Source organism: Erinaceus europaeus, chromosome 7, assembly GCF_950295315.1.
Source record: "Erinaceus europaeus chromosome 7, mEriEur2.1, whole genome shotgun sequence".
NCBI classification, from domain to species: domain Eukaryota; kingdom Metazoa; phylum Chordata; class Mammalia; order Eulipotyphla; family Erinaceidae; genus Erinaceus; species Erinaceus europaeus.
This window is the reverse complement of record NC_080168.1, coordinates 96,754,314-96,826,402: the sequence shown is the minus strand read 5'-3', so window position 1 is coordinate 96,826,402 and position 72,089 is coordinate 96,754,314. Positions and strand designations below refer to the sequence as shown.

The window sequence follows — 72,089 nt, the reverse complement described above, 5'->3', positions numbered from 1 at the left end:
AGTGGACACCCTCCCCTTCACCAAAGTGTTTTTACATTGGTGCCCTGCTCTCGATTTAATCAGATCCTGCTTTTAGTTTCCCTTTCTGTTCTTCTTTCTCAACTTCTGTTGATGAGTGGGATCATCCCATACTCATCTTTATTTCTGACTTAGCTGACTTAACATAATTCCTTCTAGCTCTGTCCAAGATGGGTCAGAGAAGGTGGGCTCATTGTTCTTAATAGCTGCATAATATTCCATTGTGTATATGTACCACAACTTTATCAGCCACTCATCTGCTGTTGGGCAACTGGGTTCTTTCCAGGTTTTAGCTATTATGAATTGTGCTGCTATGAACATAAATTTACACATATCTTTTTTGTTGGGCATTATAGAATCCTTGGGGTATATCCCCAGGAGAGGAATTACTGGGTCATATGGAAGGTCTATGTCTAGCCTTGTGAGAATTCTCCAGACTGCTCTCCACAGAGGCTGGACCAATTTACATTCCCACCAGCAGTGTAGAATGGTTCCTCTGTCCCCACAGCCTCTCCAACATTTGTTACTGCTGATTAAAAAATTTAATATAACAGGGGTATAATCCACACCTTTCCCACCACTACAGTTCTCTGTCCCCATTCCTTCCATTGGAAATTTCTTCCATTAGTTCTCCCAACATCACTGATAATAGGTTAATTATTATTTCTATAACTCTCAGTCTCTCTCTCTCTCTTTGTTTTTTACCAGAGCACTGTTCAGCTCTGGCTTATGGTAGTGCAGGGGATTGAACCTGGGACTTTGGAGCCTCAGACATGAGAGTCTGTTTGTATACCCATTATGCTATCTACCCTCTACCCTCAGTCTCTCTCTCTCTCTATATATATATATATATATATATTTTTTTTTTTTGCCCATTTTTTCCTATGGTCTTACCTTCTTTTCTAAGTCACACCTACTACTTTTGAGTGCCCTTCTTTTTCTCTTTTTTGTGCTTGTTTCCTCTCCTCTCCAACCCCTGATGGAACTGGAGTTCAGAGCCTTCTGGTCATCTTCCCCTAACATTTACTCCTCTGAGAGTATGGACCAAAATTCTTTATGGGATGCAGAAGGTGGAAGGTCTGGCTTCTGTAATTGCTTCTCCACTTGACATGGGCATTGTTAGGTTGATCCATACCCCAAACCTGTTCTATCTTTCTCTAGTGGTGTAGGGCACTGGAGACACAAGGTTCTGGGACACACTGATGAGGTCATTGCTCAGGAAGTTCATGGTACAACCATAGTAACATCTGCAACTCTTGTGACTGAAATGCATTAAGATATAAGGCAGGCCAAAATGTTTAATGAACAGGAACCATAAAGTAGGACTAGAGCAGATGGGAATAGGAATTTTAGGGTGGATAGAACCTAGGAAGTCTATTTTAAGTATGTTCTTAGGGGGCCTATGACTATGGTAGTTTTTTAATTTTTATTTATAAAATGGAAATATTGACAAGACCATAGGATAAAAGGGCACAACTCCACACAATTCCCATCACCAGAACTCTGTACTCCATCCTCTCCCCAGATAGCTTTCCCATTCTTTATCCCTCTGGGAGTATGGACCCAGGGTCATTATGGGGTGCAGAAGGTGGAAGGTCTGGCTTCTGTAATTGCTTCCCCACTGAACATGGGCATTGGTAGGTTGATCCATACTCCCAGCCTGTCTCTTTCTCTCCCTAGAGGGGTAGGGACCTGGGGAGGCAGGGCTCTAGGATGCGTTGGTGGGGTCGTCTGCCCAGGGAAGTCTGATTGGCATCATGTTAGCATCTGGAACCTGGTGACTGAAAAAGAGTTAAGATATAAAGCAGAGTAAATTGTTGACTAATCATGAACCTAAAGGCTGGAATATTGCAGATGAGGATTTGGGGGTCCCCATTTTAGAAAAAGCTAGTAGGTCTATTTTAGGTATATTCCAAGGGGCCCATGATCCTAGTAGTTTTTGCCTGCACCTGACATCTAATATGCAGGTGACCTAAGTTATTGTCTGGAGGGATGGTGTCATAACTGGAAAAAGGACCAGAATGCTATATCAGGGAAGAGAGTAGCTCCCATATATGGAAATAATGTAAATATTGTTAACTGTAAACCCTATTGATTTGATCTGGGGCCCATAGTCAGCACAGGAGCCTTATATAACCTCTGCATCCCTGTAGGTCTGAGCTCACATTCTGTGGTCACAGCTAGAAACATTCCAGGCTGCGCCAATTTCAGGATGCATCATCCTCAGATGATAGGCACAATATGCTATCCAACCTCCCTTCAGAGAATGGAACACTCCCCCACCCTTGCTGATCCACATTAAGGGCCAGATCCTATAGGGGCCCACAGAGGGGTCCATTATGTTGTTCCTGATGGATATGACCAGTGACAGTAGAGACAGGGATCTGTTAGAGATCTAGGCTCATCATGTCTGTATGGGAATCCCAGGAATCCCTGATTAGGGTCCCAAGTGATGGGGTGCCCTGGCAGTGACTAAAGAGTCATCATTAAAGTATGCCAGTCTCTTGCCCTTATTCAGCTTTTGTAGTCCTTAGTTTGTCTGACAGGGTTAGTTTTGGGGTGATTAAAGAACATGCAATAGCAGGTAGGCAAGGAGCGTATCTAGGGCTAAGCAGAGACTATTTGATTAGGTACTTTATGGTGTCTTTTTTTAAAATTTATTTATAAAAAGGAAACATTGACAAAACCATAGGATAAGAAGGGTACAACTCCACACAATTCCCACCACCAGATCTCCATATCCCATCCCCTCCTCTGATAGCTTTCCTATTCTTTAACCCTCTGGGAGTATGGACCCAAGGTCATTGTGTCTTTTTAGGTCTTTCTGCTTACTTACTACATTTATTGACTCACTGCATACTACTGTGACTTTTGCTTTGAGGTATATGTTTTCCCCAAATGACTAGAGTAAATTTTGTTGAAACTAACCTGCAGGTAAGTGTCTGGGAAGATGGTTCAGAGTTGAGAATAGGGCTAGAAAGCTGGATCAGGGCATAGAGAAGCTCCTAAACTTGAAGAAAATAAATAAATAGAATTAGCTATTTATCACACTGATCTGACCCAGGGCCCATCTCTATTCATATTTGGCACAGGAGCCTGTGTAACCTCTGTATCCCTGTCATTCTGAGCTTGCAGTACATGGTCACAGCTGGGAACATTCTAGGTTGCGCTGGTTTCAGGACCAGTTTTCCCTAAGTGGCAGAGTAGCATGATCCAGCCTCCCTTCAGAAAGTGGGGCAGTCCTTACCAAAGGTAGTTCATAGTGAGGGTATAGTCCTGAAGTAGCCCACAAGAGGGCTTACAATGACCTTCCTGGTGAAGTGACCAGTGATGGTGGAGAAAGGTGTCTGTTTAGAGGTGTTGGGCCATTGAATCTATAGAGAAATCCAAGGAGTCCCTGGTAGGGCCCCAGGTGATGGAGTGGCCTGGCAGTGACAAAGAATGCCATCATTAAGTGATCCAATCTCTTAGGGCCAGAATATTTATATAGTGCTTATATTGCAGTGTGAAGTCATTGCTAGTTTCTGTCTCCTCACTCCAAGAAGTTTGATAGTAAATTCCTATATTCACACCCTAATATTCCTTCTCTCTCTGAAGTCCATTTAAGTACTTCATGATTAACTAGAATTTCTTTGGTTGCTTATGCAGCAGCTAAATATTTTAAATCAGATTTATTAAACACAAACTGCCACACACACACACACACACACACACACACACACACACACGTTTAAATTATTTAGTTCACTTTTTGAAATGACCTTTACATGGATTTACTTTTGATTGGTGTCAAAACATTTCTAGGGCCAGTTCTAAATAAGTGTATACATTCTCTTTTGATGTGGTTAAAACTGACAAGAATCTAGAAGTGACAATTCCTTTCATGTTGGTGCTATTCCAAAGTTCCACACTGATTCAATGGTTTTATAGGACAGTTATGTAGTTGCAAGTACAAATTCTTATGCCTCATTCAGAATCTTGTGAGTCTTATTATAGGAAATCATATTAATGTTGCAATAATATTTTTAAATCAATATTAAGGTCACTTTATTCTTCTTATTATATTCTATGTTAAGAGTTTCCTGAAAATCGACTTGACTGTCAATTTTGGGAAAATCCTAGCCAGAGGTCATAATGGCTCTGTGTGTGCCAAAGTAAGTTGGCTGAGAAATGCTAACTGAAATCCAGACATAGAGAATGAGACTTTTCTTTGACACAGAATCAGTTAAACACACTGTTCAAAGGGTGTGGAGGAGGAAATTATCAATTAGGAAAATTATTTCTAACTTACTAAAATAGAGCTTATTTCCAAAATAAGGCTCATAAAGTCAAGATATAAGCCAAATTATGTCTCTCTTCTGCCTGGGACCCTGAACTAGCTCTCCATTTCACTTAGAGAAGAATTTTGAACCTATATGACCCTTCCAGCAACATACCTGCCTCTCCTTTCCTCTTCCCCTTCACTCTTGCTGCTCCAAACAGTCTGGCCTCTAGAATTTTCTGTAATGAACTAGCAGAGTCCTACCGCAGATCTGACCTTTACATTTCTTCCCCTGCATATATGTGGGACAAATACTTGCTTTTTCTAATACTATCACATGCCACCCTCCCAGTAAGCGCACGTAACTCCTTATTTTGAGTTGCAGTCTGGACTCTGCCTAGTCACATTTCTGATCTCCTCTACCCTCCACAATCCCCAGCCTGCAGGACAGTTATCACCTCACACCCTGTACCTGATCGTGTTTATTATGTTTGCTTCTTAAAATGCTATTTCCAAAGGGCTAGAGAGCTTTTGTTTTTTCACCAGTATGTATCTTAAGAACCTATGACAGCCCTCAACAAATAGTAGATATTCAGACATTTGGGAAAGGAATTTAAGAACATTTTTAAAGAATAATACAGTTAGAGAGTAAGCCATACATAGCTTTCGACAGAATAGCCAGAAGTACATAATGCAATGTAGTCTCTTGCCACCTTTTTGATAATACAGAATGTAACTTGCTCACTGACTGAACAAACATTTATTATCTGTGAAATGTGTATTAGCCCTGTGCTAATCACCAAGGATAGAAAAGAGAAAATGCAGCTTCTGTTTTCAGTAAATGTATAGACTAGTAGCTGGTTTAAGAAACTCTGACCTGGTATTCCTAGGAGCTGACGAGGAAAGACTGAAAGCACAAAACTAAGCCCTGGATCAAATGGAGAGCAGAGGAAGGATATGGGGAGAGTGTGCAGAAAAGTCCTGAACGATATGACTGCTGCTTACCCTAAATTCTATGCAAAAGAGTTTGAACCTTATTCTGAGAGCAGTAGGGAACCATGGAAACATTGAAAGTTCAGTGTAATCCAGCCAGATTTGCATCTTAGAAAGAACACCCAGTCCTCTGAGTCTCAAGGTGTGTGAAATAAGCATATAATAGATGTGTTTCATCATGAAAGGGATGTTCTTTTTGCCTTGGGGAAAATGAGAATGGTATGATTAGGGGAAAAAAGGTAAAACTATTTCGATAAGTTGTGTCCTAAGCATAAGGATAAGAAGTATTGTAAGAATTTTGTGTTCCTAAAGTTAATTACAGTATGTTGGCAAAGACTTAAAAATTGCTTTAAATTTAATGAATTCCATTTTTTTAAAAATATTTTTCTAAATTGTTTAATAATTTAAAGAATGCAATTTTCACCAGTCCTTAAAATTAAGATACTAAAAACATGTTCAAAAGGCTAATTGAGAAAGAAAAGGAGCACACTGACAGTTTTCCATATCAGGAAGCATTTTTGTTGCTCCAAAAATGTGCAGCAGGAGTTTAGCTTGTATTCTAAAAGCATGTTTGATGTACGCATCTTTCTAGAACTTAGAAAGCTAGGTTCCATAAGCTCGTGGCCTTTGCTGCCCGGGAAAGATAGCCATGCTGTCATTTTTTCATGGGTGTAGCTGAATTGAGGTGCTACCCCATGCTGCTGCACTCTACAGTCTGTCACGAGAGTCCCCATACCAGCCTTAATAAATAAAATTTCTTGAGTAGAATATCATACTTTGTCTCCAGCAACATTTCTGGTATTGCCTGAAAGATCATCAACTCTGGGATTTCAGATTAAGAAGTTGGGGATTTGAGGAAATAGAAGGCGTGCTCATAGCTGTTCACAGTGCTTTCAATTTTATATTTATATTACAATTTTATATTTATATTATATAATTTTTATATTTATATTTTATATTTATATTTATATTTTATATTTATATTTATATTTTATATTTATATTATATAATATTTTATATTTATATTATATAATTTCAATTTTATATTTATATTACATTCTTTTTTATATTTATATTACATTCTTAATTGAGTCTATCTTTCCAAATTCATAGCAGTACTACAGATACAGATTTTATTGTGTACTACTACTACTTCTAGGAAGGAGTAAAATCCCCTTCTATATTTAGTTCTATTGAGTAATAGGATATTACTCAAAAATAATTTAAGATCAGACAGGTTAACAAGAGAAGAACATATTCAGTGCATTTAGTTATATACATAAGGAAGTCCCACAAATATCTTTTGGAGAGGCCCAAAGATAATCAGGCAGATAAACAGGGATAGGTATACTAGATAAATAGATGATAGATCAGTGGATAAATAGAAGACAGATGGATGGATAGATAGATAGATAGATAGATAGATAGATAGATAGATAGATAGATGCCATACTAAGACAAGGAAAAGGTAGAGATTTGGGGGTGGTTTACAGGAAGATGAGAAACACAAATATTTGGAAAATAAATGTCAGGTCACATAGTAACAATGGGACAGAGCAAATTTCAACAAACTTGTTCACATTTCACTGGAGTTATAGTTAGTAACAAATTGTTAGAAGAGGTTTTCTATATAAATGCCTTTAGGCAATTAGTGAAAGGTCAAAATTTCTTCCTAAGTCTTTTGAATCTTGATTGTTTACAGCTGGTGCAAAAAAAATGGTACCTCTAAGCAGAAGAGTCCACCCTGAACCCCATTACTATTTTTTAATAAAACCAGATTATTTGAGTTCTGAACTGTAATTACTTGAGTTCTAGTTTTGTATGCCTAGTATTTTTACCAACACCACCTTGTAAGTCTCCAGTTTTCAGCAAATGTTTACAGGGTGTTCTGACACACTTAAATCAACTCTGACACTATCTACTGGGACAGAGTGTCAGATCTCATCTGGAGAGATCAGCAAAGTGGAGCCCAGAATCCGACCCTCAGTCACTCTTAATCATTCTGGTAACCAGTCCTATTTACCTACCCACAGCACCCTCAGTCACTTCAGTCCTATAAACTCTTGGATGCTTCCAAAGGGCTTCTTATGGACAAAAGATACTTCTCAGGAAATTCCAAGGATTTTAAGAGCTCTGTTCCAGAAACTGAGGGGTGGGGGTGGGAACCAAATGTATTACTTATTATACCACAGAATTATTCAAGGACTTTTATTTGTTTGTTTTATCATAGCAATGGCATGCTATGCTAGCATACCAGGGACTCTAAATCCTGATCATCTGAGTATAAGCCAAGCCTTGCAACCAACTCAATGTGTGACCATAGGCACATTTTGCATCACACAAATTATCAGGAGACAATGGTTATTTAACTTTTTTTTTCTGTTTCTCTCTCTTTTTGCTTCAGTTCCCTAAAATCTACAAGGTGTAGATAATGATAGTTGTAGAGCTAGCATTACAAGAGAGAAAGAGATGACCCAGAAACTAAGCTTGTACCAGCAAAGCCATACAAATCTTTATTCATTTGAGTGCTCTAGAGTTGGGCAGTAGCACACCTGCTTAAGCCACGTGGCACAAACCACAATGGCTGGCATCAGCATCCCAGTCTGCATGCCTGCCCTCCTTCAGCTCAGGACACGGAAGAGACAAGATAGAAACAGAAGTGGTTTGACAATACCACACATGGTTAGGAAAGGGGTGGAGAAAGGCAAAGGGGCCGGGAATGGTATGGACCTCCCCAGCAACTGTTGCTAGGGGTTCAACTGGTAGGATTAGCAATACCCTGCGGGGAATTAGGAAAGAGACCTTTGATAATTTGTAAGGCAAAGCAGAAGATTGATGTGTAGATAATAAAAGGACGGGCCATAGTATCAGGGAATGTAGGGTGGAGCAGGCTTAATGTTTTAAGGAATGCCGGGCTCCCAGAAGTGGGAAGATGCAGGATTTTTTTTGAGGCAGGGAAGACTTAAAATGGCCACCAACCTTTTGAGGTCCATGTGTCCCCCATTTTGCTCAACCCCTCTGTAGAGAGAGAGACTTACCAGGAAGGACTCACCTCTCAGGTCAAGCCCTTCTAGGCTCCACCACATCCCCACAACCTCCCTACAGATAGTGATAGATTTCAGGACATAATACCCCCAAATATAGCACCTTACATATCTTAAGATAAATAATTTGTAGCTAAAGAAAAAAATTAAAATATTTATTTATATATGCATGTGTGATGAGAAAGTGACAGAGACAAAGAGTAGGAAGACCATAGTACTACTCAGCTTGCTATAAGATAGAGCCATGGATGGATTATGGGGGTCACAGACATGCAAGTCCTATCTCTTGAAGAAATTTTATTTTGATTATTGCTTGGGCTTCAACACTATAGCCAGCTTTTTCAGATAAAAGAAGACAGAGAGACAGATATGAAGGAAGACATCACAGCACTGAACCTTCCCCCACTGTAGTGGGGGCTAGTCTCAAATCTGGGTAGTCTGCATGACAAAGCAGGCACCCTCCTAAGTGAGTTATCTTAATAAAAACATTAGAAGCACCAGAAGAGGTAGTCTGGCGCAGAGGATTAAGCACATGTGGCACAAAGTGAAAGGACTGGCATAAGGATCCCATTTCTAGCCCCCGGCTCCCTACCTGCAGGGGAGTCACTTCACAGGTGGTGAAGCAGGTCTGCAGGTGTCTATCTTTCTCTCCCCCTCTCTGTCTTCCCCTCTTGTCTCCATTTCTCTCTGTCCTATCCAACAATGATGACATCAATAACAACAACAAGGACAAAACAAGGGCAACAAATGGGAATAAGTAAATAAACAAACAAACAAACAAACAATTTTTTAAAAAGAAGGAGAAGCAGCACCAGAAGCTCAATGTTCCTACTTGCCTTTCTTTCTTGAAGCAGGTCTTACAAGTACCAAGAGGAAAACATTCTCATCTCCAGCGATAACAGAATTTAGGACTGAGAAATCAATACAAACAAACATTGTTGAACTAGCCTGTGTTTCCTTAGGTCTAAATATTACCCTGGTCCAATTGTCTGGTTAATTCCTTACATAATTACTGTTCATTTATCTAAAAGGTATGGAACCCCCCTGTTAAGGTCACTTGATCTGGTCTTCATTCTCTTATGAAGAAACATGTGTGTTTGTCCTGCTATTCTGTCTTTGTGAGTTATGTTTTCTGACCCAGTGGGACTCTCAGGTGGTCGAGGAAACTATTTTATTCATGTACAAGTCTCTTCCTCGTGACACTGTAGTTAGTAAATAAATTAAAGCACCTGGACCAGTACCTGCATAAGGTATAAATATTAACGATTATCTACACGACTTTTTTTAAATTTATTTTTTCCCTTTTGTTGCCCTTGTTGTTTATCATTGTTGTTGTTATTGCTGTTGTTGTTGTTAGATAAGACAAAGAGAAATAGAGAGAGGAGGGGAAGACACAGAGGGAAAGAGAAAGAGACACCTGCAGACCTGCTTCACCGCCTGTGAAGGGACTCCCCTGCAGGTGAGGAGCAGGAGCTCGAACTGGTATCCTTAAGCCAGTCCTGTGCTTTGTGCCACGTGCGCTTAAACTGCCCAGCTCCCTACACGACTTTCTTTCTTTCTTTCTTTGTTTTTGTTTTTATTTTACCAGAGCACTGTTCAACTCTGGTTTATGGTGGTTTGGGTGATTGAACCTATGACTTCCAGTGTCTCGGGCATGAGAGTCTCTTTGCATAACCATTATGCTATCTACCTACTCCCACCCAATCTACACAACTTTATGTTCTTTTCTAGGCTTGGAAAAAATCAAACATTTCCTTAAAATTAAGTGAGTGTCAACTCCAAAATTCATAGCAATTGCACACATTCCATTCGAACTTACTGTCCAAATTTATTTGTTGAAACAGACAACTAATGAATGATCACATCAAGCCTATCTTAACAATATCAACAGAGCACAGAACCCTTAAGAGGGTCAATGTAGTGTATGTCTTTTTTTGTTGTTTGTTTTGTTCTATTTGTAATTTGCATTTACAAAAGTAATAGGCTTTTCTGTCTTGTTCTTGGCTTTTTTCCTGAAGTCACATTTTTTTTTTTTTAAGTTCAGAAGCATGCCTAAGGACTGGAGCATCTTAATTCACATTAAGGCGCTAGAACTGTTTTTTTTTTTTTTAATTTTTTTATTTAAGAAAGGATTAATTAACAAAACCATAGGGTAGGAGGGGTACAACTCCACACAATTCCCACCGCCCAATCTTTAGAACTGTTAAAAGATAATCTGAGGCGTATTAAAAACTTTAGAAGTTCATTTGAGCAAAAAATAAATTCAAATCTGGCAATGACACAACAGAAGTGATTAAGAGTGTTCCCCACAAGGGGCTGGGTGGTAGCACTCCTTATTGAGCACACATGTTACTATACACAAGGACTCAGGTTCAAACCTCCAGCTCCCACCTACAAATGGTGAAGCAGTATTGCAGATGTCTCTCTGTCTCTCACTCTCTATATCCCTCCCTTCCCTCTCAATTTATGACAGTCTCTATCCAATAAGTGAGTAAAGATAATAATTTTTTTTTAAAAGGTAGTGCTTAAAAAATAAATAGTGTTACACCCACAGGAGTCATAGCAGCTATGGAGGCAAAGCAATAAAATGATTTGATTGGTGAAAGCTTAAACTGTTGCACTATTTGGAAATTTTGAGTTGACTGCTTCTGTTATATTTTCCTGATATTTTGGTTATTTTATTTTATTTTATTTTATATTTTGCCTTAAGGGGTTTACAGGCTTAGATTTGTGTTTGCTTGTGGAAAACCATCTCAGTCTAATGGTCCTGATGCTTAATTAGTGTAACAAAACAACTGTAGTTGTCAGTGATGACAGTAAATTAGTGGAGTGGAACTTGGACCTAAAATATGTCCCATAGCCACAAAGACTGTTTAATACCTCCCCTTGCTTATTGCTGATGTATTAAAATCCACAATGTAGTTGACAAGAACAAGCAAGGCCACCATAACATCAAAATGAAATCTTTCACCCTGTCCCAGGACTTATCTTCAAATAGTGAATTATCCTTTATTCAGCTATTTATGTCCCACATGTTTGGAATTCAGCTGTAGGGATTAGCTTTGATAAGCCAGGTACTTATACCAATGACTAGAAAATGTAAGAAATTAGTCCTTTTATTTTGGCTTCTGTTTGTTTGAAAGCTATACAAATATGTTCATAACTGGAAGCATGTATATGCATTCTCCCTTATAGATTCTAATTCTGAACAGAGAAAAGTTTCAACTGATGGCATTTCTACATAATTCAACTATCAAATATAAGTTGTGGAATAATCATGTCTCAGGCACTGCTTTAGGTACTGAGAATTAGCAGTGGTAAAAAGAACATCAAATCCTTGCCCTCATAGAGCACACTTAGCCAGAGACTAAGAAAAAGCTAACATAATATGATACATAATGGGAGAAAGAGATAATTCCTCAAATAGGTTAGACAGTAACTGTCTCTGCAAGAAGCAACATTTAGCAAAAACCTGAAGGAGGTGAGTGCTTTTTAAGGGAAGAAGATCCAGGCAAAGGACCTGACAAAAGCAGAGATTCTAAGGTGAGGTTTGCATGGTGTGTTGAAGGAATAGCCATAGAAACTGACTGGAGCAAAGTGAGCAAGAGTGGAGAGCAGAGATTTAAGGAGACAGGGGAGAGAATGCAAATCATACAGGATATTTGGACTACTCTAAGAACTGCAGTTTTTATTCTGGCTAAAGAGAAACATGGAAAGTTTTGAGAACTTTCCAAGGGATGATGGGCCTTACTTTTTAAAGCAATCACTATAGCTGTTGTACTGAAAATTGTTTAACTTGGGAAAGGAGGAGCAATCAATTCTGGTGTCTTTGATTAAGATGTTGTCAGTGGCAATAGTGAAACCTGGATGAATGGATGGGTGCTGGCTATTTTTATAATACATATTCAATGGAGACTTGTAGATGGATCACAGCTGAGGTGGAGGAGCCAGAGAGGAGTCCAGGTTTTTGTTGTATTTATTATTATTATTATTAAATGGGACATAAAGAAGTTGAGAAGGGAGGGGGAAATAGGGAGAGAGAAAGAGAGACACCTGCAGACCTATTGCAACGTTCTGGAAGCATCTCCACTGCAGGTTGGAAGTGGGGGCTCCAACCTGGGTCTTCAAGCATGGTAACATGCACTTAACCTGGTGTGCCACCACCTGGCTCCCAAGAGACCAGGTTGTTGGGCTAGCTTCGTGGGCGGGAGAGAGAGACGACCAGGGACTGACTCATGGCTGAGTGGTACACAGTTCAGTCTTTATTCATGTAGAACACAGCGCAATCTAAACTATCTCTAATCACAGTCTTGTCCTTATCTATCCTGAGGCAGAAGAGTCAGGTCCAAAGAGGATGTATGTAGGATAGGGGGTGGGGAGAAGGAAAAAGCACCAACCAGTGAGGATTAAACCAATGCCCTGGAGGCAGGGAGGTGCTTAGTTAACAGTGGTTATGTAAATAGAATACAGTGTTAAGCAGGGGGGATTAAACCAATGAAACAGAAGGGGTCTTAGAAGCAGAATTTAGAAGCAGACCAACACCAGGTTTTTAGCCCGAGCAGCTGCCAGTCACATTTGTTGAGCAGGAAACACATGGGGATAAACAGCTTTGGAAGGCATGTAGCACCAGAATTGTTGCATTTGAGATACTCATTTATTAGTTATCTAAGAGCAATGTCGTATAAGCAGAGCAGTGTGCTTTGTGATTCCTCTGTATCTTGGATATATTCCTATAGCCAAGTGCTTCTACAGCAGAGACATTTGAATTTGAATCATTGCTTGATTTAAAATACGCTTTCAAATGTCTATGAGAAGTTCAGAGCCTCTACACTGTTTTCAAAAGTAAGCAAATATAAACACAACTTGTATGCATGCTTATAATGAGTAGAAAGAACTCACAAATAGAGCTCACTCAGTCTGCATTTGATGCCATAGGTCACCATAGGGCAAAAACAGTGCATGTTTCTGAATTTTGTGGACTCCACACCTTGGTACTAAGTATAAATTGGCTTGATTGTCAAACTGAGGAGAAAACCAAGTTACCACTTAGATATGGATGTTTGCACAAAACTGCATTGAAAAACCTCTGCATCATGACCCAGACTGCAATGATCTTCATCAGACAAGGCAACAATACCAGGAAATGGCAGTTAAGAAGGTAGCTCAGTGGTTGGAGCCCAGGACTAGAGATATGTGAGTGAGGCCTTTGGTTCCAATCCATATATACCACATATGCCAAGATGCTTCTCTCTCTCTCTCTCTCTCTCTCTCTCTCTCTCTCTCTCTCTCTCTCCCCCCTCCCCATCTCTCTCTTAAGTAGATCCTAATCTTTGTTAAAGGAAGAAGTGTAGATAGATTTGGAACAGCAGTGAATGGCAGTGAGGAAATTTCCAGAACTGCAAAACTCAAAGTGGAGGTTGAAAAGTCAAAATCCTGCTGGGACAAGGCAGGTGATGGTGATGGGTAGCAATAACAGGAAGTGGTGGGGGTGTGGTGAAGGGCAGGCTCCTACATTGCTGGGAAAAACTGTGAGCACAGTATGGTCAGATCTTGCCTTACTTTGAGAAAAGGTAGAAAGCTAAATATTTCACATGAAATCTCCTGATTTTTAGGTGTTGACATACTGTTCAAAAGCATCTCAAAAGCCAAACAACACACATCTGCAAACTGCTTTCTGTCTGTAGCTCCTCCCTTTGCAACTTCTGACTTTGCTCATTTACATACAAAAGTGTCTTAGCTAAACCCTAAGCTGAATTGTTACATGCATGGATAGTTGTGTCAATTATTTCTCCTACACAAGAGAAAGTATTCTTCTTATATTGCCTGAAATTTTGTTTCAGTACAAAGTCCTAACACTCAAATATAAAAGAATTAAAATGAGAAAGAATGCAAAGAAAAAAAAAGAATTAAAAGAAATAATAGAGCAGTATAATAACTTCCCATCTCAGGGTTTAAAAAGATGAAGGTTATTGACTGTTGTTACTATTTATACATGAATCATCTCAAATGAAAGGAAAATCCACATTAAGTTGGATAAATATAGAGCAAGATAAATTATGTTGCTTCTACTGGAATATTTTTATGCTGTTGTTGATGTTGCAACTTCACTGATCTGAATTGACTTTGACTTGTTCAGTTAGAAAAAGTAGAATATTTTAAAAGAATTTCTTAAGCTTTCAGAAGGTATTTAAGTTGACTGGTAGAGAGGGGGAATAAATAAGTGGAAGGAGATATAGTAATTAGGGTTATTTGTCTTTATTGTCTTCCCTAGTAACTCATTTGGTCTGTCATTCTATATTTAAAAACTCTTCCCTGAAAAGCAGTGGTGCTGAATAAACTGAATAGGTTTGGGGAATTCTTAAACACAATTCATCTGGATCCTGGGTCCTTCAATAGCTTGGAAACTGGAGTTTTCTAAACACACTGGAGGACTCTTTGTTCAATTTCTGATATATGAGAGGGGTCTTGGAGTTCTGTCTTCCAGAGAAATTTCCTAAGAGTCTCTAGCCCAGTAGTGACTTAATTTTAATGGGGGGAGGGAGAAGGCAGGGGTGTGTGTGTAGGAGGTGAAGGGAGGGGGAGGTCCAGGCTAGACCAGGAATTAGGGATGAGAGGGAAGGTATAGGTATATATATTTTTTCTAAAGTAATTAGGAGAGCAGATATCTTAATATGTATTGCCTCCAGTTGCCAACACTACGAATCCAGCACTCCTGGTGATTTTTTTTTTTTTTTTTTTTGCCTTTTTTATTAGTTAGGACAGAGAAAAATTGAAAGAGGATGGGAAATAAGGAGTGAGAAAGATAGACAGTAAATAGAGAGGGAGTGAGAAAGAAGGACGCCTGCAGACCTGTTTCACAGCTCGTGAAGTGGACCTCTTGCAGGTGGGGAGTGGGGGCTTGACCCCTGGGTCCTTGCGCCTGGTAATATGTGTGCTTAACGGGGTGTGCCACCAGCTGGCCCCAAGGAGGTTAATATCTTCAAATTCTTATTCAGCTTTTTTATATGATCCTACCAGTGACAAAGCAAACTGTTCTCAAGCTTTTAAGAGAAATTTAGAAAAATCATGTCTTTCTCAAGATAAAATTGATGAGTTAGAATTCCAAGAAAGGAATAAACAATTTAACTTCACTCATATTTCTATTTAGTAGACAATCTCAGATCCTTTCAGGATAACTTTTTAATGACTAGGGAAAAGATGCCTGGAAAGCTATGGAGGAAGACTCAGGACTGCCAGGGGAAGCCGGTAAATGTATCGTCATCATTTGCCTGTGAATTCATCAGGCTTTACTTTGCGAACTCCAAGGAAACTTGCTGATAGGGTAGAAAAGGTAAGTCTGAGGTCAAAAGTTATCTTGGAAATGTTGGCCCTTCTCACTAAGGACATTCTCACTCTACTGTGGGTTCTGGTGCAGATGTGAGTGAGCCATGTGTCTGTCTGTCTGCTCAGTGATTACTTTGGCATTTTGTGAGGCTTTGCAGGATTTCGGGGTATGATTGTCCCTCCCTGACTTATCTTCATCAGTGGCCCTTTAAGATATCCTTTGAGGGTGTCCTGCAGTAGAGAAGCTCACATGGTGGGAAGAGCAAGGACCAGAGGCTAGGCTTAAGGATCCCAGCTGGAGTCCCAGGCTCCCCACCTGCAGGGGAGTCACTTCACAGGCAGTGAAGCAGGTCTGCAGGTGTCTGTCTCTTCCCCTCTCTGTCTTCCCCTCCTTTCTCCATTTCTCTCTGTCCTATCCAACAACGACATCAATAACTACAACAATAATAACTACAACAATAAAAAAACAAGGGTAACAATAGGGAAAATAAACAAATAAATATAAAAAAATTTTTAAATGATATCCTTTATAGGAATTCATATAATATCAGCATATAAATTAGCGCAGTCAAGGGCAGGGGTAGATAGCATAATGGTTATGCAGAGAGACTCTGGTGCCTGAGGTTCCAAAGTCCCAGATTCATCCCCCACACCACCATAAGCCAGAGCTGAGCAGTGCTCTGGTTAAATAAATAAATAAATAAATAAATAAATAAATACAGTCACTATGGACCTTTAAAAATTAATAAGTGGGAAGGGGCTGAGCAGTGGTGCACCTGGTAGATTATATATGTTACAATGCACAAGCCCCCCCCCCCCAATCCACACCTGCAGGGGAAATGTTTCACAAGCAGTGGAACACTGCTGAAGCCTGCCTCTCTCTCTTTCTTTCTCCCCCCTCCCCCTTCCCCTCCCTGGATTCCTGTTTCTCACTGTCTGTATCCAAAGGGGGTCAGGACATAGCACACCTCTTTAAGCACACACACTACCATGCTCAAGGACCCAGGACTGAGCCCTGGATGCTCACTGCAAGGGGGGACTCTTCGCTATCGGGAAGCAAGTTTGCAGGTGTCTCTCTTTCTCCCTTTCTATCTCCCCATCCCCTCTCAATTTCTATCTGTCCTATGTAATAAAAATAGAAAGAAAAAGAAAAGGGGGGCTGGGTGGTGGTGCACCTGGTAAAATGCTCACCTTAGAATGCGCTAAGACCCCAGGTTCAAAACCCCGGTTCCCACCTGCAGGGGAAAAGCCTCACAAGTGGTGAAGCAGGGCTTCAGGTGTCTCTCTGTCCCTCTCCCTCTCTATCTCCCCCATCCCTCTTGATTTCTGGCTGTCTCTATTCAATAAATAAAGATAGTACAAAAAAAATTTTTTTTTTAAGGAAAGGAAAAAATGGCTGCCAGGAGTTGCAGATTCCTAGTGCAGGCACCAAGCCCAGCCCAGGTGACAACCCTAGTGGGGAGGGGGGGGGAATATATATATATATATATTAGGGCCAGGCAGAGAAGCAGAGAGAGAGAGAGAGAGCCAGCCCATAGCACCAACATTTCCTTCAATAAAGTAGGGAGTAGGCTCAAATCTAGGTCACACACGTAGCAAAGCAGCATAATATCCAAGTCAACTATTTCACCAATTCTTCAATTATTTCTTTCTTTTTCTTTCTTTCTTTCTTTCTTTCTTTCTTTCTTTCTTTCTTTCTTTCTTTCCTTCCTTCCTTCCTTCCTTCCTTCCTTTCTCTCTTTCTTTCTTTCTTTCTTTCTTTCTTTCTCTCTTTTCTTTTTTTAACCAGAGCACTGCTCAGCTCTGGTTTATGGTGGTGTGAGGGAGGGACTGAACCTGGGACTTTGGAGCCACAGGCATGAGAGTCTCTTTGAGTAACCATTATGCTATCTGTCTCCACTCCCTTCAATTGTTTTCTAAAACATGGCATTTTGTCATTTATGATTACACGGATAACACTTGAGGATATTATGCTGAGTGAAATGTCAGACAGAAAAGGAAAAATACTGTATGATTTCACGTGTATGTAGGCTATAAAGGAACCAAATAAATAAAGCAAAAGTAAAACTCAGATGCACAGATTGGTGGCTACCAGGAGGAAGGAGATGTGAGGTGGGTCAAGTAGTTCAGTAATATAGCAGAGGATGAAAACTCAACTTTTGGTGATGGTCATTTTGTAGTGTATACAAATGTCAAGACATAATACTGCAACCCTGAAGCCTATATGATGGCATAAACCAAAACTTCCTCAATGCAAATCTATTTGTTTAAGAGAGAATAATTGAAAAAAGAGAACAGTTCTGCTTTAGATTATTTTAAGACTAATTTACTTTGTTTCATGTAAGACAGAGAATTTCACATGAGAGACAGAGAGGTAGAAAGAGAGAAGATGAGAGAGAGATAGAGAGAGAGAGAGAGGGAGAAACTGGAGCACCACTCCCTTATATGTGGTGCCACATTCAAAGGGGCACTACAAACATGCAAATCCTGTGCTCTATCAGTTGTACTAATTCCCCAGCTACATTTTTTGTCAAAGGCTTTCTCTGTATCTATTGATATGACCATGTGGTTTTTGGTCCTTCTCTCAGTACTTTTCAAATTACTGATCACTCTTACCTGGTTTGACTAGTGTCTAAGTAAGGTAATTAATTAAAGGGTTCACAGTTGTGGAAATTGACAGCTGTTTCAATATTATTTTAATCCCTGAGTTGGAGCACAGTGGCTTAAAAGCCTCTTTTATTCTTTTTCTTCCCTGTAGGCTATGGAGCCTGAGGGCTTTTAAGCTATAAGTAGGCTTCTTAGTTTAATCACTGAGTCCTGACCAAGAGCTAAAGCAGGGTGTGGCAGTTATAATCCAGTGGTTATGCAAAGAGACTTTCACAGCCCCACTGCTAGGCCACCAAGGTATAGATCTGCTGAGTTTCCTTGTTAGTTCTCTGTCCCCTTGTGTCAGCACAGGGCCTCCCTGCCGGTGCTCCAGATTCTGAGGGCAGTAGCAATGGAGACTCACAGTTGCATTTGGTGAGTCTCAGGGGAGTCCTTTCCTCCCTTCAGCCATCTTTTTGTTGGTGAAACAGACTGGAGGTGGTATCTCAATTGGTAAACTGCTGGACTGTTACCAGCCACTTAATCTCTCCCTAGGCACCTCTCTGTCAATGAGCCACAGGTGTTTGCACTCACTGGTGATTTGGTGGGCTCCGGAAGTCTTTCCAGTCCAGTCCTGTTGCAGTCCCAGGTGTTCTCCTTTGGTATTCCTAGTTGACCAGGAAGAGAAGAGAAGAGAGAAACACAGCTGTTGCTTCTCGATAGCCCTGCCTCCCTGTAGATACTTTTTGTTTGTTCCAAAGATCTGGAATAGAAAGTAACTTCTTGGTGTTGGATAATATTTCTCTACACAGATTATTAGTCAACATACCAATGTGAAAATATAATGATTTATGACTAAATGCATCAGGAATGTGTAATTGTTTTTAGCAGTTCACCTACTAATAGAGCATTCACTGGGTCTTGCTTCATTTCTCCCAGATGCTGTCTTAATACCTCAGTAGTTAGAGGTAGCAGTTCTGTTAAACAGAGAGAGACACATAAGGAAAGGGAAAATAAGGGCACAGCTGGGAAACAGCACCATGTAAACAGAATTATAGCAAAAGAGGAAGAAAGAGACCTGAATTCTGTTTGGGATGAATCTGTTGATGGCTATCTTTCTATGGAAGAGGTTTCTCTTCCTTTCCACTCTCCAACCTTTACAGAGTGCAGAAATGCCAGCATAGAAGCTGAAGGTGCTTGTTAGTTCAGATGGAACTCTGTGGGCGCTCCCTATACCTCAAAGCAATATGCAATCTGTTCTAGGTATGTAAGAGTGAGCATTGGCATCAGGTTTTTCTGAATCCAAATTCATTCACTGACAAAAACTAGCAAGTCACTTAACTATTCCAGCCTCTTACTTTCTCACCTCTAAGCTCAGGATAATAACACATCTGCCTTGCTGGGTTGTGAGAGGCTTCAGGCAAAATTCTGCATAAAGCTTGACTCACAGCTCAAGGATAAAGCAATCGAGGAATTATTTTCTCTAAAATAAGTATTTTACAAAATGTTAGGCAGTTTCCTCATTGACAGTGGGAAGATAATTGAGCAGTGCTAGGAGAGGAGAGAGAAGGGAAAACAGAACTGGAATGGAACACAGTGAAAGGGAGAACACAAATAGTTCCAAATGGAAAGAAGCAGACAAAGAAGCAGATAAAAATTCCTAGATAAAGAATACCCCAGGCATAATAATGTGTTTTGTAAGGAAGCGGCTACTTTGAGCAGTCTAGTTCTATCAGTTGTGTCTTCTCACCTTTAGTTACACTAGTCCCACCTTATATACTTGGTCTTGTCTCTCCCTTATGTTTTATATTGTCTCTCCCCCTTCTTCTCTATTACTCCTAATCTCTTTTCACACGTGTTCTCTGTACTCTTCCTCCTCATGTTTCTCTTACAGCTCCATTGATTTACTTCTCTTTTGCTTTTCTTTTAATGCACTACTTGTTTTTTTTTTTTTTTTTGCCTCCGGGATTATTGATGGGGCTCAGGTACTGGCACTATAAATCCACTGATCCTGGTGACCATTTTTCCATTTTATTGGATATGACAGAAATTTAGAGGGGAGGAGAGGTGGGTAGAGAGGGAGAGTGAAAGATAGACACCTGCAAACCTGCTTTTCTGCTTGTGAAGTGTACCCCCTGCAGATGGGGAGTGGGACCTTGAACCCAGATCCTTGCCCTTTATACTATGTGTGCTTAACTCAGTGTGCCACTACCCAGCCCGCTTAAAGCCCTATTTGATTCTACCTATCTCCCTTAGCATATCCTTTTAGTCTCTTCTTTGTGTTTATTATATCCACTGATACGTTCTTCATTATTTCTTGGCTAATTTTTATTGTTTGTATCAATAGGAGAGGCTATTCAAAGGCTATACATGGATTAAATGCAAGTATTTGTTTTAGGTCAACATTATTCTGCAAACAATAGGCCTACCCAGTATCAGCTCTTGAGAGATAACTCACAGGTACAATGTAGTGTCTATAATGGTATTTAGAATGGTCTCTCTTCAATCAAGACATTTTAAAAATATTTTTAATTTAAAATTGGACAGCACAACAGTATTCATTTATTATACTATCTTAATAAATCAGAGCATTGCCAATTTAGACTTTAATCTGAATATAGTTTAAATATGTATAAGTGTATGCTTTAATGAAATCCCCCCCAGAGATCTAGAATGATCTAGATTCTATCAAAGAATGACCTTGGCAATAGAGAGAATCCACTTACATCACTCTTAACTCTTGCAGTTGCTTGAAGCAGAGGCTGATCTGCTCCAATAGGATAAGAAAAAAAAATCAACTTGTATTTGGATGTGTGTGTGTGTGTGTGTGTGTGTGTGTGTGTGTGTATGTGTGTGTATCTGGAAAAGTTAGTTCTCTAACCCTGATAATTAAAAAAAAAAACTGAGAAATGTGATGCATGCACAAATTACTGTATTTACTGTCGAATATAAAACATTAAGCCCCCAATAAAGAAATTTAAAAAATTAAAAAATTAAATTTTATATATATATATTTACTTTATTAATTTTTTTACCAGAGCACTACTCAGCTCTGGCTTATGGTGATGCAAGGGGTTGAACCTGGGACTTAGGTGCCTCAGGTATGAGTCTCTTTGCATAACTATTTTGCTCTCTACCCCTGCCTAGATCTATTTACTTTATAAAGAGAGAAAGAGACCAGAGCACTGCACTGGCATATACAATGCCAGAGATTGAGTCCAGGGCCTCATGCAGGCAAAATCTCTGTACCACCTGTACTGCTATACATGTACTACATACAAAATCTCTGTACCACCTCCCCAGGTGCTTTAATTCTGATCTTTAGAAAAGACCAGACTCAAAACATTTTTGAGGTAAGCACAATAAGATTGTGTCTCCCAAACCCCAAGTCATCAATATGCCTATTGTATGGTATGTGCTTTTAAGAGTATCTTCTGCTTCATGTCTGAAGTGGAGAATCATTTAGAATAACTTTTTTTGGGGGGTGGGGTGGGGTGATAAGTGGTGGCTTGGGAGATGGCTCAGTGAATAAAATGTTGGGCTCCCAAGCAGGATGATCTGAGTCAGATCCCCAGCATCACATGTTCCAGAGTGATGCGCTGGTCCTTTTACACATCCCTCTGTTGTTAATGGACAATGAAAAGAATTTTTTCTTTCATCTTCTTTCCTTTATTTATTCCTTCACCTGAGATACACTCAGAATTGACCAGTTTCGAGTCTTGAGGTTTCTCTGATGAGGAGGACTCTACTGAACACGTTCTACTATCTTTTTCCCTATGTCAAACCTATACCTAAGGCAGACCAAAAGCCACATCCCCAGTTTCAGTTTCTGGAGACCTGGGACTAGAAGCTTTGAAGAGGAATGATTCATACCTCTAAAGAATGAATATGAGACAACATTTTATTATTATTATTTTTTATCAGAGCGCCTCTCAGCTCAAGGGACTGAACCTGGGGCCTCAGAACTTTAGGCATGAGAGTCTGTTTGCATATCCACTATGCTATCTCCCCCATTCAGGCATATGAGACTTCAATACCCAAGGCTACCTAGTGGACTGAGCTGCAGATCAAACCAGATTTTATTGATGTGACTCAGTGTCTCTAAGCTTTAGCTCTATAAGTAAGATAGTGAAAGAGGAAGAGGAATCTTTCAGTTTAGCATTTTTCTTTTTCTTTTGCCCCTAGGGTTATCGCTGGGGCTTGATGCCAGCACTAAGAATCCACTGCTCCTGGATGTCATTTTTCCCTCTTTTGTTGCCTTGTTGCCCGAGTTGTTGTTAATTGTTGTTGTTGATTAAGACAGACGTGGGGAGAGAAAGATATACACCTGCAGACCTGCTTCACACTTGTGAAGCTTGTGAAGCGACACCCCTGCATATGGGGAACCGGGGGCTTGAACCGGGATCCTTATACCAGTCCTTGCACTTCGTGCCATGTGCACTTAACCTTTTTTTATGCCTCCAGGGTTATTGCTGGGGCTCAGTGCCTGTACTACAAATCCACTGCTCCTGGAGGCCATTTTCACCCATTTTGTTGCCCTTGTTGTTTATCATTGTTGTTGTTGTTATTATTGCTGTTGTTGTTGGATAGGACAGAGAGAAATTGAAAGGAGGGGAAAACAAAGAGGGGGAGAGGAAGATAGACAACTGCAGACTTGTTTCACTGCTTGTGAAGCGACCACCCTACAGGTGGGGAGCCGGGGGCTTGAACCAGGATCTTTACACTGGTCCTTGCACTTATCGCTATGTGCGTTTAACCTGCTGTGCTACCGCCAGGCCCTAGCATTTTTCTTTTAATGACATGATTTCTTAGTACATTGCTTCAGTCAGAACGCAGTAGTACATCAGTCCTCTCCACAGATGAGATATCAGTTATAAAGCTGGGCTCCAGAACACAGCTTTTATTCCTCATTTATAATATCTATTTTTCTCCCTGAGTAATTGATAAATCCTGCCTATAGACCACCGAGGAAGGATATGATAGAAGCATCTGTGGAGTTCAAACTTTCCTGACCTGTTATCTCTTAATTATGCTGCATTTTAGCTGATGATTTTAATGAGCTTTATTGCAAAAATGTCTAGATGGATTGCTTTAGGGATTGTGTATGCTTCTGAAATACAAAGGTTGCAAGGAAAGCACCTCTTATTCTGGCCTCTCCTTAAATTAAAGGTTCTTTTCTTAGGTTCTACAGAGAGTATCTAAATCAAGAAGATCTGCAGGTGCAAGCTGGTACTTGGGCTCATGCCCTTCTATGGACCTACTAAATAGATACCCACTAAACATATGGAAAACACATTGCTGAAAATATCTGTAAATGAGCTGAACAGCTCCTTAAGAGCAAAGGAAAAAATGGTTACTCCAAAAGCTAGGAGAGGGTCCAAGGACAGATGAGTGGATAAACAAATTGTGATAGCCACACAATGAAACATTGCTTAACTGCAAGAAAGGATGAGCTCTCTTTTGCTACGACATAAATGGAACTGGAATAAATCATGCTATGTAAAATAAACCAGGAGAAAGACAAGTACCAAATGGTCTTACTCACAGTAAGAGAAAATGGGGTCAATTATTCATAAACTACTCTATTTCCATAGATACAAGGATTCTAAGGGCTGAGATTGGAGAAGGGTTGAAAGGGGGACTGGTGGTTCTGGGGAGGTCTATAGTGGAGGGAGATGACAATTTGATTTCCCTAGACCAAGAGCTCATCTCAATTTTCAGGAGAATAGAGAGGGATAGAAATTTGCAGATTTGGGGTGGGGGGATGGTGGGGGGCAGGTGGTGGTGCACCTGGTTAAGTAGACATATCTCCATGAGCAAGACCCAGGTTCAGGCCCCTGCTCCTCACCTGCAAGTGGTACGTACCCCCTTCATGAGCGTCGAAGTAGGTCTGCAAGTGTCTGTCTGTCTCTCTCTCTCTATCTCCCCATCCTCGCTCAATTTCTCTTTGTCCTGTCAAAATAAAAAAAGTAGAAAGAAAAAAGAAAAAAAATCTGCAGATGTTTTTGATTATTTGATTACATAGAGAACATTGGTGGTACAGTTCAATAGCAATTCTTGATTTTAAGGAGCCAGAGGGTAGATAAATATGCGAAACTAACATACTACCTTCATTAAGGAAACCAATTTTACTGGGTTTTAAAGCCAGTGCTTTCTTGGGAAAACAGGTGAAATAAGAACTGTCCTTCATAATGCAGCTCAGAGTAAAAAAAAGAAAAAAGAAAAAAAACCCACAAGTATTGGGTTGTTAGAAAAGTTAGAATCCACTTTTGCAACAGATGACACTAGTTCATTTTTAGAAGTACTAGACTCATTCACATTTATGCTACTGCTGTGCCATTTGACAGGTTAGAGTTTTTGCTTCATTTAAAATTTGAGTAGCTTGGAGTTGGGGAGACAGGATAATAGTTGTGCAAGTTTTTCATACCTGAAGCTCGAGGTCCCAGGTTCAGTCCCCAGCACCACCATAAGCCAGAGCTGAGCAGTGTTCTAGTCTCTCTCCCTCTCTGTATCTATCTCTCTGTATGTTCTTCTCTCATAAAAATAACAACAATAATAACTACAACAACAATAAAAAACAAGAGCAACAAAAGGGAAAAATAAACAAATAAATATTTAAAAAGTAATAAAGTGAATAAAATATGTAAACATTTTTGAAAAATGAAAAAAATAATAATTTGAGTGATTTGGTTAAACTTTGGAGATTTTACAAGTTGAAGATGGGAGGCCAAACTGCATTTCTGTCATATGTTACTTTTTTACTTCCTTAAAGGGAAGAATGTGTGTCAAGCTGTGAAAAGTTGTGTAAACTTTATGGTGACAATGCTCTACAAGAACGTCAGTGCCAGTGATGGTTCACGAAACTCCATGCTGGTGATTTGGATCTCAGCAATGCTCCTCAGTCAGTCCGGAGGCCCACCGAGGTTGATGACAACCAAAATCAAGGCATTAATAGAATCAAGCCCACATTACATAACTCGGGAGCTTGCAGAAACATTGAACATCTCTCATGCAGGCATTCACAACCACCTGAGGAAGGAGTGACTAAGCAAGCTTGATATTTGGGTTCCTCATGAATTTGGGTTCCTCATGAATTAGAAGAAGTTCAGTTGACAGCTCCTATCTGTGATATGCTCATTAAATATGAGGGAATAATAATAATTTTTAAATATTTATTTATTTACTTCCTTTTGTTGCCCTTGTTTTTTATTGTTGTCGTTATTATTGTTGTTGTTATTGATGTCGTCTTTGTTGGATAGGACAGAGAGAAATGGAGAAAGGAGGGGAAGACAGAGAGGGGGAGAGAAAGATAGACACCTGCAGACCTGCTTCACCACTTGTGAAGTGACTCCCCTGCAGGTGGGGAGCTGGGGGCTCGAACTGGGGTCATTATGCCAGTCCTTGTGCTTTGCGCCACTTACGCTTAAGCTGCTGTGCTACCGCCCGACTCCTGAAATAATTATTTTTTAAAGTGACTGACTACTGGTGACAGCAAGTGGATTGTTTACAACATTGTGGAACACAGATAGTCTTGGTCTTGAAGTAACAATTTGCCTCAAATGTCAATGAAAGCAGACCTTCATCAGAGAAAGATTATATTCTCAGTATGGTAGGATGTTTTTTTCTAAATATATTTTTTAAATATTTTATTTATTTATATATATATATTTATTTTCCTTTTCATTGCCCTTGTTGTTTTTATCATTGTGGTTGTTATTATTATTATTGTTACTGATGCTGTTGTTGTTGGACAGGACAGAGAGAAATGGAGAGAGGAGGGGTAGACAGAGAGGGGGAGAGAAAGACACCTGCAGACCTGCTTCACTGCTTGTGAGGCAACCCCTCTGCAGGTGGGGAGCCGGGGGCTCGAACCAGGATCCTTATGTCAATCCTTGAGTTTTGTGCTACATGTGCTTAACCTGCTGTGTTGGTAGGGTTTTAAAGGTATCGTGTCTTTCGAACTCCTACCAAGGAGCCAAGCAATACAAATGTGTACTGTTGACAACTGGGCAGTTTGAACGAATTCATCATCCAGAAATGTCCAGAGCTCATTAATTATAAAGGAATTGTGTTCTGTCACAACAACGTGAGACCACACACGTCTGATCAACCATCAAAAAGTATTCCAGCTTGGATGGGAAATATTGCTACATCCACCATACTTGCCTGACCTTGTCCTGTCAGACTTCCACATTATTTGCTCTCTTCAAAACTCCCTGTGTGGTATAATGTTCAATTTAGATGAGGCTGTGGATCAGCACCTTGTTCAGTTTTTTCGGCTGATAGACAGTTCCTTTTATGAATGAGGAATTATGAAGCTCACTGAAAGATGGCAAAAAGTTACTGAACAAAATGGGCAATGTATCACTGATGTACTGATAACTTCTATCAATATCCAGTTTGTACTTACTAGTGACTCACTATTGGCTTCTGATGTGACTTTCTCTCCTGAGGTCTGGAAATGAACTAACCAAGTGGGAATACAATTAAAGCAAATCAGTCAAGTAACTCAATCCAAGGTAATCATTGGTGCAAAGTCCCCTAGCGAAGATCTAGCAGAAAGTACTTCATCACCTATATATAAGGAGTTGGTCTAATTACCAAGAGCCTGGGTGAAAAATCTTTTAGCTTTTAAGGGAAGCAGGGGGGAGAGGGGAGGGACACACTAAATCAAGTATCAGGGAAGAAAAGTACAACAATCCAAAATCTGTTTCTTCCAATTTATGCTTGTTTAAAGGTTATTTTATGGTGGGGGTAGATAGCATAATGGTTATGCAAAGAGACTCCTGCTTGAGGCTCCCAAGTCCCAGGTTCAATTCCCCCATACTACCACCATTGTGGTTATTATTACTGCTGTTGTTATTGCTGTAGTTGTTGGATAGGACAGAGAGAAATGGAGAGAGGAGGGGAAGACAGAGAGGGTGAAAGAAAGATAGACACCTGCAGACCTGCTTCACTGCTTGTGAAGTGACCCTTCTGCAAATGGGGAGCTGGAGGCTCGAACCTGGATCCTTAACTCCGGTCCTTGCACTTTGCACTTTGTACAATGTGCTCTTAACCTGCTGCACTACCACCTGGCTCCCATTTTAAACATTTTCATGAGAGACAAGAGTAACATTCTATCTGTGGTGCTGAGGATCAAAGCTAGGAAGTCACACATACAAAGAGTGTGCTCTACTGCTGAGCCACCTTCCCATTGCCTCAACTTACTCTCTTTTCTACAGCATCTAACTGTCACTAAATATCTGTAGCCCCAGAAGTCACTCAGGAGGTAGACTACAGGACTGAGTATCTGTGATATCCTGTCAATGATACAAATAACTCAGTTTCTTTGTAGACACCGTAGGAAATGATAGTTAAATAGCTCATGAATCCTTAGTAACAGCAACACTTATGAAAGAAGATTGTATTTATTTCCCATATAGTAACATTCTGTTCATTCTGATTAAAACCAGAGAGACTCTTGCAAGTACCATTGTACTAAGAAGGATTCTTCACCATTGGCAGAGCTGTCCTATGTGTGATGCCAATGGTGAAGGCACTGCCATGGGAGGACTGGTGTGGGGGGCAGCTTCTGGGGACCTAGTCATGACAGTTCTATCTGTGAAGTTCCTAAACAGACTGGCTACCAATCTGTGGTAGAGTGGGGGTGTGGCAGTAACATAACTGGTAGAGTGCACATACTACACTGTTCAAGCTCCTGGTCCCCATCTTCACAAACCTAGTCAGTGCTGCAAGTCTCTCTCTCTCATGCCCCCCCCCCCATTTCTCTATTTCTTTCTAGTTTTAGCCAAAATAAATACATAGTTTTGGTAGAGTGAAAGACAAAGATTGAAATAATATTTTACAGGGGCTGGATGGTGGTGCACCTGGTTGAGCACACGTTACTATGTGCAAGGGCCCTGGTTCGAGCCCCTGGCCCCTACCTGCAGGGGGAAATCTTTTCAAGTGGTGAAGCAATGCTGCAGGTCTCTCTCTCTCTCTCTCTCTCTCTCTCTCTCTCCCTCGCCCCCACCACCTCTTTCCTTCTCAATTTCTGGCTATCTCTATCCAATAAACAAATAAAGATAGTACAAAATAATAATCATAAAAAGATTTTACTGGACTATCACAGCACTTTCCATCTGCAGGATGTTTCCTTCTTTGCTCCCTTGATTCCTTTCTTCTGCTTGCTTGCTTTCACCTTTCCATATTAAAAACAAAAACAAAAACTTTTATTTCAGATGCAATTTAGTATTACCATAACTTAGGATAATGCATATACACTTCCTTATGTCATCATTTTAGGTGGTGGTATTTCTATAGATATTAGCATTCCTCTCATTTGAATATTTGCCTATAGGCTTGTGGGAAGCTTAGCATTTCTGTCTTTAGGGTGCAAACAGAAAAAGCAGATGAACAATCTCTAAAACTACTGTTCAATTTAATGTCATTCTAGGTATCTTGCTTATTTTAACAGACAAAATCCCTCCTTCCTCCAAGAACCAAAGACTCTCTAGGTACCCTGACTAGAAAACATGATCAGCCCACCCAGACTCTTCAGATCACCAGCTTTCTTTCATACTCTTCTTAGTTTTCATACTAGCAGTGGTCTCAGAGGTTAATACAAGTACTGCCTAGTGACTCTGTGGCAAGTGCATAAGGCCTTATATACCCCCCTACATTCATGAACTTTAAGCTATAAAGTCTCAGTGTTGTTCTTCCCCAAGTGGTTCTGAACCTTGGTGATAATAGACATGTGGGAGTTATGATCAGTTAATGGTGTTCTCCTAAAAGAAACTAGATCCACATTACCCAAATGTTACCTCAAATGAGTCAGTGTCTTAGTAATTTATCTAGGTGCTTTTTAAAAAATAATTTATCTATTAATGAGAGGGGGGGAGAGGGGAGGGGAAAGAGAGAGAGAGAGAGAGAAACCAGAATATCACTCTAGCATATGGGATCCAGGAATTGAGCATGGAGCCTCATGCTTGAAAAGCCAACACTTAATTCCCAGGTTGTTACCTAGTTGCTTTAAAAGATTGTGTGTCTTGCTTTCATATTTCCATAGCTCGTGAAGTTTCAGATAATTTTTAATCTAATTCTATCATCCATCATCCTAACTAGCCTTATTAAGATTATAACCTGGGGGCTGGGTGGTGGTTCACATGGTTGAGCGCACATGTAACAGTGCGCAAGGACTCCGGTTCAAGCCCCTGGTCCCTACCTGCAGGAAGAAAGCTTTGTGAGTGGTGAAGCAGGGCTGCAGGTGTCTCTCAGTCTCTCTCCCTCTCTGTCTCTTCTTCCCCTCTCAATTTCTGGCTGTCTCAATTCAGTAAATAGAGTGAATTAAAAATATATTTTTTAAAAAGATTATAACCTTTTTATGAATTTGGAATATCTGTCACTCCAAATGTCCTCTATTCTGAATTGTTCACACTTCCCTCAGAATATATTATGCTTTCATTTGCCTTGGTGTCTCTGTACACCCTATTCCTCCTGCCTCTTATTTCTAAGCCTGGGTTTCTGACTGGCGGACTCCTATGCAATTTTAAAACCTTCACTGAAGCTCAGCTTCTTTGATGCCAGTTGCTACTTAAGTAGCGTTCATTACTCCCTCCTGTGTATTGCCACTGTGGCCCCTATATAATTAAATTTCCATCCCATTACATTATTAAATAGCTTGTCTCCCCTAGTGAACTATGAACTTCTTAATAACAAGGACCAGACTAGAGTCAGGGCTTACTCACTTAACTGTGTAGTTCCAAGTGCTAGTTATGTCAAAAATATGCTAGGCACTTATTTGAGTAAAGGAACTAGACTACAGTGGATCGTCACACAGAAACATCTCATGGTTTATCATATCTCCTAGGCTTAGCACATAATAAATTCTTTGTGAATGTTTCTGGGATGAAAGGAATAAAGGGGTGAATGTGTTTTGAAACCAACAATTTTCTTGTTTATGTAATTTTCACTGTGGTCAATCATTTTCCCAGTTAAAAAAAAATCAATCTTGTATCCACCTGGTTCCATTCTGAGTTCTCTAAATTTCTTTCTCTCTAGTGGGGCCATATTCTGCCTACCTACTTGCTATTTGGATCTAGATTTTATAAATATATGGAACAGATGGAGTATTTATAACAGGCCTAAAAGAAAGAGCAGACATTTCCTCACTGAATGAGTTCCAGGGTGGTAATTTCTATTTCAAATCAGTACAACTCTGGTTAGGTTATAGATCATGGAAGATTAAACATGACAATATTCTTAAAAGGGCTTTATAAGAAAGTACATATGCAGCCTATCTAGTAATGCTACATTGTAACAAAATTTGAGGGTAGCATCTCCTAGAATAGTTCATCCTTGGAAATTCAGGGTGTGCATTTGTATGTATATCTTTCTATTTAAAGTGAATTCAGTTTGAGGTTACCAATAATTAATAAAGTGAGAGGAGCCTCCAAATTGTAAATACTTATTCTTATGTATAAGTAATAAGTAATAAATACTTATTCTTATTCCTATAGGAATACAATTTTGAAAGTTATCAAACATATAAATAAAATAAAGATTAGGCTGATTCTGATTCCAATTTTTTTTAAAAAAATTTATTATCTTTATTTTATTTATTGGATAGAGACAGCCAGAAATCTAGAGGGAAGAGGGTTAGAGAGAGAGAGAGACAGAAAGACACCTGCAACATTGCTTCACCACTGGCAAAGCTTTCCTCCTGCAGGTGGGGGCTGGGGGCTTGAACCCGGGTCCTTGAGCATTGTCACATGTGTGCTCAACCAGGTGCGCCACCACCTGGTCCCTGATTCCAATTTTTTTTTTAATATTTATTTTCCCTTTTGTTGCCCTTTTTGTTTTTTTTATTGTTGTTATAGTTATTATTGTCATTGATGTCGTCATTGTTAGATAGGCCAGAGTGAAATGGAGACAAGAGGGGAAGACAGAGAGGGGGAGAGAAAGATAGACACCTGCAGACCTGCTTCACCGTTTGTGAAGTGACTCCCCTGCAGGTGGGGAGCCAGGGCCTCTAACCAGGATCCTTACGAGGGTCCTTGTGCTTTGCGCCACGTGCACTTAACCGGCTGTGCTACCACCCACCATCCAATTTTTCTTAATGCCACAAAGCAAACATTATATTTGTCATGTCATAGAGCAACATAGTAGGAAGACTCCTCCCAGACTGTATTCTTTTCTACCTTTGATTGAAATGATTTTGTCCTGTTATCCAACAACAGCATACTTTAAATGCTTACTCACAAAAATGACTGTACTACTTTATCCCTCGTGTTTAATGTGTAAATATCAATATTAGCAATTTGGATTTCACAAGCTATAACTTCTTGTAGTTAGTATTTTTCTTGTTAATGAAATAAGCAGTGGTATATTCAGCTTCTTTTGAAGAATGATATAGGGATATAAGATTAAGTTAAGTGAGAAAGGGTGTCAAATTATAATACAGAATAATTTTTTTGAACATCAGTTGTATTGTACATTCTTTCAAAAAGGAAAATGGTATAAAAATTGCTTTCAAAAAGAATAAAAGAGGAGTGAGAATTTTTAAAAATCCAAGGTGGTATAGTGAGTGCAGTTAGACTGGGAGGCAAGAAATGAGTTCCAGCTTCATTTTTGTGATTTATTAGTCCCTTTTCTTTTTTAATATTTATTTATTCTCTTTTGTTGCCCTTGTTGTTTTATTGTTGTAGTTATTATTGTTATTGATGTCGTCATTGGATAGGACAGAGAGAAATAGGAGCGAGGAGGGGAAGACAGAGAGGGGGAGAGAAAGACACCTGCAGACCTGCTTCACCACTTGTGAAATGACCTCACCCCCTGCAGATGGGGAGCCAGAGGCTCGAATCGGGATCTTTATGCCAGTCCTTGCGCTTTGTGCCACCTGCGCTTAACTCACTGTGCTACCGCCTGACTCTCAATCCCTTTTCTTTTAGCTAATTCTAAACATTAAATATGTTTCCTTAAGCACATCTAAATGCTATATAGAACTTAAATGCTGGCAAACAAAGTAGCAACTCTCTTGTTGATACCAAGTTAGGTCATCACTCTTCCAAAGGCATATAAGAAACTGGACTGATTATTCACTATGGTTCTACTTTTTTTAGGAGAAGGTACCAAAAGGAATTTTTCTAAGAACATACTATTACATAAAATTCCACTCTTTGCTCCCTGTTCATGATCATCATCATCATCATCATCTCTCTCTCTATATATATATCTATATGGTAGATATATATATATATATATGCCTTTTTGGTATTTATTTGATAGGACAGAGAAAAATTGAGAGAGAAGGGGCGATAGAGATGGAGAAACTGATACCTGCAGTACTTCCTCCACCACTTGCAAAGCTTTCCCCCCAGCAGGTAGGGCAGCAGGGGCCCCTAAGGCAGACCTTGAACATGGTAAAGTGTGTGCTTAACCAGGTATGCTACCATCTGGATCCCTTACAGTTTCTTTTTTAACTGCCAAGATTATTGCTGGGGTCCCTGCCTGCACTAGGACTCCATTTCCTGTGGCCATTTCCTCCGTTTCTTTCTTTCTGATAGAGATGCAGCAAAGTTCTGCTGCTCCTGAAGCTTTCCTGCTGCAGGTAGAGACCAGGATTTAAACCCCTTTCAAGTAAGGTGTGCGCTCTACATAGTGCACCAAGACCTGCCCCCTCCCTTTGTAATACTGCATTAAAATAATAATAAAATTGAGGGTGATCTCTTTCGCGGTGGTGAGGGTGGCGTGAGGGAGAGAGGAAATGGGGCTCCCTAGGTGACTCCCTTCGGATTTAAATTATATCTGTCCAAATTTAACTAATCCAACTAATCTGGCGCCCTCCCCTTCTCCCTGCAGTGGGCAAAACGTAATGAATTCAAGTATCAAGGACAATTTCTGGAACCAGACAGGTCTTGGGGGAAAAGAAGTGCACCACAGGGCTTTCAGGCTGGGTCGTGCGGTTTTCCTCCTCCTCCTCCTCCCCACCAGTGACAAATCCTGTGACCTTTGGACAAAGGCATGTGGCACACGACTGGGCGCGGGTGTGAGATGGGCAAGCAGTTTTTTTTTCAGTCCCCAAGGGAAAAAACTTGGCTGTGCCTGGTGAATTTAAAGATTAGGAAATTTCTCCACGTGTCTCGGAAGTGGGGGAAAAAAAAGAGGCTGAGTTGCCTCTGAAAGCTGGAGAAATGGAATGTGTCGCTCCCTTACCTCAGAGAGCAGAAAGGAAGGTGTGCCTCTCCCAGTGGCGGTGCAGGAGGGCTGGCGGGTGTGTGTGTGTGTGTGTGTGTGTGTGTGGTGTGTGTGTGTGTGTGTGTGTGTGTGTGTGTGTGGTGGGGGTGGTGGTGGTGGTAAAGGCTCCGAGTTGTAAGGAAATGGGAGGTGTCTCTGGTGTTTATTTTTGCCTAGCAACCCTCAGACAACTGCTTCCCCAGCAGCCGTCCACGCGCGCCTCTTTGCCTCCCCTTGTCCTAGCGACTGGAGCGGTCACTGGGTGTCAGTAGACCGGGGGCGTGTGTGGTGGAGGTGCAGTGGAAGGGAAACCCCCCTCTGTCACCCGTGGCCGCGCTTGGGGGTCACTGGACTAAGCTACGCCTCCCCACCCCCACTCCCCACCGGGCTTGACTTACTGAGGTGACCCTCGCCTGACTAAGTTATTTGCGAGATGAAAGGGGGGAGCCGGGGTGGTTAAGCAGCTGGGACGGGGGAGGGGACAAGACTTGGGGGGGTGGGGAGGGAGGGGAGGCAGCATTGTTTGCGTGCAGCCATTAGGCTCCCAGAGCGCAAAATGCATTTGTGTTTGGGGAGGGGGGGCATTGCGCCTGGAAAGGGAGGGGTCTCTGCTGCGATTTCGGCCCCAGGGCCAGAGGGGTTGGTTGCGCAGTAGGGGAAAAGGCAGGGTGCTTGCAGGGGCTGGAGAAAGGCCGGGGAGGGAGGAAAGATCGTTCGTAGGGGAGCCGAGGGGACTGTTGCAGATGGCCAAGAGGGGGTGCGGAGGCTGCGGAGTTTCCCCGGGAGTACAGGGGTGGCTCTGCAGATGATTGGGTGGGTTGGGGAGGGGCGGGACTCTAGTGGGTGGTTGGGTGGGGGTGGGGTGTCCGGGAGCCCGTGTGGCTGAACTAAGTGGGGGGGGGGGGCACGGGGCGGGGCCAGTGGGGACGGGGCGGGGCTGTGCTCTCGGGCCCCGCCGTGCGCGGGCGCCAGTGTGAGCGGCGCGGGGGCGCGCGCGCGAGTCCTCTCCAGGCTCCGGGGCTAGTGTGTCCTAGCGGCGCTGCCCGCTCCCCCCGCGCCCGGTGTGAGGGACTCGGGGAGGCCCGCGGCGCGCAGGGGAGGGCGAGGCATGTGCACGGGCCGGGGGGTGCTGCAGTCGCCCGGGGAAGAGGAGGACGGCGGCGGCGGCGGTGAAGAGAGCGGGGGGCTCGCGGCGGCGGGCCCGGGCCGGGGGGATGCAGCGGACTGTGTGTGTCTGGCTGTAGCTGACGCGGCGCGACCAGGAGGCTCGGGGCGACCACGAGGCGGCGGCGACGGCGACGGCGGCGGCGGCGGCGGCTGCAGCCAGAAGTAGCAGCAGGACGGGCAGCGGCGGCGGAGACAGCAGCTCTGAAATGCATTTTCCCCTCCAGCGGCCATGTTAACCAGGAAACCTTCGGCCGCCGCTCCCGCCGCCTACCCGACCGGTAAGGAGGGCCTGCCTTCCCCCCCCCCCCCACAAACACACATGCCCCCTTCTCCCCGCGCCTTCCCGGGCGCCCGCCTCCCGCCTGCCCCCGCTCGGCCCTCGTGGCGAGGCCACCAGCCCGCCCGCCGCCTGCGGGACCTCGAGCAAAGTCTGCGCTGCAGCGCGGCTCCGCTCATTGTTGCCCGCCGGCCCGAAGGCGCCTCCGAATGGAGCCTCCAGGTTCTCCTGGTCCGGCTCCGGCTCCAGCCCTGGCCGGGCGGAGCCGCGTGCGGCCTCCCGGCTCCCCACGCCCGGGGATCAGCCCGCAGCCGAGTCCCCGGCCCGGCCCGGCCCGACCCGGCCCTCCCCATCCCCCCAGGCCGGCTCCCCCTGCGGGGTCGCGAACTCGCGCGTCCGGGTCCAACTCAACTTTGCAGCTGCCGGTGGCCGCGCTGCGAGGCCCTTGGTGTCTGCACGGTCCGCGTCTCTTTCCCCCCTGCCCGAGGGGAAAGGGGTTCGCTGCCCAGAGGGGTGGGGCGGGGCGGGGCGACAGGGTCCGGGTGACTTTCTCCACCACCGCAAACCCACCCCCCATTCCCCTGACCCTCTTTTGTCTCCTCCCGCGCGTGGCTCCCAGGCCGAGGAGGGGACAGCGCCATTCGCCAGCTGCAGGCTTCCCCGGGGCTCGGCGCGGGGCCCCCCCGGAGCGGAGTGGGGACCGGCCCGCCCTCCCCCATCACCCTGCCGCCTCTCCGGGCCAGCAACGCAGCCGCCGCAGCCCACACGGTGAGACCCTGAAGGTGCAGGGGGTGGCTGTTGTGGGGGACGGGGGGGGTTGTGGGGTGCTGCTGCCTGGAGAAGCCTGGCCGGTGGCGCTCCTGGACGCCGCCCTTGGCCACTTGCACGAACCCAAAGCTACAGCCACAAAGGAAGATTTGTGGCCTGGGCCCCTCACTTCCCCTCCAGAGCCCGCCCACCCCTGTGCCCCTCTTCCTAGCAACTTCCTCCTTGTCGCTTTCCTTAAATCTTCCTTCCTGCCCCCCACCCCCCTTCATCCTTGCTAACCAGAGCTCCTTTGACTGGGAAAACATTCCCCCCCACACCCTGCTTCCTCCCTACCATGTTGGGTACTGGGTATTTATAGAAACCTTGTTAGGGTACAGCCAGGCCGTCCTACCCGGCTCAGGAAAATCGATCCCCCACCCCCAAAGAATCTCCCACGTCTGGCTCCAGCCAGCAGGGAGCACTGCCAATTGTCCCCCGCGTGTGGAAGCATGTTTTATGAGTGCTACAGGTTTGAGCACAGCAGAAATTGTAATTAACATTAACAAAAATAGGAACCACAGCAGCCGACAAAACAACAAGCCACCCCTTGTAGGATTCTACAGTTGAATTGTATTCAGAAGAGAAAACGGCTTTGGAAGAGGGGTGGGAAGGGAAGGACGCCTGGAGGGTGCTGCGGTCCCCCTGAGGGGGCTGCAAGGGAAAATGGGAGCCCAGCATGGAACTGGCCAGTGTCAAACCCAGTTGACAAACCCGATTGACTTCAGCATACACTTTTTCTCAGCCTCCAGAAATTCTCCTTGGACAGTCACTGTGTACCTGCAGGAGGTGCATGGTGTCGAGGTTGTTGCCATTTGTATCTTCCAGAGGAATCATCTAAGAGGATTCTTTATAATGGATACTTGCTAGGAATGTGGTTTTGTCCAGGGAAAGTTGACTTCTTGGGAGAATGGTATTTCTAGTCCACAAATGAACAGCTCAGAGGTTCATGTGCAAAAGGGGAACTTGTTTTCTATGCTGTTTATGAGAAGAAAGCTAGAACAGAGTCTGTCCACTTAGACCTGGACAGATGTGAACAAGTTTCATGGAAAAATGTTTCTCCCTCTCACTTCCCCTCTTTCTCTCTTTCTCTTTTTTGAGACTTTTAGACCCACTGACTAGGAGTTCACTGAGCAGAAGTTAACTGATGTGGGTGATAAACTGTTGATGATGAGAGAGAACCTCTCGGTTGATTGATTCTGCTTGTCGCTGAAGTTTAATTGAAGGACTGCCGTTGGTTTTAGGGGGTTGGTTTGTTTGATTTGGACTCATCTGACAATTTGGAAAATGTAACATCCAACTTTTTTTTTTTTCCCCTCCCATGTATTTGTGTAATCACATGATGTGTGATTTGTTTTTGGGAGAGATACTTGCTTTTGCAGTTGGATACTGATGTATGTGATGGGAGTCTCTTTACACTTGAAATGTCTGATGTGGTTAAAGAAAAGGAAAGTTCCCCACTGCAGGAATACAGGCAGTGGAAAGATTTGAGAATCAGGACTCCTAAATAGGAGGGACCTGGTATTGGTATTTTGCTATGACAACTTACTGATTTTTCTGTTGTTATTTTAGTTATAACTTTTAGTGTGGGGTTTGTCAGCAGAAGCTTGGTTGGAAAGTGTGAATTGGGTTTCTAATCACTGTTTAGTTTTGATTCTACAAACCATTGCAGATTTTATACAGAGCAAGAAAGTTTAAAAGACCACAGCATTTATCCTTTATTTTACAGTTAACTAGTTTAGTCAAGACTTCTGAATCAATTCATAAAAGACTGGAGGTAGAGTGCATGCTCTCCTGTGTTTTTAATGTACAGCTTGGCACTGCTAATTCTAGGAAGCCATACCAGTTTCATTATAAATGCTTGCATTTGTAACCTTTGACGATCTGTATTCCCATATGTCTTTCAGGTTTTTGTAAGTTTTTAGTTTTTAATTTCTCAGCAGTTACAGCTGGGAAGAGCTATTTTAGAAATAGTTGGGGGGAGGGAGAATTAAAGAGAAGAAAGTTATCTTATCATTGAGTTTGCCCATGTCTTCCCTTGTAAGTATGTAATTATAGAGATCCTAAACTTTGGAGTCTACCTAGTCCTCTGCCCCTTTGTTCCTTGTCTCCATGGAAATGTTATTGTATCTCTAGTTGTTTTACCTGCTAAGTGTATACCTAGTACTCTCTTGATTTCCTATTAGCTGTTTGTTTTTTTTCTTTTTTTTTTTTTTATTTTAAAATTTTTTATTTTATTTTATTTATTCCCTTTTGTTGCCTTTGTTGTCTTATTGTTGTAGTTATTATTGTTGTTGTCGTCGTCATTGTTGGATAGGACAGAGAGAAATGGAGAGAGGAGGGGAAGACAGAGAGGAGAGAGAGAGACAGACACCTGCAGACCTGCTTCACCGCCTGTGAAGTGACTCCCCTGCAGGTGGGGAGCCGGGGGCTCGAACCGGGATCCTTATGCCGGTCCTTGTGCTTTGCGCCACCTGCTGTTTTTTTTCTTTTAATGATGTTTGGGAGATAGCAGATTTTACTTCCAAATTTTAGTATCACCACATTCAAATTATTATTTAACGGGCATTAAAGTGACCAAGTGGCATTGAAGGTATTTAATATGTAATTAGGACTAAGAAAGAATGAATATTCCCACTTAAAAGTGATTATATTTTGTAAAAGAATTAATAGACATTTGACCAAGGCATATATAGACCTTCAATGTGCTAGGGGAAGAGCTCAAATTCCAAATCATTTTGGACTCATTTCTAGTCCAGTGACACTACATAACATTTCTAAGATGACATCAGAGAATTTAAAAAACAAAAAAACCCACCCTGGAATGTTAACACACTAAAATATTTGCTATTTTTCCATTTCATTATTGGAAGAGAATGAAACTACCAAACTGTTTAGACTGTTCCTTCCATGTAATTCATATTACTAAAACAGTTTCTGGTCAGAGAAATTGTATCTGTTTTAACAGACACTGTAGGCACCTGACAACTTCACTCATACATTTTAGTATTTTGTATTATTAAAAGTTTATTTATTTAGAGACAGAGTGAAGGACCAAAGCTTCCTTCAGTGTGGCAGTGGCTGTGCTCAGACCGGGCCAAGCAGCACACTATCCAAGTGAGCTATTTTGCCAACCCACTTTTATTTATTTGATGAGGGAGATTGTGACTAGAGCAGTGCTCTGGCATATGAGATGCAGGACTTTGAACGTGAGGCCTCACAGAAAGAATGATTCACTTTCCTGGCTTTCATTCAGCATATATTTCTAAATGTGACTGACTCTGGGTTAGACGTTGGTGAGTAGGAATAAGGCAAGATATCAAATTTCAATATATTGAGTGGCAATGTAAGGTTTTTTTTTTTAATATCCTTAAGCTTATGAAGTAGTCCTAGGGGGGACTATATATATATATATATATATATATATATATATATATATATATATATATCCCCTTCTCCCAGGCATCTTCTACCACTCCCACTCTCTTCCCAGTTAGCTTGTTGTGGTTTCAGAATCATACCAATTTTTTTTTAAGTTTTCACACCTCACTTAGGTGCTGAGTTAATGTACCTGTTACAGGTATTTATTTTATTTTTATACTTTATTGAGTGGGGGTAATGGCTTACAGTACAGTTGTTGACACATAAGTACAACCTCTCATCTCCCTTGATCGGTATCTGTAAGATACTTGCTCCCCTACTCTTGGTCCTTTCCCCCCATCATACAGCAGGACCCCAATACTCTCCCATCTTGTCCTTTTCCCTTCATCCTCAGGATCCTTTCCTTTGGTGCAGTGCGCCATACCCAGGTATTTTTAACTAAATGCCACCTGCCTCTACTGTTGTATTGCAAGTCTGGAAGCTTGTGACTTGGGTCACCAGGGACATTTCCCAATTCCCCGGATATTAACTTGGTGTTTTCTTTTGAAGGTACAAAATGTAGTTCTCAAGAGCAGCTCAAGAGGGTAAAAGCTAACAGGAATATATTGACATGTGTTTTCCTCATTCAACAGCTACTGAGTTCTTATTGTAAAGATGGCAAAAGATGACCTGGTCCTAGTATTGCTCATAGCCAAGTGGATGTGTCAGGTGTTAAAAGAATTCCAGTAAAATGGAATAAATCTTATGTCAGTGATCTAGAAGCACAACAGAAGGTTTTTGGAGGCCAGGAGGTTTCACAGAGGAGTTAAGAACATTTCACAAAGGAATTGGGCACTTAGGGGTGAGCAGTAGTTTATCTACCACAAAGCATAAGGAGAAAAGACAGTAGTTAATATGACTGGAAAGGACAGCCGTAATAACTCTATGTAGTCCTAGCAGAAACACTACACATACAACCTTAGTCTCGTCCCTCTTTTAGCCCTAATGAGGTCATTTGTTACTTTCTTTTATCATTTTGTTGGGGCGGGTAATGGTTTACAGTGCAGTTATCGGACACATGGGTACATTTTTTCGTTTCACCATGATAGGAATCTGCAGAACTCTCTCACCTCCAACTTAGGTTCTTTTCCACCATCTTGTACCAGGACCCCAAGCCCCACTCATTTGCTTTGATACTTTTCTTTCCTGATAGGGACCTGGTGCTACAGAGGAATTCAGTAAACTGTTCCGTGTCATACAGTAAGTGGTGGAGCTGGCATTCTTTTCCCATGTGCCTACTTGAAACTCCCTGAGCTCCTAATGGTTATGAAACATGACTTCACTGAAGGCAGAAAAGTATAAAAGAACATATGTCCATGGGCGTTGGGGAATTCAGCTTTGTTATTCTTAGAAGAGTAACAGCGGTAGATGAGACTGGAACGACACACATCATTTTGGGTCTACATCTTAATGCTGTATGTTCTCGCCTATAAGTGCTTATTTTATCTGGGGATATGGCATGCGCTTGGTGCCACTGAGCAAAAAAGCAGGGGCCATGCTACATCTTCAAACAGTAGCTCTAGAAGTACTGTAGAGAAAAGGTTAGGAATCCTAGACTTTAAAGCCAGGGGGCATGTTAAGAGACCACAGGAGTGGTGGAGAAGGTAATGCCAATAGAGAAAGTAATGGGGTAGACAGGAACCATGAGAGGAAGGACTTGGGAAAATGAGGGCACTGAGAAGGATTACCAGGTAGATAACTTCAACAGCTGTGAATAGGCATAAGTCTTTTATTTACAGGCATTCAGTGTTATAGGAGGAAGAAATGGTTTTGGTGAAAAAAAATTCCAAGTTAAGCCTGACTTACTGGCAGGGAAGGAGAGAACTGTAGCAGCACACACAAGTTCTTGAACCTAGAAGGCATGTATTGGTCAGGTCTGAACTACACGTGTAGATGCAACAGACAGCAGACCATGGGAGGTTGCTAAAGCTGATGGTCATTGTCAACCAGGGAGAGTTATGGGAGTGAGAAGCTAAGATCTTGAACTAAGGCTTAAACACTGGGGAACCCTAGGATCAGCCTCAGGTTACAGTTAATAGCGGATACTGCCAAAGAAACAAGTAGGAGAGAGGAGACATTCAGTTCGACTGTCTCTTTTTCTAGTCACTAAACTTCTGTTATTTGCTATATAAAAATTTCTAGTAATCAAAAAGTGTTACTTTGCTCTTTTTTAATCTAAAGCCTCATGCTTTTTTTTGGTAGTATTTATTAGTAATGCTGATTTTTCTTTGTAAATATCTCCATGCTGCCTTGAGGAAAATGATTCACTAGGAGAGAAATGGATTCTGAATTTCAGATCTTTTTATTCTTTATTGATTGAAAGAGAGTGGGTAGAGGAATACAGAGTGAGACTGGAGCAAAAGCACTGGACAAGCCTGTACTACTTTTATATAAACCCAACAATATCCTAGATCATTTTTATAAAGTGACATTTCCAGCTGTCTTACAGAGGTACATTCAATTTGAAATGCCATCTATGAGTTTAATAAAAAGGGTTTGACTCAAAGTCTTTTGAAAACATGCCCCTGTCAATGAAATTCTGTTTCAGAAAGGCCCAGTTAGTATACTATCTTCTACTCCATTTCAGAATCAGAGAAAAAGTTCACTGCTCAGTAGTCACAATGTATTCCTAAGCATTTGTATTATTTATCTGTGGAAATGGAGTATCATTTAAAGGAAATCTGAAGGTCTGGTCTTGCTCATAAGGAGGACTTGGGAGTTTTGTTTTATAATCCAGATGGTTCTAAACTGTTTTCTGAAAAATCTATAAAAAGCACGTCTTTCAGTAGCAGATAAAAGCCCCAAAGGTAGGATCCAGAAAAAGATAATGGAGAAAAGGGACAAAAGGTATGAGCTAGGTGATTGTAAACTCTTAGATGGTGGGAACTGTGGCTAGATTACTCATGTCATCTTTGTTGAGTGAGATGGATTGTGAGTGACTGGGTGATCTTTGAGATTTCATATAAACATCACCTAGTTGGGCTATGGGTACTTGTCTATTGGTAGGATTTCCTAACTGAGAGGGGATCCTGGCTACTAACTCTCCTTGGACTCCTCTCCACAGCAATAACAATGCTAAAAGTAACTCCCAAGTACACGATAGATCAGAGTCTCAGTAGGAGGGTGGGTACCCTGTTGGTATGCTTCTAATTCTGCTTCTAAAACCCCTTCTGGTTCATTGGTTTAATCCCCCCTGCTTAACACTGTATTCTATTTACATAAACCACTGTTAACTAAGCACCACCCTGCCTCCAGGGCATTGGTTTAATCCCCATTGGTTCATGATGTCTTTTTGCTCTGCCCCCTCTCCTAATACACTCTGATTTTCACCAATCTCTTTTCGCTCCACCCTCTCTACGTCACATCCTGTTTCCACCCTACTTGGCAAGTATACATATAAGGACAGGATTGTGATTAGAGATAGCTTAGATTGTGCTGCATTCCACATGAATAAAGACTGAACTGTGTACCACTCAGCCATGAGTCTCTAGTCGTCTGTCTCCCACCTACGAAGCTAGCCCGGCAGTACCCGATGCCTTTCACCATCAGTTTTGTTTAAACAGAAGTATCTAGAATGCATTGACTTGTATGCCTGAAGTAGAAATCACTACTTTGTATTCCTTGTTTGAGAGCAGAGTGCTCTTGCAGTTCAGAGAGATAGAAGTCTGCAAAGAGCTGAGCCGGTGACCAAAAAGCAAGGGCCAGCAGAATGCAGTGGTTGGATTGTAGGACTGAATTAGCCTTCAGTGGCCATTGTAGTCTGTGAAGCCCAGAAACTTTTGAAAATAGGTTAGTATTTACAAGATCCTACAGTGCGTATCTATGTTGGAATCTTTCAAACCTAAAAGTTCAGCTTTCTTTCCCTTTGGGTCTTGCATTATCCTGGGTCTGTTTAGATGAGGATTTTTAAGTAATGGAGAAGACTGAGAATGAATAAATGAAAGTAGTGTGAAAAGCAGTGAATTAAATGTGGTCCCTGGCCTCAAGGCAATGAAGCAGCTCGTAGGTGGTCCGTGGAAGGTGGAACAATATAGGACCAGCATGAGTCTGCTTTTCCTGTGGCATTTGTCTGAAACAGTGTGGACTGAGTGACTCTTCTGTGATATATCAGGCTCTGCTAAGGTATTGCATAATGAACAAGGTTAAACAACCTTCACTATGTACACAGCAAACTCTTCAGGTGTGGCCTTTTATGGGGTCATTTTTCCCCCCAGGATTCCAAATTGTGTAGCTGTCTATTAGCCTCTTGTTTTCCTTTGTATTCTTTCAGAGTCTGCCGGTGTGGGTGCTTCTGAGGTTGCTTCTAGGCACACAGCGCCTTTCCGATTAAACCCGACTCTGACTCTTAAGTTCAAATAAAATTGAAGCTTGTACTGGTGGGGCTGGGATGACTAATGAAATCTCCCATTTGCAAAGCCAAATCCCTTCCTTTTGATTGATGTCTCCTTTCCCAATTCCAGATTGGTGGCAGTAAGCACACAATGAATGATCACCTACATGTTGGAAGCCACAGTCACGGACAGATCCAGGTTCAGCAACTGTTTGAGGATAACAGTAACAAGCGGACAGTGCTCACAACTCAACCAAATGGGCTCACGACAGTGGGCAAAACGGGATTGCCTGTGGTGCCCGATCGCCAGCTGGAGAGCATCCACAGACGGCAAGGGAGTTCCACCTCCCTGAAGTCCATGGAAGGCATGGGCAAGGTGAAAACAACGCCAATGACACCTGAGCAAGCAATGAAGCAATACATGCAAAAACTAACCAGCTTTGAGCATCATGAGATTTTTAGCTATCCTGAAATATACTTCTTGGGTCCAAATGCAAAAAAACGCCAGGGCATGACTGGGGGGCCCAACAATGGTGGCTATGACGATGACCAGGGATCCTACGTGCAGGTGCCCCATGATCACGTGGCTTACAGGTATGAGGTCCTCAAGGTCATTGGGAAGGGAAGCTTTGGACAGGTGGTCAAAGCCTATGACCACAAGGTCCACCAGCACGTGGCCCTGAAGATGGTGCGGAATGAGAAACGCTTTCACCGGCAGGCAGCTGAAGAGATCCGGATTCTGGAGCACCTGCGTAAACAGGACAAGGATAACACCATGAACGTCATCCACATGCTGGAGAATTTCACCTTCCGGAACCACATCTGCATGACGTTTGAGCTGCTGAGCATGAACCTCTACGAGCTCATCAAGAAGAATAAATTCCAGGGCTTCAGCCTGCCTTTGGTTCGCAAGTTTGCCCACTCGATTTTGCAGTGCTTGGATGCTTTGCACAAAAACAGAATAATTCACTGTGACCTTAAGCCTGAGAACATTTTATTAAAGCAGCAGGGTAGGAGTGGCATTAAGGTGATCGATTTTGGCTCCAGCTGTTACGAGCATCAGCGTGTCTACACTTACATTCAGTCCCGTTTCTACCGGGCTCCGGAAGTGATCCTTGGCGCTAGGTACGGCATGCCCATTGATATGTGGAGCTTGGGCTGCATTTTAGCAGAGCTTCTGACAGGTTACCCCCTCTTGCCTGGGGAAGATGAAGGGGACCAGCTGGCTTGTATGATTGAACTTCTGGGCATGCCTTCCCAGAAACTGCTGGATGCATCCAAACGAGCCAAAAATTTTGTGAGCTCCAAGGGTTATCCCCGTTACTGCACTGTCACGACTCTCTCAGATGGTTCTGTGGTTCTCAATGGGGGCCGATCCCGGAGGGGAAAACTGAGGGGCCCGCCAGAGAGCAGAGAGTGGGGGAACGCACTGAAGGGGTGTGACGACCCGCTTTTCCTAGACTTCTTAAGACAGTGTTTAGAATGGGATCCTGCAGTTCGCATGACCCCTGGCCAGGCTTTGCGGCACCCCTGGCTGAGGAGACGGTTGCCAAAGCCTCCGACGGGGGAGAAGACGTCAGTGAAAAGGATAACTGAGAGCACTGGTGCTATCACATCAATTTCCAAGTTACCTCCACCTTCCAGCTCAGCTTCCAAGCTGAGGACTAATTTGGCACAGATGACAGATGCCAATGGGAATATACAGCAGAGGACAGTGTTGCCAAAACTTGTTAGTTGAGCTGAGTTCCTCCCCCTAACCCCACCCTCCCATTCCCTGTGCTGGTAATCTGAAAGATACGTTATTGCTGAGCCTTACTGGGTTTTAAAGGAATAGCTCAGACCTGTTTTTATTTGCTCAATAACTCATTTGTATCTTTTCAGCACTTATTTTAATGTAAGAACCAGTTTTTGTTCTGTTTTGTTTTTATAAAAATACATGGGGACAATGCTTTAAGTTTTTATACTTTCTGAAACTTTTTTTTGTGCGTGTGTGTGTGTGTGTGTTCTAAAAGTACGATGAGCCTTACTGTATTTAGTGTGGCAGAGTAATAAACATCAGTGGCAGGCCATTGATTACTTCATGACTGCCCCGCATTTACAGATTGGTGACACTCACTGTTCCTATGGTTCATAGTATATTCTATCCAAGGCGAGTGCCCTTGAAGGCCCCCCCTCCCCAGGTTTCTACACAGGTACAGCATGCCCTGCTTACTTTCTCCATAGGTTTTCTGGGAGATAATGATGGTGTGAAGAGAACAATCAGGAGACAGGTGACATCCTAAGAAAAACTGAACCATTGGGAATTTCTTTCCTGAACAAAAACTAAATCCCCCATGGTTTGGAGGCTCAGTTAACATTTTGATATCCTAAAAGCCAGCGAAATCAGACCTAGTGGGTAAATGGAAGAGGTTCCAAATGTTCTAATTTGATGAGTGAGCTGTTTTAGAAAGAAGCCTCCTATTACAGAAATGGTGTTGCACCTAAATTTAGAATCATATTCCTCCTTGCTTTTCTCCTCTGTTCCTCTTTTACTAAACATCTGTTGCTTGTGTTGTGCTTTTTCTTCTTCTTTCCACTATATATCCCAGACTGTTAATACAGAAAAGAGACATTTCAGCTGTGATTATGACCACCATTTCATATTCCAATTTTAAAAAGGACAGCAGCCTCACTACTTAAGGTAGGGATTTCTGTAGTTCCAAAGAAGGTTTAGCAGATTAGAGTGAATTTGCAATTTTTAGGTGCCACAGTATAGTTCTCTTAGCCTGGGAAGTGTCAAATCTTCTTTTTTGAAGGAAGAGGGGTGAAAATCCTCTTGATGAATGGAAGTCATTGTGACTGTTCAGTAAGGCCAATTTTAACAACAGATTTTAAAAAAGAAAAGGTCAGTTTTGAGTTTAAAGGCTTGATTATTTGCATCACTGGAAGAACCACAGAAATTGCATTCCTTTCATTTTTGTATTTTGTTTTGGATTGCACTGATTGTTTTTATGAGAATGACACTTTACCTGGAAAAGTAACTTAAGATTTAGGTAAAAGAATATTTTCTCTGAGTGATAATTATTTTCACAATGAAAATTTCAGTATTTTATCACTAGTGTATGAGCAATGATACATATCCATTTCAAGGCACGTGGAAAAAAATTTAGTATGTGCAATTTAATATAGAAGGATTTCTGCCTGTTTGGACAACAGGTTTTGGATAGTATAAATTAGGATAAATACTCTTTTATATGCACAGATAATATTGTATTGCCTGTAATTTGATTTATAAGTACTTAAAGCATGGTCCCCAGTGAGGCCAAGGAAGTTTCCGGTTAAGTTCTTTTACTATTAATCCTACCATTATCTTTAAAACAGTAACAACTATGACCAGAACACTTATTTTTAGGCTTTGTAAGATGGTGGAGAAAAATGCTCAGGCGATAATACCGATACTTGCCAAAACTAATAAAATTAGGTTCTTAATAGGAGAGTGGCACTAATATTTACCATTTCAAGGTGTCACTGATAAATTATAGCATCTTTCCCCATAGTTAAATTCTTTAGCATGTGGTACACATTTCTGTGTAATCCGTGGAAGTGCAATAATAGATTAGTAAATTGCATTTGAAGTGATCATGTAATTCTCCTAATCAGTGACTTATAGAATTTAAAGATTGTATTTTTACTAAAATTTTGACCTAGAAGTATGAGAAGCATAAGTTTGGTGTGGTGGCTTTAACATCAGAAGCTTCTTAGTAATAGTTTCTAAAGACCACTGAAATAAACACAAATATAGAAGCTGTTTTCTCCCTTGCAATGTTCCTCTCCTGTGTTCATTCTTATTTTCACATTTAGGCTTAAATATATGAACTTGAACCTGCAATTAATAAGAATTTCTCTATAAAGTGAATTTAAATGTGAAAAATATATAAACGGGCTAATACCGTTCGTCTTTGTCTTTCCCCCACCATACAGAACTGGTTCTAGAGATGCCAATAGTGTGTTTGTGATTGTCTTTATTCACAAATGCAGCCAGAAACTTTCAAGCCAAACTTTCGTGCAGCGAGCGCCTTGGGACTCTTTCGCTGCCCCACCCCCAACCCCTCCCCAATATTGCGAAATTTTCTTTATTGACAAGAACTGCCGCATTCAGTGTTTAGTGACAGAGCTGCTTTTAAATAATCCTAGCTTAATTATAATGTCAAAACGGGGGGAAAATTGCATTTTTTTGTGTGTGATTTTTTTTTTTTTTTTTTTTAGAAAAAAAACCCCATAAATTAATGAAGGGCTCTGATAGGCTACAAGTAGTTGGCTTGGAAACAGTTCTTGGTCTCACAGGTAACCATCGTCTGGGGATGTCTGAGCTGTTTGCGGGTTTAGGAATAGCACAGTGTTGTCTTGTCTTTGGTTGCAGTCTCATCTGGCTCCATTTCTTGCACCACCAGAGCATGCATTCCCACTTAAGTGTATTACTACAACAATGGAACAACAGAGTGATGTATGACAGTATAGATTAACAGTAGAGGAGAAATTGTGCCCTAGTGTTAACAATGTGCCTTTTGTTCTGGATGCCATATTGTAGGGCATGCATTTTTTTTTTTTTTTTTTTGCCTCTTTAACTCTTTGAATACTAGGCAATAAGGATGGAACCCACCTCTGTAAAGAAACATCTGTCTTAAATATCCAGTTACAGGCCTTAATAAAAACCGTAAGGCGTGAACCATTATCAGGCACTGAGAAAGGTAAACCACAGGCTAGTTACACAAGGCATTGCTATGTTTAAGGGGTTAAAGATTGTCTTTGTTGTATCTTAACATCAGACTGGTTTTTTAAAAAATTATTTTTGTTATGCTAACACTAGACAAAAACCAACTGTATTTGTAAAAATTTACCTCAAACCATTTAATTTTATAGTGTGATTAATCCCAGGGCATTTGGTATGAACCAAAGTGCATTCCTTTTATATGTGCCTGGCTCTAGTAAGGGTGGCCAGGGATTTTTACATTTTGGGTGCAAGGCACTTAAGCCACTTTTAAACTTAATGGGTGGTTTGGAGTCATGTTAAAGGACTCCATTAGAATGTTAGAAAACATTTTAGGTATCAGTAGCATTTGGGCCATATTGGAATCTTAAAAAATTGTGAATTATTTTAAAATACATTCATTTTTGTAATTTTTTTCATCAAGAATATTTCTGGTAAGCAGACGATTAAAAATAAAAACTGATTTGGCTGGAAAGGGTTTTAATATTGCCCAACATAATGCTTTGGTAGCATTTTAAAAAAAAGTATTTGTGAACTCTTTGTTTCTTAGGGGCTTGTACATCTCTCTGCTATAGACATATAAAATTAATTGTAATTATACTCAGCTCAACTGCTACAGTAATGTCTAGGCAGTGGCTTGGGTTTTTATCGAGCAACAACTTAGACGTGACTGTAATATGCTGCAACTGTGTGTACTGAAAATATGTGAAAATGGTTGAATGTGGACTGTGTATATATGTATGTAAAAATTTCTGTGAGATGCTGCTGTCGCCACTTAACATAAAATATGTTCTAGTGGATTTTAATCCTAGTGGCCAGTTCTATGATACTGTATGTATTGTACAGCTGATGACAGGAGTAAGACTGTTAAGTGAATATTTGTTAAATTTTATTGTCATGGCCAGAGATAATTTCAGAATAAAATTTTAATGTCCTACCTTACTTTTCTCCCCTTTCTAACTATAATTGAACTCTTCTTTTTTTATTTATTTAAAAAAGGAGACATTAACAAAACCATAGGGTAAGAGGGGGACAACTCTACACAATTCTCACCACCAGATCTCCATATCCCATCCCCTCCCCTGATAGCTTTCCTATTCTTTATTCCTCTGGGAGTATGGATCCAAGGTCATTATGGAATGCAGAAGGTGGAAGGTCTGGCTTCTGTAATTGTTTCCCCGATGAACATGGGCATTGACTGGCCAATCAATACTCCCAGCCTGCCTATCTTTTTCCCTAGTAGGGTGGGGCTCTGGGGAATCAGAGCTCCAGGACACATTGGAGGGGTCATCTGTCCAGGGAAGTCTGGTTGGTATCATGCTAGCATCTGGAACCTGGTGGCTGAAAAGAGAGTTAACATACAAAGCCAAACAAATTGTTGACCAATCATGGACCTAAAGGCTGGAATAGTGTAGATGAAGTGTTGGGCGGGGGGGGGGGGGGTGTCCTCCATTTTGTAGATAGCTAGTAGGCATATTTTAGTCATATTTCAAAGGGTCTGTAGCTATACTATTTTTTTTCCCTCTGAGCCTGAAATCTAATATGCAGGTGGATCTAAGTTATTGTCTATGGAGATGATATCATGGATGGAAAAAGGATAGAAACCTGGATCAGGGAGAGAGTAGCTCCCTAATATGGGGAAGGGTTATAAATATTGTTGACTGTAAACCCCATCAATTTGATTTGGTCTGGTGCCCATATTCAGTTTAGGAGCCTATGTGACCTCTGCATCCCTGTAGATCTGAGCTCACATTCTGTGGTCATGAGTAGGAACATTCCAAGCTGCCCCAATATCGACCCGTCTTCCTCAGGTGTAGCATAGAGTATGTTGTCCATCCTCCCTTCGGAGGATGGAACATTCTCTACCGTTGTTAATCAAAGTTGAGGGCAAGGTCCTATGGGGGGGCCCACAAAGGGTTTTTTTTTGTTGTTGTTGCTGTTCCTGATAGAGATGACCTGTAACAATGGAGAGGGATTTATTTGAGGTCTAGGCCCATCATGTCTGTTTGGGAATCTCAGAACAACCTTGAATAGGGCCCCAGCTGATGGGGTGGCCTGATAGTGACTAAAGAGTCATCATTAAAGTATGCCAGTCTCTTGCCCTTATTCAGCTTTTGCAGTCCTTGCTTTGCTAAGGTTAGCTTTGGAGTGACTGAGGGAAGTATAATAGGAAGTAGGTGAGAAGGGTATCTAAGTCTAATTAGATACTATTTCATTAGGAACTTTATACTGACTCACTCACTGCAGACTATTTTGTACTTTTGCTTTCAGGTATATATTTTGCCCTAGTTTATGGATACATGTGAACATATGCTCTATCTTATGGGACCTAGTCTATATCTAGGTTTTGGGACTTTGTTAGGAAGTGAACTGCCTGGAATGGAATTAGAGTATACTATGAAAGGAAAGGTCTCACCCGAGTAATGAAGCTGAAGGGTTGTCCTTCCACACTTGAAGTCTCAGGACACAGTCTGAAGTGAAGCATGCTGAGGTGGTACTCAGTGAGTTGATTAGGTTGGGGTCCGTGGATGCAATATTATTTGGTATGAATTGAGAGAAGCATACAGGAAAGTGCACCCCACCCTAAGGTTCCAGGACTGGGGGAAATACAGGCTCTATAGTGGAAATATGAGGTTCCTACTGTCTTGGGTTCAAGAAGACAATAGATAGTTATTGTTATAATCACATTATTTGGTAATTGGGTTAACTTTGAAAAGTTAACTAATCCTTTTTTAGGATTTGCTGTATTATACCCAGCATCACCATAATTTATATCCTTTGACATTATTTGTATATAGCTGTGCCAGCGGTTGCTTCTGTTCTCACTAGTCTAAGCTTTTAAGAGTCAACATACCAAAGACTCACCCTATGTATTTAAAAGACTCAGTTTGTACTTGAAAAAGTTTGAGACATACAATCAATTTTTCCCCTCTCATATTAATTAAACAGTGATTTATATGACTACAGATTAATAGGAGTGTACATAAGCACCATTCCCACCGCCAAAAGACTGTGTCCCATCCCACTCACCCCCACCCCTGCCTCCCAGGGAAACCGAATATCCACCCTCTCCTTCACCCCAGGGTTTTTACTTTGGTGCTATAATTGAACTCTTAAGTCTATTTCTGATGTTCTTGGTCTGGTAGCTTGAAGAGAATTTAGAATGCAAGTATTTTCAGGAATAACTTGGTTTTTATCAAGTCAGTATAAAGGTGCAAATTCAGAGTAAGAAAGACTAGAGTTTAAGTGGACAACCTTTTCTTTTTCTTAGGATAGACTCCTTTAATTTTAACATTTATGTTAATCTTTTGTATATATAGCCTCTGCCATACTTATTATTCCAGAACTTCAAATCCTTTTTTTTTTTTTTTAACCTTCAGAAGGGTGATAGTTAAGCTGTGGGAGCAGAATCTATAGATACTCCAGTCTTCATTCTTTCCTGTACACAAATTCTGATAAATTATTCTTATGTGCTCTTGCCCACTCCCCACCATGTGTTCTAATGGTTTGGCTTTTGCAAATTTTGTATTTGATAGTTGTTATGGTTCACATTTTAGGAGTTTTAGTATCTCTTGTCATGGGGTGAATCAGAAAATAAGGCCTGTGAGCTCATGATTTGTCAGAACCAAGCTAAGAGTTTACTTACTAATGATAGCAAACAGATGCTCCAGTAATTTGTCAGACATTGCAGGGATGTTATGTAGACAAATATTTCCCTCTTGTGGAAAGAACTACCTCACATTTTTATTTACACCACCTCCCGGCACCAGCAGCTGAAGAATTACTTATTGCAGCTTCCTACAACTGAAACTAGGGAAGACTCCAAGTCCCGAAGCCTGGACATGGCCATGTCATAGCATGTGCCATGGATTCCCACCATTTTTGCTTCTACTTAAAAGTTCCTTGTGCACTGGAAAAATACCAACTAACCAAGAAACCCAAATAGATGCAGAAATAATAAAAAAATTAAACTCTTTTTTTTTTTTTTAACTTTTGAAGTTTTAAAAATCTTTATTGGATAGAGACAGCCAGAGACTGAGAGGGAAGCGGGTGATAGGAAGAGAGACAGACACCTTTAGCCCTGCTTCACTCGTGAAACTTTCCTTGCAGATGGTGACCAGGGGCTCGAACCCAGGTCCCTGTGCTTTGTAAGGTGTGCCCTCAACCAGGGGCACCACCACCTGGCCCTCAGAAATAAAAACTTTTAAGAAATGTTGAAAGTTGATGCTAAAGCAACAAATTAAAAGATTTTCCACATCTGGCTTACTCAGAGATAATAGTTCCCATTCTTTCCCTCTTACCAAATCTTTTCAGAGCTCTTCTATTGATTAATGCTCTATTCTCTTTGAGGTTCTACCTTTTCCCTGTTGAGATCAACAAATAGATATTTTTGGAACTTCAAAGTTTAAGGGCTTAAACTATCACTACAGAATGTCCCTGGGTGTCATTGGAGTTGGTTCTTTAAAGAGAAAGAAACTTGATTTTTTTCTGTTTTGGGAGGAACACCAAGGAAGATCAAAAGGATATCTTTATCTTTCACTTTTTCTCAAGTTTGAGTTACACTATACTTCATCTGGGTCATTAGGGAAATAGACATGTGTCATTAGTGATGCTCAACACTAACCAAAATGAAAAACGACTACAGGGATGTTGCCCATAAAAAGAGAAAAAGAAAAAGCATCTTACTTTATTTGGTTTATTTGGTCTGACCTTGACTTAACAGTTTTCCTATGGTCACATCCTTGATATCTGTGTCGAATTTCACATATATATGGTATAATTATGATTTAAATTTTTATTATCTTTATTTATTGGATAGAGACTTTCAGAAATTTAGAGAGGAGGGGGTAATAGAGAGGGACAGAGACAGAGACAGAGACACCCGAAACACTGCTTTACCACTTGCAAAGCTTTCCCCCTGCAGGTGAGGACTGGGGGCTCGGACCCAGGCTCTTGAGCATTGTAACGTGTGCTCAACCAGGTGTGCCACCACCCATTTTCTAATTATGATTTCTTTACATCTCCAGGAATTAAGTAAACTGGTGAATTAATATTAGTCCACTGACAGACATTTTAGAAATATGAACTAGTTATCAATGGTAAGGAACAGCAGGATGCAGTACAGCTATCATGTACTCCAGAGCTTTGTTCCATATCTTATGATGTTCTGTGAACTTTGTGAGCCTTATGCATCCTTAGAGCTATGTTACCCTCACTTGATATTTGAGGAATCTCAAGTCACTTTTAAAAAAATTTTCTTATTTCTTTTTTGAATTATTTTCCCTTTTGTTGCCCTTGTCTTACTGTTGTAGTTATTATTGTTGTTATTGATGTCATCAATGTTGGATAGGACAGAAAGAAAGGGAGGAGGGGAAGACAGACAGGGGGAGAGAAAGATGGACACCTGCAGACTTGCTTCACTACCTGTGAAGCGACTCCTGTGCAGGTGGGGAGCCAGGGGCTCCAAACGGGATCCTTCTGCAGGTCCTTGAGCTTTGCACCACGTGTGCTTAACCCGTTGTGCTACTGCCCGACTCCTGAGGACTAGAGCATCTTGGTCTCTAGGTGCACCCGTTAACTAAAACTCTTGTGCACACATTCCTCAATTTGTAAAAGAAGCATTTATCGTGGTCATATCTGGGGGAGATTAATTATAGTACCATTATTGTTTTTTTTAAAGATTTTTTTTGTTTTTTCTCTTGCCCTTTTTATTGTTGTGGTTATTATTATTTATTGTTTTTGATATTGTTGTTGGATATGACAGAGAAATGGAGAGAGGAGGGGAAGACGGAGAGGGGGAGGGAAAGATAGACACCTGCAGACCTGCTTCACCGCCTGTGAAGTGACTCCCCTACAGGTGGAGAGCCAGGGGCTCCAACGGGGATCGTTAAGCTGGCCTGCGCTTTGTGCCATGTGCGCTTGAACCGCTGCGCTACCGCCGGACTCCCGAACTCCCAAGTTCTGTACCCATCACCACCTAATAGCCATAACTGAGTGATGCTCAAAATAAATGAATAAAATAATATAACATAATTAGTTGATTAGTTTGAGCTAATCTATCCTTTTATTTGAGTATGAATGTCCAATCTAACTTCCCCTTTCTCTAAAATTCAATTCATTTTAATTTTAGCTTGGGTAGACTTAAAAAGTAAGTGGTGTATATATTATTAGTGTCTATGCAGATTGCATCCAGTTGTCAAATATTAAATGACAGGTACTATTTAGGCACTAGGGATGTGTAACGATTAGTAAAAGAGACCAGTTTGCTGTCTACAGTTTATAGACTCTAGAGAAGATGAATAAAAAACATAAATGACGCGGTTTGAGCCCCTGGCTCCCCACCTGCAGGGGAGTCACTTCACAGGCGGTGAAGCAGGTCTGCAGGTGTCTATCTTTCTCTCCCCCTTTCTGTCTTCCCTTCCTCTCTCCATTTCTCTCTGTCCTATCTAACAATGACGACATCAATAACAACAATAATAACTACAACAACAATTAAAAAAGGGCAACAAGAAAGGGAAAATAAATAAATATAAAAAAATTCTAAAAACCCATAATTGCAAATATAACCAAGTGCTGTGAAGGAAAAGCACGTGGCATCAGACGAGTATCTAAGGAGAGGGGTGGGGGTTTGAAGGTCGTGTGGATCAAGAATGGCTTTTTTTTTTTTTTTTTTTTTTTTTTGCCTCCAAAGTTATCACTGGGGCTTGGTACCTGCACTACAAATCCTAGAGGCAATTTTTTCCCATTTTTGTTGCCCTTGCTGCTTTTGTTGTTATTGCTGTTGTTGGAAAGGAGAGAGAGAGAAATTGAGAGAGGAGGGGAAGACAAGAGAGAGAGAGAGAGAGAGAGAGAAAGTCCTGCAGACCTGCTTCATCACTTGTGAAGCGACTCCCCTGCAGGTGGGGAGTAGGGGGCTCGAGCCCAGATCCCTACCCCATCCTTGTGGTTCACGGCCATGTGTGCTCTAACCTGTCGTGCTACCACCTGGCCCCCAAGAATGGCTTTCTTTGGAAATAGCTTATGAGTTTATTAAGAACCTGGACAATGACACTGGAACTACAGGGAGCAAAGTCTGAACAGTGACAGGAATGTCCTTATGATTGGAGTTCCTAAGACCTGTAAAAATAAAAATTTGGTGTGACATGAATCTAGACATGTAGTTAGTCCTTTGGCTATGCCATGCAGTAAGTTTTTTTTTTTTTCCCCTTGGATGAGGAGATAGCATAGTGGTGATCAAAAAGACTCTCATGCCTGAGGTTTCAAGGTCCCAGGTTCAAACCCTGGCCTTGTCTGGCATCAGAACTGGGCAGTGTTCTGATAATAAACACATTTTAAAATAAATATTTTTGATCTTCATCTTGTGCAGAGTGATAAAAAGGTAAGAGTACATGAAGACCAACTGGACATATTTTCCAGAGATTACAGATTAGATCAGAGAGCGGAGTTAAAGATGTAAGAAGATAGAGTGCTGTTTAGAATGTGGAAATAACAAGTGTGTCTTTGTGGATGAGAAGGAGTTGTTGCTATTTTGGTGTCTGATTCACTACATTGCATCAAAGGGAATTACAGTATCTGATTCTGCTCTCGAAAAGAGGGACTAAAATTAGAGTGTAGGTTACACAGAATGATGTACTAGTAAACTCTCTTTTGCTAAAATTTGAAAACTTTGTGTGGTATCTCCTTTATTTGCTCCATCCACTTTTTCAGAAAAAAAAAACACAAAAAACTAAATAAGCTTATAAAACAAGAAATAGAAGGGGGATTATCATTTTGCTTAGTTTTCCCTACTTTTCGTCCCTCCTCCTTTAATAGAAATTAAGCACAGGATCAGTAAAATAGCTCACTTGGATAGTGTGCTGCTTTGCCATGTGTGAGACCTTTGTTCAAACCTAGCTCCCACTATATTGAAGGGCACCTTGCTGCCATGGTGACTCTTTCACTTGCACTTTGAAAAAGAAAGTGGGAGTTGGGTGGTAGCGCAGCGGTTAAGCACAGGTGGCGCAAAGCCCAAGGACCGGCATAAGAATCCTGGTTCGAGCCCCGGCTCCCCACCTGCAGGGGAGTCGCTTTACAGGCGGTGAAGCAGGTCTGCAGGTGTCTGTCTTTCTCTCCCCCTCTCTGTCTTCACCTCCTCTCTACATTTCTCTCTGTCCTATCCAACAACGACAACAATAATAATAACTACAACAATAAAACAACAAGGACAACAAAAGGGAATAAATAAATAAATAAATAAATAAATAAAAAAGAAAAGGTGATAAGCACGATAAAAAAAGAAAAAAGAAAAAGAAATTAAGCACATACCAAAACAAGATCATAAAAAGTAAAAGGACAGAGACTAGGACCTTGCCTTTGTGGGCTTTATAGTTGGGAAAGCAAGCTTAGATATAAAACAAGCTGGAGTTTGAAGAAATCATGTGAAGTGACATCAGCCAGAAAGAGAAGGCTGAACATGGGATGATCTTATTCATGGACAGAAGTTGAGAAATAAGAACAGAAAAGGGAAACACAAAGTAGAATCTGAACTGGGTCTGGTGTATTGCATCAAAATAAAGGACTCTAGGTGGGGAGGCTTTCAGGTCCTAGTGCATGATGGTGGAGAAGGGCCTAGGATGAAGGTGAAAGTATTTTGCAGAAAATTGAGCAAATTTATACATGTACTAACATGTTGACCATTAATTAATTCCTCCAATTAAGAAAAATCAAAGGCAAAGACAAAAAACAGGCATACTTGAACCAAAGACAAAATTCAGAATAAACTACTATTGGATAGGGAAAACTTCAAGATGGCTTTCTAGCCAAGGTGGGTTTCACTCACTACCTTTAGGACTGGGTGGTGGGATACCTGGTTGAGCACATATGTTACAATGTTCAAGGACCCGGGTTCGAGCCTCCAGTCCCTACAGGGAGAAACCTGCAGGGGGGAAGCTTTATGAGTGGTGAAGCAGTGTTGCACGTGTCTCTTTGTCTTTCTTTATCGCCCCTTGCCCTCTCGATTTCTAGCTGTCTCTATCCAATAAATAAAGATATTAAAAATCTGTTTTAAAAATTGGTGAGCAGTCCCTTGAAGAAAGGTAGGTAGGCATTGTAAGAATCGTAGAGTATAGAGGGCTGGGAGGTAGCACAGCAGGTTAAGCGCACATGGTGCAAAGTGCAAGGACGAGCAGAAAGATCCTGGTTCGAGCCCCAGCTCCCTACCTGCAGGGGGGCGTCACTTCACAGGTGGTGAAGCAGGTCTACAGGTGTCTATCTTTCTCTCCTCTCTGTCTTCCCCTTCTCTCTCAATTTATCCTATCCAACAACAACAACAATAATAACAACAATGTTAAACAACAAGGGCAACAAAAGGGAAAAAAATCAGGAGCAGTGAATTCGTAGTGCAGGCACTGAGCCTCAGCGATAACCCTGGAGGCAAAGAAAAAAAAAAGTTGTAGAGTAAGAGTTCAGCAAGGAACCCCTTGCAGTACTTCTGTGGTGTTTTGGAGGATGAGGTTTAGCTCATATCCTGAAAAGAACTATCATTTCAGGACTTGTCAGAAAGCTTGTGTACCTGGATTCAGATGAACAAGGAGAAGGATGGCACAAAATAGAAGAGCAGAAAGCAAGGTCAGCTTGTGCAAAAGGCAGCACAGGCCTCAAAAAAGGCAGCATAGTTGGAAGAGCTGGGAGTTTGTTCCGATTACACCAGAGAGTCCTTGAAGTAAATTTCATTTTTCCTTCTTTTATTTTGATAGGACAGAGAGGAATTGAGAGGGGAGGGGAGATAAAAGAAGAGAGAGAGAGAGACAGCTGCAATACTGTTTCACTGCTTGAGAAGCTTCCTTCTGCAGGTGGGGACGGGATTTGAACCCAGGTCCTTGCTTATGGTAACTTGTGCAATCAAGTGGGTGTGTCAGCACCTAACCCGGGAGTAGATTTTTTTGCCTCCAGGGTGTTTTTTTTTTTTTTTGCCTCCAGGTGCTCATTGCCTGCATCATGAATCCACTACTCCTGGAGGCTAATTTTTTCCCTTTTGTTGCCCTTGTTTTTTTTTTTTTAATCATTGTTGTGGTTATTGTTGTTGTTATTGATGTTGTTGTTGGATAGGACAGAGAGAAATGGAGAGAGGAGGAGAAGACAGAGAGGGGGAGAGAAAGATAGACACCTGCAGACCTACTTCACTGCTTGTGAAGTGACACCCCCCCCCTTGCAGGTGGAGAGCGGGGTACTCGAACCCGGTTCCTTATGCTGGTCCTTGCGCTTTGTGCCATGTGCGCTTACCCGCTACATCACCGCCCGACTCCGGAGTAGATTTTTAAGCAGTCATTCTGTTTTCCTGTGGAGAAATACTGGAAGGGAGCCAAGATGAAATGTGACGAGGAGCCCTACTCTTGTAGAGAAGTTAGGGAGTGAGAATTTGAGAAGAATGACAGTCGTCTCAGACCATGGTTGTTTTGAGTATGAGGTATGGTGGACATAAGACCAAGCAGTGTTCAGAATATATTGTTTGTATTGTGATTTTTAAAAAAATTTATTATTCAAAAATGCTCTTATTTATTTAGCTTTCTGACTTTGTGCTTATGCCTTCAACTCTTTGATGACAATTTTCTGCTCCTCAATAAGGAAAGCACATTTGATCCTGTCACAGACGCACTTAGCACACACATGGAGCCACCGTAGGCCCTGCTGACATGCTTTTTTGTCTTCGACAGCCTCTTACGGACTTTAGGCCTTACTGCACGAACCCGGTGAAGTCGGCCTGGGCAGACGCCACACGCAGATACGGGTGCTTTCCCAACCTTCTTGGTGTAAAGGTAAGCAGTCCTGTTACCCCGGATCCAGGACAGCCTATTTTGTTGGAGGCCGGAGGCCGTTTTGTAGGACAGCCTATGCCGGTAGGTCAAACGCTGGACCCTCGCGAATGCCTGTCGAGGAGGTTCCTGGAAGTGTATTATGATTTTTTGTAACAAAAGTAGCCTAAGTTGATAAAGTGTGTTTTCAAAAGTGTGACATTATGAAAATTGCAAAAAAATCTCAGCAGTATTTAAGTGATAAATTTGAGAGGGGCACTTGCCTATAAAATCTCAAGATTTGTAGGCTTAGTCTATTATGGGCATTTTTATTCAGTAAGAAAAAAAAAAAAAACCACTAACAAGTGGGCGAGGCTATTGGTGCATCCAGTTACGTGCACATAGTACTAAGCACAAGGACCCAGGCAAGGATGGCTGTTTGAGCCCCCAGCTCCCACTTGTGGCAGGGGTGGGGGAGTGGCGATGAGGAGAGATGCCTCTCAAGTGGTGAAACAAATAAGTCTCTTTCTCGCGTTCTCTCTCTTCTCTCTCTGTATCCCCCTCCTCTCTCAATTTCTCTGTCCTATCCAATAACATGGAAAAAATGGCCTCCAGGAGCAGTGGATTCGTAGTGCAGGCGCTGAGCCCCAGCGAGAACCCTGGAGACAAAAAAGAAAAGAAAAGAAAAAAAACACTAATACATTAGTGAAATAAATGGATTAGTGACATGTTGAAAACATTACATAAGAAACACAAATTTATCCCCTCCCAAAACATTTAAAATCATGAATCAAAGTCATGTAAATTGAGGTTCAACCGGAAGAGCTTCTGCCATCCTGTGACTGAGGCCTGTGCTCCATCCCAGGAACCACATGGGAGCATCTTGAACAGAAAATCAACGGAGCTTCCTGAATGGAGAAGCAGGGCTTTCTTTGGCATCTCTCCTTCTCTCTCCCTCACTGTCTTTTTCTCTTGAAAGTATAGAATAGAAAACATTGGGAGGTGGAGTTTGATCATATATTGAAAAGATGCTCTGCTTGCATCTCTCTACCTGTCTCCTATTACTAAATACAAATAAATCAATAAAAAAAAATAAAACACTTGAGTGGGAGGTGGCTCAGCTGCTTCACACATGCATGAGGCCCTGGGTTCATTCTCCAACACTACAAAAGGAAAAAAAAAATGCAAGTTAAAGTGATCATCTTGTTTTTAAACCCATGAAGTATCAATAATTAATAAAACAAGGATACTCTATACTGGTAAAGATGTGAGTGGCACAAAACACTCATTTGCTACTGTTGTGGTAAAATAAACAGAACCTCCAGGTGGAGGCAGTCCATCAGTCTGCCCAGAAAGCTTTAGAAATGCTTATTTGCTTGCATCTGGTAATTCTACTTCCAGGAATTCATCTCAGAATAATCCACGATGTAAACAAAGAGTTCTGAACAAGGATGATCATAGTTATGTCACAAAATCGGGAATAAGTGTGTGTCCCTCAACAGAAGACTGCTTAATGTATTGGCATACCTCTATGTTGCATTGGACAAAATGCTTAACAAGGTAATAGGAAGCAAAAAACAAAATGGAGCTCAAAACTTAAAGCTCCTCTCTTGACTAGAAGCAGCCTTCCTGGACTAGAGAGAGAGAGTGCAGGAAGACCTATTACAAGGAAAAAGACCAGTGTATTAATAGAGACATAGTTATATTGTCATTGGAAAATGTTATTTTTGTTATTACTATGAAATGACAAACAAATAGGAACTCTGTCAAATAGACACTTTCTTTTTTAATTTAATTTAGTTATAAAATAAAAAATAGAAAATGTCAACAGAGGGGTAAAATTCCACACATTTCCTACCACTAAAGTTGCATATCCCATTCCCTCCACTGGAAGCTTTCCTATTCTTTATCTCTCTAGGAGTGTGGACCCAGAGTCATTATGGGGTGCAGAAGGTGGAAGGTCTGGCTTCTGTAATTGCTTCCCCACTGGACATGGGTGTTGGCAGGTCGATCCTTACTCCCAGCCTGTCTCTGCCTTTCCCTAGTGGGGCAGGGTTCTGGGGAGGTAGGGTTCCAGGGTACATTGGTGAGGTTGTCTGCCCAGGGAAGTCAGTTTGGTGTCATGGTGGCATCTGCAACTTGGTGTCTGAAAAAACATTAAGATATAAAGAAGAACAAATTCTTTAATAATCAGGAACCTAAAGGCAAGAATATAGCAGATGAGATTTGGGGTCTCAATTTTGGAAAAATTTAGTTGTTCTAGGTCTATTTTAGGTATATTTCAAGGGGCCATGACTTTACTAATTTTGGCCTGAGCCTGACAGCCAACATGCAGGTGGACCAAAGGTGTTATCTGGGGAGATGGTGTCAGGGTTGGGAATAGGACTAGAAAGCAGGATCAGGGAAGCACCCAAATCTGAGAAAAGTATATAAATAACCATTAACTGTAAACCCCATCGATTTGATCTGCGGCCTATATCCAGTGCAGGAAAATGTGTAACCTCTGCATCTCTGTAGGTCTGAGCTCACATTTTGTGGTCATAACTAGGCAGCACTCATTGCCAGACCCATCTTCCTCAAGTGGTAGAGGATTTAGGTCTTACTTCCCTTTCAGAGAATGGAGCAGTCCCTAACATTGTTGACCCACATTGAGGGCAAGGTTCTATAGGGGCCCACATAGGGGCCCATTATGTTGTTCCTGACGGAGTGGAGAGAGAGATCTGTTAGAGGTCCAGGTCCATCATGTCTATGTGGGAATCCCAGGACTCTCTGACTAGGGCTTCAGGAGAAATAGACACTTTCTACTTGAAAAATTCTTCCCTTAAATTTGAAGACATAAGCAACTCTTTTTTTAAAAAATTATTATTATCTTTATATTCACAGGTACTGCCTCTTCTCCAGACTTCTCCAAGTCTCTCTGTTATCTCTTGATTTTAGCCTTTTCCCTTCCTTCTCCCTTCCTTCCCTCCCCTTCCTTCCTTCCTTTCTTCTTTCTTCCTTTCTCTTTTCTTTTTCTCCAGGGTTATTGCTGGGACTCAGTACCAGCACTAATTCACTGATCCTGGAGGCCATTTTTTTCCATTTTATTGGATAGGATAGAGAAAAGTTGAGAGAGGAGAGATAGAGAGTGTGGAAGAAAGATAGACACTTGTAGACCTGCTTCACTGCTTGCAAAGCAACCCCCCTGCAGGTAGGTAACCATGGGCTTGAACTGGATCCTAACCCTGTACGACACTACCTTTCCTTTCCTACTACTCCCTCTGTCTTTACTTTCCTCCCTCCAGTCCTCCCTTCCTTCCTTCCTTCCTTCCTTCCTTCCTTCCTTCCTTCCTCTCTCTCTTTTTCTCTTTCTTGTTACCTCTGTATTTTCTCTTGTATTCAGCAATGCCTGACATACGTCAGGTGCTCCACAACTGTTTGCTGTCAAGAGTGAGTTTATGCATACTTCAAGACAGTGAGGAAGAAGCTGGTAGAGGGGTGAAATTAGAAATGTCATATGTAGCTAGAAAAAGGCAGGCAAATAGCTGTCATTTCTTTTCTTTCCTGCTTCACTTCCTTTTTTATACGTGTCATTGCTAATGCTAACCCTGAGTTCTTTGGAGTGCTTACCTCGAACATTACTTTGAGATTGTGAATTTTTGCCTGGATTCAAAAAAAGAAATGGTGCCATGAAAGAATAATCTTGTTTCCCATGCATTTAGGGAGCAATAGGTTAGTGGTTAAATACATTTTTCTATATTCTTGTGTGCATGACTCCCATTCTGCTCTTACATTGGACATTGTAGCCAAGGTATGGCTGAAACTATATCTTAGTTTCTGTAAATAGGTATCTGTTTGCTTTTTCTATTCTTTCTTTCTGTTTTTTGCTTGTTCTTGTTTTTGCTTTTTTCCATTACAATGTGAAGAACATAAATACGTTTGATACCTGCACAGCTAACCTTTTTTTTTTTTTTTTAAATAAAACACTTGTATGTTCAGAAGGGTGGGAAGACCTCTACACTGGGCATCTCCTTTGCTTTACACATTTATTGCTTGATCCATAGGGCTAGTATCAGAATAGTAGCTAATGGGGGGGGTGTAAAAGTTCATTAACAAGTCTTTAGTCAGCAGTGAGATGACAAGGTAAGGGAGGGAAGGCAGTTGAGTTGTTTTTGTTCTTCACATTCTTGTCATCTCATTTTAGGCTTGAAATCTGCAAATCTCTTACTCCCTGGGCTAATTATTTCCTCTTGAGAACAGTCAGACTATTTCTTCTTCATAGAAATCAAGAAGGGCACGTCCCTGTGTGTCCTGATGTACAAATGACGAATAATGGGGCTGATTGACCCAGTCACCTTCATGAATGATGAAAAGGGGATATAAAGACATGAGGTTTTTGCCTACTCTGGGAAGCAAGTTGTCTTTGGATTTTTTTCCCTCCTTTTAGAGACATGTTCCTTTACAGAAAATAGAGCTCTATACTTATTTTTGCTTCTCTGTTATGCATTGTGCGTTTTTGAAATGTCAGTTTGAAAGCCCAGTACAGAGTGTTAGGCCAGTGGGGACCTCACCAGGGCCTGTTCAGCACATACCATTTAATAACGCTTAGATTAACCTCTGGGCATCTGCAGGTCTCCGTTGTGGTGCAGCAGTCCCAGCCCTGTGGTTCAGAGGAGGCCACACCACTGCCACTTCCACCTTTTCTTCTGAGTGAGTGCTTGCATCGATCACCCCCTGAACCATTGCCAGAGAGGCAGGAAGGCTGGCTCTCTGGCAGTGGCCCTAACATCAATTACAACCATTCTAAGGGGAGTGGGGAGAAGGCCAGAGAGCCACTGTCCCTCACAGTGCCTTTCTCCTTCTTCCTGTCCCTAGCAGTCACTAGTCTCACCACTGTTTCCTCATTTGACCTCAGGAGCAAATCTCTGCATTTCAAAGCAAACATTATGGCGGACAGAATATTGACTACACTCAAGATGTCCACACCCTCATTCCCAGAACTCATGAATATGAGAGATTGCATGATGTTGCAAACAGAGCTGTGCTTCCTGTAATAATTCATATGTTGTTGCCTTGGAGGAATAGTTGAGCTGGTAGAGTAGTGCTGGCCTTGCCTGTTCAAAGCTCCTGGCTCAATCCCCCAGATACAGCATGTACTGAAGTGGTGTTCTACCTATTGTCTCTCTCTTCTCACTCCTCTCTCCTCTTTCCTGTCTCTCTAGGGTCCAGGTAATGGTGCAGCTGGTTAAGTGCTCACAAGGACCCAGGTTCAAATCCCTAGTCCCCATTTGCTGGGGAAAAGCTTCACAAGTGGTGAAGCAGTGCTGCAGGTCTCTCTCTCTCTCTCTCCCTGTCTCTGTCTGTCTCTCTTACCCACTCTCCTCCCCTCCCCAATCAATTTCTCTGTGTCTATCCAATAACAAGTAAAAATTAAAAAATAAATTAGAAAAAAAAAGAAATAGATAAATCTTCTAAAAATTCGTATGATGAAGCTAATCATTTTGTAAAGTATAAGAACATAGCTATGTTTGGTCTTTGTGTTCAGTTGCTTGCACAGAGCTCCTGAAATTCTTCTTTCCCGAGTCATAAAAGGTTAGAGCATCTTTTGTCATATCTGATCTTAGTTCTCAGTTCCTAAGCTAAGAGCTTCTAAGACTCTTGGAATTTCAGCAATGGTAAGAATGTCTTTTGTTGGGCTGGGTGGTGGTGCACTAGGTAGAGCACGCACATCATAGTGCTTCAGGATCCAGTTTCAAAGCCCCAGCCCTCACCTGCAGGGGAAAAGCTTCACAAGTGGTGAAGCAGTGCTGCAGATGTCTCTTTCTTTCTTCCCCTTTTATGTCCTCTGTCCCTCTCAATTTCTCTCTGTCTCTATCCTACATAAATACACATTAATAGAAATACATTTATAACACTGTATTTTTGCATGCTAATGGGGTGGCTAGACTGTGTCAGAATGAAGGTTAAGCCTGGAAAGACCTATCCAGCCCTACCTTCTGCTTTCCAAGGCAGAAGGTCTGGAGATGGTGCAGTGCTCGATTATGTCAGTTTCAAGAAACTTTTTTTTTTTAACTTTTTAAATTTTTAAATAATTTTTAATATTTATTTATTTTTCCCTTTTGTTGCCCTTGCTGTTTTTTACTGTTGTAGTTATTATTGCTGTTGTTGTTGTAATTGTTGTTGGATAGGACAGAGAGAAATGGAGAGAGGAGGGGAAGACAGAGAGGGGGAGAGAAAGACAGACACCTGCAGACCTTGTGAAGTGACTCCCCTGCAGGTGGGGAGCCGGAGACTCAAACAGGGATCCTTACACCGGTCCTTGTGCTTCACACCATGTGCACTTAACCCACTGCACTACTGCCCAACTCCCAACTTCTTTTTAAAAATAATTATGTGTATGTGATTTGTAGCTCTAGTTCCCCCCTCATTTAGATAGAGAGAATGGCAGAGAGGAGAGACACCACAGTACTGGAGCTTTCTTTGGTGCCTTCACATCTCCTATGTGGTGCCTGGACTTGAAGGTGGGCAGCACACATAACAAGGCAGGTACCCTCTCTGGTACGTGAATTCTCTGGCCAACAAGAAATAAGAATTAAAAAATAAATTAGAGAAAAAAAGAAATAGATAAATCTTTTAAAAAAAATTCATATGGTGAAGCCAATCATTTTGTGACGAATAAGAACATAGTTATGTTTGATCTTCTTGTTTGGTTGCTTGTACAGAGCGCTTGAAATTCTTGCTTTCACGAGTCATAAAAGGTTAGAGCATCATTTGTTATATTCAGTATTAGTTCCCAGTTACTTAGTGAAGTCTTCTTAAAAATCCCTAACCTACAGGATTCATAGAACTTCTGGGTTGGTGAATGTGCCCACACTGAGGAAGGCTGGTACATCCTAAGTCCATAGGAACAGAAATTTCATACTTAGCAGCTTTCTGGACTTCAATTAACGTATCTCTTCTGCCAGTAGTGGTTCCTCTGTACCCTTTATAGTGCTCGGATAGTGACTGAGACTTTGGGGGAGAGCTAACTATGGAACAGGGAGGGTACTGTGCAAACCTCTATTTTGTAGCTGTTTGGTTTTGGACATATTGTAAACAAGGAAGTAGTTTTTCCTTTTGTAAGCCCTAACCCTCAAGGAGACTGTTTGTAGCCAGTGTCTCAAAAAGATAGTTAAGATTAATTGAGGTACTGTGGTGGAGCCCTGGTCTAGTAGAACTAGATATGTCATAAAAAAAGAAGAGTCATCATAACACTCTTTTTCTCTTCCTTTTGTTCTTGCACAAGTGCATGCATACACACACACACACACACACACACACACACACACACACACACACAGAAAAGGCCATAAGGAAACACAAACAGAAGGCAGTTATCTGCAAACTGTGGAGAGAGACTTCACCAGAAACCAAAAACCACCTCTGTCAGCATCTGTGACTTCTAGTCTCAAGCTTTTAGAACTGTGAGAAAGCTCATTTCTGGTGTTTAAACCACCAGTCTGTGGTATTTTGTTATGGCAGCTAGAGCAAAGTTTTGTTTAGTTTTACTTATTACACATGAGGGAGTTTCACTTGAGACAAACACACACACACACACACACACACACACACACACACACACAGAGGGAGAGGGAGAGGGAGAGGGAGAGGGAGAGGGAGAGGGAGAGGGAGAGGGAGAGGGAGAGGGAGAGGGAGAGACCAGAGTACTGTGCTGGCACATGCAGCTCCAGGAATTGAACAAGGAACCTTAAGCATGCAGACCCAATGGAAGCAGCTGGAGCAAAGGAGTACATATAGCAGGAGATTAAGTTGCTGATGGCATTGTGGTTAGTAATCAGCTGCCAACGAGATATGGAGATCCATCTTGGATTCCCCAGTCAAGCCTAACGTACTCAGAAGAGCACTTAGAAGTGAAAGAAGTTGGTGTAAACTGGGTGGGAGGGAAATATAACCTTGTTTATTAGTATGTGCAGTTACAGGATGGTGTGCTCTGAAGATGGAGGAAGATGGCCATGGGCAAGGATTGCAGGCAGTCTTGAGAAGCTGGAAAAAGGCAACATACTTCTTCTTCTTCTTTTTTAAATATTTATTTATTATTGCCCTTTTTTTTATTGTTGTCGCCACTGTTGGATAGGACAGAGAGAAATGAACAAAGAAGGGGAAGACAGAGAGGAGGAGAGAAACATAGACACCTGCAGACCTGCTTCACCGTCTGTGAAGCGACTCCCCTGCAGGTGTGGAGCCAGGGGCTCGAACCGGGATCCTTAAGCTGGTCCTTGCGCTTTGTGTCACATGTGCTTAACCCACTACGCTACCGCCCGACTCTGGGCAACATACTTCTTAGAGCCTTTGAAGTGGTAGAGTCCTATTATACTTTGATTTTATCTTGTGCTGGGACCTCAGTTGGAATTTTAGCTTGCAATATGGTAAATTAAATTTATGGTGCTTGGTTACAGCATTTTAAGTGATCTGACACACCACTGAGAGAAGATCAATACAAGTGTGGTGAGGCATGCTATCTGTCTATTACCACTTTGAAACTAATTTCTTGGATATGCATATGTTTTAAGATTTGGTTTCTCCTGAAAGAAAGGCTAAAAAAAAAAAGATGACAAGATACTTTCTGTCTATAACCTAAACAAACTGCTAGATCACTGAGTATGTGGAATAAAAAATTATATAATTTATAGTTCCATTTTATCTTACTTTATCAGAACTGAAACTCACATTAAGCCGAAATGCTGCAAGACTGTTGAAGTACAAGTCACTACTTTAAAGAGATCTTTTGGGCAGGGGTAGATAGCATAATGGTTATCCAAAGAGACTCTTGAGCAAGAGGCTCCAAAGTCTCAGGTTCAATTCCCTACACCACCGTAAGCTAGAACTGAGCAGTGCACTAGTAAAAACTAATAAATAAATAAATAAATAAATAAATAAACAAATCTTTTAAAACAAACATTTAGGGAGTCGGGCGGTAGTGCAGCGGGTTAAGTGCATGTGTAGCAAAATGCAAGGACTGGTGTAAGGATCCCAGTTCGAGCCCCTGGCTCCCCACCACCAGATGAGTTGTTTCACAAGCGGTGAAGCAGGTCTGCAGGTGTCTGTCTTTCTCTCCCCCTCTGTCTTCCCTCCTCTCTCCAGTTCTCTCTGTCCTATCCAACAACGATGACATCAGTGATAGCTACAACAATAAAACAAGGGCAACAAAAGGGAATACATAAATATTTTAAAAATTATATATTTTATTTATTTATTTTCCCTTTTGTTGCCCTTGTTGTTTATCGTTGTTGTTATTATTGTTGTTGTTATTGCTGTCGTCATTGTTGGATAGGACAGAGAGAAATGGAAAGAGAAGGGGAAGACAGAGAGCAAAAGATAGACACCTGCAGGCCTACTTCACCGCATGTGAAGTCACCCCCCTGCAGGTGGGGAGCCAGTGGCTCCAACCGGGATCCTTAAGCCAGTCCTTGGGCTTCATGCCATGTGTGCTTAGCCTACTGCACCACCGCCCAGCTCCCTATAATTTATTTATTTATTTTTGGGTAGACAGAAATTGAGAGGGAAGGGAGAGTGAAAGAGAAAAAGAGAGAAAGAGAGACTATAGCATTGATTTTCTGCCCATGAAACCTGCCCCCTTCAGGTAGGGACTAGGTGCTTGAACCATGCGTGGTAATGTGTGCATTCAACTGGGTATGCTATTGTCTGACCTCAATTCACTATTTAAATAGAGAAAAAATTAAGGAAATGGAATACCTCATGGTAAAGGACTGTTTTTGTTTTCTTCAATTACTTTATTGGGTGGGGGGGTGTTTAATGGTTTCAGTACAGTTGTTGACACATGGGTACAATTTTTCATCTCTCCGTGATAGATGTCTGCAAAACACTCTCAACCCCAGTTTACGTCCATTTCTACCATCAGCAAAGGACAGTTTCTTTTTTTCTTCTTTCTTCCTTTTTTTTTTTGCCTCCAGGGTCCCAGCGATAGCTGGGACTATGAATCCACTGATCCTGAAGGCTTTTTTTTTCTTTTGCTGCCCTTGTTTATCGTTGTTGTTATTGCTGTCCTTGTTGTTGTATAGGACAGAGAGAAATCAAGAGAAGAGGGGAAGACAGAGGGGGAGAGAAAGACACCTGCGACCTGCTTCACCTCCTGTGAAGCAGTCCCCCTGCAGTTGAGGAGCTGGGGGCTCAAGCTGAAATACTTATGTCCATCCTTGTGCTTCTCACCATGTGTGCTTACCCACCGCCCAGCCCCTCTTTTTAAAATTCAGTTTACTAATTTGAAACCTTAAGTGTTTAGATTGAAGGAATATATATTCAGAACTGAAGTCTATGCATTAAAAAGTTTGAGACTAAAATTTATTCCCCCCCTTATATTGATTATATAGTGATTTATAATACTGTAAGTTAATAGGAGTGTGTATTAACACCATTCCTGCCACCAAAGGTCTGTGTCCCTCTCCCTACTCCCCTCCAGTGGAGCTAAAAATCTATCAGGAAACACTGACAAAAACTATAGGGATAAGAAGGGTACAACGCCACACAATTTCTCACCACCAGAACTCTGTATCCCATCTCCTCCCCCTGATAGCTTTCCTATTCTTTAACCCTCTGGGAGTATGAACCCAAGGTCATTGTGGGATGCAGAAGGTGGAAGGTCTGGCTTCTGTAATTGCTTCCCTGCTGAACATGGGTGTTGACAGATGGATCCATACTCCCAGTGAGAAGGCATTTCTTAGAGCTGATCAACTTTCTAAGTCTCCATGATTCCTAGTATTTTATCATCTCTGGGAAAAAAAATGGAAAAAAAAGGGGTATTCCTACTTGTGTAGGTGCATTTTCTCTTTTGTTCAATTGAAAGAAGGTAATTTTCTTTCTCTAATCCTCTCTTGGTTCCCTGACCCTCATTGCCAGTTTTGATATGTATCAACTGCTTGCATATTTTTTCCCAGCTTCTTTCTTAATAGCTCTGCTCCCCTGAAGTTTTAGACAATGCTTTCTTTTCTTTCCTTTTTTTTTCCTTACTGGAGAAATTAATGGTTTACAGTCAACAGTAAAATACAGTAGTTTGTATATATGTGACATTTCTCAGTTTTCCACATAATTCAACCCCCTCTGCCATCATGTTCCATGACCTGAACACTCCCCTCACAGACACACACATACAACCCAGAGTCTTTTACTTTGGTGCAATATACCAACTCTAGTCCAAGCTCTGCTTTGCATTTTCCCTTCTGTTCTTCTTCTTCATCTTCTTCTTTTTTTTTTTTTTTTTAGCTTCTTAGACAATGCTTTCGATAGTCACCTTTTCACAGAACATACATTTTCAAGAACTTGAAAAGAAATTATCAGCAGGAGCCAGGTGGTGGTGCACCTTGATTGAACACACATGTTACAGTGCTCAAGGACCCAGGTTCGAACCCCCAGTCCCCACCTGCAAGGGGAAAGCTTCACAAGTGGTAAAGCAGGGCTACAGGTGTCTCTCTCTGTCTCTCTCCCTCTCTATCACCCCCTTCCCTCTCAATTTCTGACTTTCTCTATCCAACAAATAAATAAAAAATAAAAAAATTAAAAAAGGAAATTATCAGCAAATAAAATCTGGAATTAAAATAATTATTATATCATTATTATATTAATAATTATTATATAATTATTATATTATTAATTAATATAATATAATATAAATTATATTATATTATTATAAATAATTATTATATAATAATTATTATATTATTAATTATTATAATAATTATTATAATAATTATAAATAATTATTATATTATATTATATTATAATTATTATATTATTATATATTATATTTTAATAATTATTAAAATAATTATTTTAATTATTAAAATAAATATTATATTTATATAATTATTATAAATATTATTATAATATTTATAATTATTTAATATATAAATATTATTATATATATTATTATAATAATAATTATTATTATATTATATTTATATAATAAATTATTATTATATTATTATTGTCCTATAATAATTATTATAGGACAATATCCTATAATGCCTCTACTTTGTACTCATTCCACATAAAAAGTAGCATAAAATAATGATCCTACTGAGAATATACCTTCCTTCTAATTTTTGACATCTCACTTCATTTTTGAGACAGAATTTGGCTTAAGTATTTAAGATTTTCTTATGGTTTTGAGTTGCTTAAGTGTTGCTACGTAATTTCCAAACTTGACTTTATTGGAGAGTCACCGTATTTGGCTAATGATAAAACAAAGTTTTTAAACACATTTTTTAAAAAAACATGCTATAGCCAAGTTAAAAAGAAAAAAGAACCTTCTGCACAAGAGTTATTTGGCTTATTTCCATTGGTTGTCCTTTGTAAGGTTGGGTAGAAATTTTCTTTTTCTTTTTTTCTTTCTTCTTTTCTTTCTCTTTTTCTTCTTATCCTATGTGGCAGATGTGCATGTTGTTGAGACTTAAGCTGCTCTTAAATTTTTGCGCTCTGACATTAGTGAAACATGAAAACCATCTGGCTATCCAGAATCTATACTTACAGCTTCATTTTATTATGGTTTTTGCGTTATTCATTATTCACCCACTAAGTATCAAGTGCCTTTGTTTACCACTGCATGTCAGGAGCGGAGCAAAAGTTTACACTGATAGCTTCCAGTAATTAGGGATATTAATTATACAGCAGATACTACTTCCTATTGCTCTATGATGTAATTAATATTATTACTCCCATTTTACGGACAGGGAAGCTAACTCATGGATGGAGGTAGTAACTCATCCAAGATCTCACGCTCTATAATAGCTAGTGAGTGGTAGAGATGGAATTTAAACATAGGCTTCTCATTCCAGGTTCTGTGATTTTTTTTTCTTTTTCTTTCAACGTTAGGGAAAGAGACAGGAAAGATATAAATTTCTGTCTTTCTTGTACTGTTCTGTTGAACCCAGGGTCTCAAGCAGGCAAGGCATATATAACTGCTGACCTACCACAGAGCAACCTCCAGGGCCCCAGGTTTCTGAGCTTTTAACCACTATGTACATAAATGATTCTTGAGTGGGAGAACTGAGAAAAATAGAAATGAAGCCTACATTTCTCAAAGAAGGGTGAAAACTAGACGCACAAAAGGTAGTCTGTATCCAAGTTTGAGCTCCTGTTCCC

The 72,089-nt window shown here is 41.3% G+C and overlaps 1 protein-coding gene and 1 pseudogene across 2 annotated transcripts; one reads left to right on the top strand and one right to left on the bottom strand.

Annotated features, from left to right (window-relative positions):
• Nucleotides 1-34,402: 34,402 nt before the first annotated feature.
• DYRK2 (dual specificity tyrosine phosphorylation regulated kinase 2) lies at nt 34,403-49,128 on the top strand. 2 transcript variants are annotated; one of them, XM_007528418.2, is made up of 3 exons: nt 34,403-34,886; nt 35,505-35,653; nt 43,570-49,128. In XM_007528418.2, the coding sequence occupies exons 1-3, from the start codon at nt 34,838-34,840 to the stop codon at nt 45,175-45,177; spliced, it is 1,806 nt and encodes a 601-aa protein (XP_007528480.2). In that variant the 5' UTR covers nt 34,403-34,837; the 3' UTR covers nt 45,178-49,128. The 2 variants fall into 2 exon arrangements, with proteins under 2 accessions (XP_007528480.2, XP_060050957.1); XM_060194974.1 differs by lacking the exons at nt 34,403-34,886; nt 35,505-35,653 and adding an exon at nt 36,822-36,838.
• Nucleotides 49,129-58,719: 9,591 nt separating this feature from the next.
• Nucleotides 58,720-63,879, bottom strand: LOC103118230 (large ribosomal subunit protein eL34-like; annotated as a pseudogene).
• Between the last annotated feature and the right edge of the window lie 8,210 nt (nt 63,880-72,089).

What these genes read in the sequence shown, in the direction of transcription:
- DYRK2 (XM_007528418.2), top strand. Translation starts at nt 34,838, where the DNA reads ATGTTAACCAGGAAACCTTCGGCCGCCGCTCCCGCCGCCTACCCGACC. An exon ending in TCCCGCCGCCTACCCGACCG is followed by an intron (nt 34,887 to 35,504) that starts GTAAGGAGGGCC and finishes CGTGGCTCCCAG; the next exon opens with GCCGAGGAGGGGACAGCGCC. An exon ending in CAGCCGCCGCAGCCCACACG is followed by an intron (nt 35,654 to 43,569) that starts GTGAGACCCTGA and finishes TCCCAATTCCAG; the next exon opens with ATTGGTGGCAGTAAGCACAC.